Source organism: Heterocephalus glaber, unplaced genomic scaffold (genome assembly GCF_053883595.1).
Source record: "Heterocephalus glaber isolate CG9 unplaced genomic scaffold, H.glaber_assembly_v1.0 deba00001689, whole genome shotgun sequence".
In the NCBI taxonomy this organism is placed as follows: Eukaryota; Metazoa; Chordata; class Mammalia; order Rodentia; family Bathyergidae; genus Heterocephalus; species Heterocephalus glaber.
The window spans coordinates 11,631,268-11,701,322 of NW_028258414.1; the positions used below are offsets into that span (position 1 = coordinate 11,631,268).

Here is a 70,055-nt window from a genome sequence, read left to right on the forward strand (position 1 = left end):
TTAGAGCTTGTGTGCTGCTGTTTCTCTGCTCCCCGCCTGCCTGTCTCCCCCAAGGGGACTGGGTGTTGTTTTGACTTTTATGTGCTACAATAAAAACTTTCATTGTAGCAAAATGTTTGCTCGTCAAAATTAGCTTGGTTAATTCCAAAGAATTGTTTCATCCTGGCTCCTCAGGCGCGGGGGATATTTTTTACAAGGCGAATTGGCCACCAGCCAGCTATCTCCGGGACAATTCCTCTGCAGTGTTCATCCCCCTGGAATTTACCTTTAGAGATGAAGACCAGCCCCCGGCTCGCGTGCCCAGGTACATGGGCTCTGAGGCGGGGCGGGGGATGCCAGGAAATGTGCATTTGCTTTTGCTGATTTTAGACACAAAGCTCCACGCTGAGGAACAATTGTGTGGGCACCCGTCAGGGGACACATGCAACTGTCACACACATACACACACACAGGCACACACGCAGACATGCTGCACCCAGACCCACATCCACAGAGGGCACACTGCAGCAGAAATTGACACACAGCCACAAACACACAAACACACCAGGGACAGCACGGCAGACAAATGACTGGCTCGATGCATGCAGGAAAACAGAGACAGACTCATGTAGAGCCCCTCCCCAGCTGGGTCCAAGTAGGGAATGCTTGAGCTGCCACCTCAAACTTTTTCGGGGCTCAGCAGGCAGCAAGATGGAGGCTCACCTTGCGAAGACCGACCTGCATCAGAGACGGAAGTAACAGATGTCACCTTCAGTTATCCTGGGGCCCCTGCATGACCAACACCGTGCCCCCAGGAAGCTGGTGCTCTGGTGCCAAATCCGGCCGAGCTGTTGCCTCCACCACCAGCCTCTCCCCTTCCTTACCTTGAGATCTCTGTTGCCAAGGGGACCCCAACCACCACTAGCAGAGCCTTCACCGACATGGTCAGGAAGGCCCGGATGAGAAGCCATGAGAGAAGCTAGCTAGAGCCAGGACCAAGTGGGGCAGGGAAGGGGCTCAGGGAGGGGACTCCGCACAGGAACTGTTTTGCTCTGGCTGGCCTTGGGGTTGATGCTCAGAGCTGGCTTTAAGCCATCCGGGTTATTAAATGACACACGGCCCCTCCCAACCCCCTTTCCAGAGCAAACTTATGGCCAAATACTCCTGGAAAAGAGCCAGTTAATGTAATGTGAACACCCACCATGTGCCTCACCCCGTGCCTAGCATTTTGAAAGCAGTGGCTCAGTGACTCTGGATAATCCTGCCACACCAGCATGCCTATCTCACCTGAGAGATGGATAAAGGAGGCTCAGAGAGGTTCAAGAACTTGCTCAAGGCCACCAGCTCAAGGGCAGGGCTTGGCCTCAGGATGGCTCCAAAGCCAGCTTGTGCTCAGGTGTTTGGGAGCTGGGATGAGGTGGCAGGTGAGGGCCCTGGACATCTCAAGTTCTGGGTGCAGTGTGAGTGGTGGAGTGCAGGAGCAGACCTCTTGGGTGGGTGGCGGGGACCGAGGACCCAGGGCACTGGGCTGGGAGGAAGAGGTGAGCTGGTGAGTTGGCCACATGGCTTAGACACAAAGGGGTCTCTGTCCTGCTGTTGTTCCTCCCAGCACTGTTCCCCTGGATCCCTCACCTCTACCCCACCAAGCTCTTGTAGTAGAGAAAAGGGATATTTGACATCTACTGTGAAGTCTTGTCCCCTCTAAAACATATTGAAATTGAATTGCCATCATGGGAGCCTCGAGAGGTGAGACTTTTAAGAGGTGATTAGGTTAGGAGAGATCTGTCCTTGGTCGCTTTCTGATTGCTGGAACAAAATACTGAAGAACACCCACAACTCAAAGAGAGATTTATTTTGGCTCATGGTTTTTAGGGGATTCAGCCCATAGTCAGTTGGCTCCAAGACAGGTAGAATATGATGGGGGGGGGGGGTCTGGCGGAGGAAAGCTGCTCATGTCCTGGTGGCCAGGAAGCAGAGAGAGTGAAGAGAGGAGATGGGGAGGGACACAAACCCTTCAGGCCACGCTCCCAGTGACCTGCTTCTTCCAACCAAGCCCCACCTAACAGAAAGCCAGCTATACTCAGCTGTAGCACCTCCATGACCCACACGCCTTCCACACACAGGAGAATTTGGGGGGATATTTTAGATCTAAACTGTAATATTCTACCCCAGCCTTCCAAAAGACTTATATGCCTATCTCATTATGCATTTATTCCCATTTAGTCACCAAAGTTTTACCAGTTCCAGCACTGCTGAAAAGCCCAAGTCCAAAGTCTCCTCTGAGACTCAAGGCAAACTCTTAGCTGTGAGCCCCTATAAAAACCAAATTGAAAATAAAGCACTGTCAACGTACAATAACACAAGGTAAACATTCCTATTCAGAAAGGGAGAAATAAGGGAAAAGGAAGGAATGAGACCAATGCATGACCAAAATACAGTAGGGCAAACATTAAATCCCAGAGGACCATGTCCTGCACCCGGGGCAGGTTGTGGCAACATGTGAACTCCGAAGAGCTTGGATGGCCTGCCCCTATGGCATTGCTGGTTGCAGCCCTCATGCCCTCTCTTTGGGGGTAGATTTGCTCACTGCCTGTGGCTTTCTTCAGCAGCTGTTCCACATTCCTGGCATCTCCAACTTCCTGGGGTCTCCATTACACTTTTGGCTTCACTTTCACAGCTTCATGCACTGTCCTCCCAGGCCTTCCTTTGAAATCTAGATGGAAGCTCGCAGCCCCACTACTCTTACATTCTGCATGCCTGAAATGCCAACATCTGCTGGACCTTGTGGATGATGCCAAGGTCTGTTGCCAGCTCGAATGGTAGCTGGGCCCCATCGGACCATAGCTGCAGAGGCCTCTGAGGACCTGGATAGCTGAGCACTGTGAAACAAATCCTGAGGAACCAATTGTCTGGGTGGCCCTTCTCAAGTAGAGGTCCTAGGTGCTGTCTGCTCAAATGAAAGCTCTAGACTTTTGCATCTTTGAGCCCTTGAGGAAGGCTTGGATCTTGCTGATTCCTCAAATGTCTTCAAAGCATCTTTCCTACTAATGGAAAGTGCTTAGCTTCTTTTTAATGCTAATCTTTTGAGCAACCATGCTCTCTAAGGCCCCAATTTTGCAGGTGCTTCCTTTCTGATGAAACTGAAAATTTTTCACATCTGCTCTTTCCTCCTGTTTCTCACTGGAAATGTGGCTAGAAAGCCACCAGCAGCACCAGTGCCACAGCTTGAATATTGAGTTGACTTGAAATTTCCTCCAAAAGATTAATTAGGCTACTATCCTTAATCTCAGTCTTCTGCAAAATCTCAGAATATGAACTAAATGTAGACAAATTTTGTGCCAGAGTATAACACAAATGGCCTCAAGTCCAACTGCCAGTGGAATCATTGTTCCCAATTGAACCTCCTGAGCCTGGCCTTTACTATTGCATTTTTTTTTCTTTTTGGTTTTTTGAGACAGGGTTTCACTATGTAGTGCAGGGTGGCCTTGAACTGACTATGTAGCCCAAGCTGATCTTGAATTTAAGGCGATCCTTCTGCCTCAGCCTCCCAAGTGTTGGGATTACAGGCGTGCACCACTTCGCCTGGCTTCTGCTGTCTGCATTTCTATCAGCATTCTTGTCTTCTGAGTTCTCTTCATCTTTTCAGTCAAATGATCTTTAAAATGATGTGCCTAAATCATCTCATTTTCAAGATCCTAAAGATGTGAATCTGTAATCAATGAGAAGTAAACAGGAAGAGGGTGGCTGATGGTGTTACTGATGTGGACAGGAATTCTGAGGACTTAAACATGTGTTGCTCCCCCCAAAAGACAAAAACAAACAATAAAATGCTTTGGTGGTGAGTGAGTCACTCTGTGGGGGACAATCGTGCCTGGGGACTCAAGGCTGGGCCCAAAGAAAGCCTGGCACCTTTGGGGTCTTGTCTCCATCCTGGCCTGCTCATCAGTGGCTGCTGCCTTTTCCTTCAGCCCAGCCTCTCCTGGAGGCAGTGGCAACCTGCAGAGAGAGCCAGGCTCAGAGAGGGCAGCTGTGTCTTGCCTGTGAGGTGGACAGCAACCCCTGCCCTGCTGAGAGAAGTCAGGAGGCTGGTGTGTACAGTCCCCTTCCCATCCCCACCCACCCTGTGTCTCCAGACCTTGCACTAGGCAGAAGGATGAAAGGTGATGGAGGCACCACCTCTGCCTTCAAGATTGGTATGTGCAAAAACTGACCATGTGAGCTCTGGTGGCTGGAGAGAGGAGAGGACTAAGGCACATAAGAGGGAAGGATAACGGGAGGAGGCTGGTCTCCCCCGTCCCCAAAGGATTCTGGGCTTTACAGGTCCTAGAGGGCCCTGTGGAGGATGCTTAAAGTCCTGAAGTCTGGGCCTCAGAGAAAGCAGCCCCCAAACATGTTCTCTTCTTCATCATTATTTACTGGGCACCTAACATGCAGCACACAGTGGCCAAGGGCCCTACACATGTCCATTCACTTCATCCTCCCACTAACCCCATGAGCCAGATGCCACACCTGGGATTCTGAGCAGCGTCCCATCCCTTGGCCCTGCTGCCTTGCTCATGGGCCTTCCAGTCAGATCCGAGTCCCCTCTAGATCCTGTGTAGCAGCTCTCTGGCCTTGGAACCATTGGCATCTCCTTAAGGGGGCCTCTGGCCTTTGTCCAGGCTTGAACCCATGGATGGAGCCAGAATGGTGTCTCTCTCTCTCTCTCTCTCTCCCAAAGCTGCTTGGCTATTTTTTCCAAGCCCCACTCTGCATCCTTCACCCACCATTTCTCCTGCATGCTACCCAAACAGTGGGACCATCGTGCCCTGGCCACTCCCCACCATCCTGCCCAAGGCTGTGGGTGGCACTCAGCAACCCCCACTTCCAGCAGAGGGCTGTGCCAATGGCCACAGATGTTGCAGCTGCATCCTGGGCCTCATTCTGCACAGCTGGACCCAGGTCAGCCTGACCCAACCCAAGCGTTCCTGCAGACTCCTCGGGAACATATCTGGGCAAGGACACCCTGGTGGATTGCAGGAGGCGGGGGGAGTCCCAGGATGCTCTAGAGGCAAGACAAGGGCCGAAGGCAGATCTCACCCTGTCATCTTGTGCAACTGACCACATCCAAGCCCCAACTCCGCCTGCTGAGAAATGGGGGACCCGGAAGACCCCACCGGGGAGGGAAGATTGTCACTTACTAGTTGTCATTTGAGGCACTTTTTTTTTTGGTACCAGGGATCAAACTCAGGTCCTTGTGCTTTCGAGGCAGGCAGCAGAACCACTGAGCTAAATCCCCAGCCCCTTGAGGCAATTTTAAAAAGCATTCTCAGGTGGGCATGGTGGCACACACCTGTAATCCCAGCACTCTGGGAGGCTGAGACAGGAAAATCAAAATTTGAACCCAGCCTGGGCAAATTAGCAAGACTCTGTCTCAAAATAAAAAAATTAAAAGGACAGGAGATGTAGATCAGTGCAAATGTCCCGAGTTCAATTCTCAGTACTGGGAGAGAAAAGAAAAAGCATCTTCGAGCTTCATCCAAAAATGCCCACTGAGCAGAAGTCATGTTGTCCCTGCAGGGCACCCTTGGATTGAGTATTGCCAGCTCCAGTGCCTCCTTGAAGATAATGCATGCCGAGCTGAGAGCCCTGTCATACAAAGGCAGGCACAGGGTATGACAGGACCAGGACAGGCAGAGGCACAGGGCTGATGTCAAGATAGGCACCAACAGGGAGAGCTCAGCCTGGGGGATACACCTGCCTGACGCCCACAGGTGGCTGCAGTCCAGCTCGGGAGGTCACTCCTTGGTAAGTAACCATGGGCAGCGTGTGACTGTCCCCAGAGCACTCCTTTACCTGTGCTCTTCCCAAGCCTCATAGGCCTGGGAGATGGGCCTATCTAGACCAGTGATGGCCAACCTTTTAGAGCTATTAATGATATAAACAGCCCACCAAGCCATCAGTGCCACAGGTTGGCCACGGCTGAACTAGACTCAGTTCATGGAAAGAAACTGGGCCAGACATTGACCTCTCTTGGTGGTGCCAGCAAGGTAGAGACAGATCAGGGCTTGGACCCAACTCTGAACTCTGTCCGCTGCATGGCCACCTAACTCCAGCACCCCTGTACCTTTCGAGAGGGTAAACTGAGGGAGTCTGGACACTCCAAGCCAACAGTTTGTCTGCCCCACAGGCAGATAGGATCCTTCATTCGAGGTTCAGAGCGTGCCCCTGGGAAGTGCCCTGGTGCCAAAAGGGACCCCAAGATAAAGTCAGGCAAGGTACTAGAAGGGATAGAGGGGTGCACTGTGATCTGGGGCCCCCAGCCTAGGCTCCCATGGATGCTGACCTCCTCCCTGCACTCTGTGGCCCTGCCTATGCTGGGAGTGTCCCTTTCTGACACCCGCATGGGTGCTGCAGAGGCTGGCAACCAGCATGCTGTGCCTGGGGGCCCGGGGACAGGGAGGGCAAGGCCTCCCCAGAGGGGAGAGGAGCCCTGATCTAGGGAAAGCAGCCGAGCCTCCAAAGTTGGGTTGTTTTGGGGACAGAAGGAGGTGACTAGAGAAGCACTGTGACCTCAGGGGTCTGTGCATGGGGCCAGGACACTCGGGGACTATGGAGAGGGAGCAGAGTCCTCCCTTCAGCTCAGGTCTGGCCCAGGGCAGTGACAGTGGAGCGGGAGGCCACCTGGCTGCAGCCAACAGCGCTGTCGTGGGTGTGCACAGGTGTGTACTTGCAGGGTGATGTGTGGGAGAGGTCAGCTGAGAGCAAGCCCTGGGCTGTGGCCGTCTGGACAGCAGCTGTGCGTGTCTTGCTCATCCCCCAGTGCCTTGGACTGTGCCTAGTGCCCTTGCCTAGCTGTGGGATCTCTGGTAAGTTACTTAACCTCTCTGTCCTCAAGATTCCTTCCTGTAAAACAGAGCTGGTACAGGGGCTGGGGGAAGATTTGCTGAGACACTGAAAGGACCAGATATGGCCCCCTTGCTGGGTCCGTTGTGCCCACACAGCACTGTGGTCCTCTGGCTCCCTGGCCAGCAGGAGAAGGGACATTTTTGTTGTCCTGTTTTGTTTTGCAGTGCTAGGCAAGCGCTCTGTCACTGAGCTGCATAACCAGCCCGAGAGAAGGGACCTTGGATCCTAGAATCAGAAACTATGGTGGAAAGAGAAGGTTAAAGGCTCTGGGAGACCTGTATGTCTCGGGGGAAGTTGTTTTACTATGAACACTTCACCCAAATAATCATTGTTTTCCCTGTGAAGCATCCTCTGAAGGACACCTGAAAGGCCTTACTGAGAAACACTCCAAGAACAGTCCTGTGACTGGTGTGGGGGTGGCTCTGACCAGGGGACCCACAAACCTCTGTCCAGATGGGGAAGGTGAAGGGGCAGGGGCCAGGGCCAACTCCTCCTGCAAAGTCTGGCTTTAAAAATGCAGGTTTGGGGGCCGCACTGGCTGTAATTCAGTGTCAGAGCACTTGCCCAGGACATATGAGGCCCTTGATTTCCAACCCCAGCCCTAAAAAAAGAGTCAAAACACAAGCCTCTACACAAGCACGCAGCTCTAATTCCAGCACTCAGGAGGCTGAGGCAGGAGAATCACTACAAGTTCAAGACCAGCCTGGGCTACATAGTGAGTTCCAGGCCAGCCTGAACTACATAAGGAGACACTGTCTTTTAAAAAAAAAAAAAAAGAGGCAGAACATCTACATATGAGTGACTGCTGGTGGAGAAAAGTGCCCCAAAACCAATGAGAAATGTAAACACTCTTAGTACATACTCAATACACAATGCCCGTAATAATTATTATTTATGTATCATCAACATTATTTATTTATAAATATATTTAAGTAAATATAAATAATGGATTCCTTTCTAATAATATTATTGTTACTTGACAAAAATGAATGCTACTGCCCGGAAGAGTGGAAGAAACAGCCAGGTGCCCACAGAGTTGTGGGTTTAGACCAGAGACCCCAGACTCGGGGGGGATTGGCTGATGCCGAGCCAGGCTGGGGCTGGGCTGGTCCCCCTCTGCTGGGTCCCAGTGCCCTGTTCCTCCTCACCCGTTGTCCCAGCCCAGATGAGTCCGTTGGTGGGGACGCAGTCAGGATCAGGGCCGCACCAGCTGCAGCCCACAGGCTGGGCCCTGGGAGCGGCAGAACTGGTCACCTTGGAAGGCTCCTGCGCTCCCACTGACAGGCAGGCAGTGACCTGCCCTGCCCTGCCCTGCCCTGCCCTGCTGAGGGCCTGAACTAGCAGCCCAGTGGGAGGGGCACCGGGCAGACTGACCTTGAACTTTACTCCAGGCTTACACGCTGGCACACAGGCCTGAGAAAGGCCTATAAAACTGGGAGCTGCCTGGCTTTTCTGGAGCAAGCGCAGAGAGAGGCACCCTTGACATCGCCTCCTTTCACTTCCTTACTTGCAGGGCCCCTAGATGCAAAGCCCGCGGTGGCCTCCTGGCTGCTGTGTGAGCTCAGGAGGGCTGAGAGCCTCTCTGAGCCTCCGCCACCGTCTCTGTGGAGTGGGGACGATCAGGAGCCGCCTTCTGGAGTTGCCTGAAGAGGCCAAGCGAGGTGAGGCTTGCACCAAGCACTCAGCAGACTGTTGTGCTATGATGGTGCCGTGCGGGTGCGGCAGCTGTGACTCTATTGACAGAGTAAGGAGGCCGAAAGAGAATTCACCAAAATGCAAAGGGGACAGCGATGGCGACAGCGGAGGAGGTCATGGCCGAGGGGCAGGATTTTGGGGACTTGCATCCCTTTTCTTCTTGTTTATCTGAATTTTCCAAATATCCCTCCGTGTTCCTGAATTTATTGTATCATCTGAAAAGGATGATAAAGTGAAAAGCAAGCCTGTCACCCGCTGCGCTGTGCAGCCACCTCTGCACTGGGGGAAGGTGCCCAGGGCGGCAGAGCTGGGGACCAGAGCCTGAGGCGAGGTGGCAGGGGGGCCATGTCCCCTGCTGGAGCAGGGAGGCCCCCACCTGGGCGGGCCCAGCTCACTGGCGCGCCCCTCGGTGCCCGGCTCAGACAATGCGAAGGCACAATCATTCATTATAACTCAATTACAGTGATTAAAGCTGGTGGCATGCAGAGGCAGGGGAGAGAGTTGCCAACAGAATTTACACTCCGTGTCATCAGCGAGAGATAACAGCAGCTGACGCGGCCGCTGCCTCCCCTGCCATCTGCTCAGCGCGGGCCGCCTGAGGGTGAGGGCTGCCGCCACTTTAATGGTGGCCCATGTGGCGGAGCTACTGGGGGGGAGTGTGGTGTAGGGGTGCGGACCACACCCCAACACCTGGCAGCCCAACACCCAACATCTGGAATGGGGGTGTGGGAGGCTGCTCTGGGATTGTGCCCACTGGGGCAGAAGTCACTCTCAGATCTGGTTTCGGTCTCCATGTTCCAAATGGGGAAACTGAGGCACGGTGGAACAAAGGATTGGTCCAGTAAGCCTGGGGCAGAGCCCTGCTCAGACCTACTTGGGCTTCCCTGGGAGGGTCCAGAGAGGGGACGGGGGAGGTCAGAGGGTCACTGGGCTTGGGCAGGGAGGAATGGAGTGACCCAGATAGGGAGGAGCCAGGGTAGGGAAGATGGAGCCTGTGGCCAAGGCTGGCAGCTGGGACAGAAGTGTCTTTCTTGGGACAGCAGGAACACAAGCACCCCGGAACACTGGGCTTTGGGCCTTCGTTTCCAGGGGACAGGACACTGCACTGTTCCCCCTAGGCCTGCCTCTTCTGGACCCTTGTGCGCCACGGTGAGAAAGGGGGCCTCCATGCTCTCTTCTCTTGGTTCTCATTATTCGTTCACGCAGAGCATTTTACATCCTCCCTGCGTGCACGCATGGGTCCCAGGCCACAGTCGCCATGGCAGCATCCACGCTGCTGGCTGCCTGCCACCTGCCCTGCCCTGCCCTGCCCATCGCTCTGATGACTCAGGCAAAGCTTGAGTTTCCTTGGTCCCCAAGGCACCTCCGTCCCCAGCAGTTTGCCCTGAGCTCCATCTCCACCTTCCCTCCCCACGTGCCCTCTTCGGAGGCCTCCTGCCTCTGCTTCCTCTCCAGAGCCAGCTCAGACCTCACCCCTCCAGGAAGCCATCTGGACCCCAAGGCCCGGTGGGTGCCCTTCCTTTGGGCTCCCATGCCCCTGTGCATGTGACCCAGGAGCCCTGATATTGGGGTCATCTGGGGAACAGGACTATTACCCTCACTCCCAACAGAAGCTTTGGGCTGGGTCCTGTTCATTTCCAAAGTCTGGGGCCTGGTCTGAATGGGTCCTAGGAAATGTTTGTTGACTGCAAAAATGTTGAAAAATGGATGGGGTGGAACTGGCTGGAAGAGGACAGAGGTGTGGACAGGTGCCACTCTCTCTCCATATCCCTTGGGGCTCCTGGCTCCAACCTATCCTACCCCATCGTGATGGGACAGAGGGCTGCTGGCCCAGAGCAGACCCTGGAGCTGCTGATGGTGAGGCCAGAGAGTAGAGGGAAGAGACCTGGGACCTAACCTACCCTGGGCACCTGGAGAGGTGGTAGAAAACGTTAGGCCCTGGTGGGGCAGCAGCTCCCTGTCTGAGAAGCCTGGTGCCAGAATTCCCCAGAAGAGCTGAAAGAGGAAGCTGAGGCAGGCGGGGAGGCCTGACATGCAAAACTGCTCCGGGCTGAGAGCCTTGAAGCAGCGTGGAGCCGGAGTCTGTGAGGGCTCTCAGGCCTTCATGCGGCAAGTGTCCTGGACCCAGAGGGACCCAGAGCTTCTCTTCCAAATGACTGTGCTCTCTGGGGCACAGCTTCCCTCTCCAGAATGAAGATGTTGGAATAGATCTGGGTTTCGCAGCCTGGGAAATGGGGTGGCGTCTGTAAAATGAAGAGACCTGAGCACCAGTGAGTGTCCTTCCCGGCCTCCTCTGGTCACTCAGTGGGTCCCTGAGCATGTCTGCCGCCGATGCAGTGTCTGAAGCTCTAAATGCTGGACCAACTCTGTTTTTACCAATGAGGGAGTGAGGAGGACTAAAGGCACAGCGAGTTAGACTTGTCCTCATTGGGTTTACGGGAATGCAAATTATGAGCAGGGTGTGATGGAACACACCTGTAATCCCAGCACCTGGGAGGCTGAGGCAGGAGAATCTCCATGAGTTACAGGCCAGCCTGGGGTACATAGCAAAACTGTCTCAAACAACAACAACAACAACAAAAACATAGGACACAGAATGTTTAGTTTAAGCTAAATGATCCTGGTTTTTCATTTAAGATAATGATATAAAATTTGCTTTCAAAAGTGCAGTTATTTAAAGAAGCCAATCATGATCTGACCAGAGCACGGGTCCTTAGATGCTCATATGGACAGATGACTGCAAAGCCTTGGATTCTGTGGATTCAAGTGGCTCTGCCCAGGTTGAGGGCAGGACTCCGAGGCCTCAGCACCTGCACTTCTGGGACAGGGCCAGCAGGGCTGGAGGAGGGTGGCTCACCCTGAGAATGTTCCGGTGAGTCAAGGAGTGGTCTTGGGTAACTTCTGCCCCGGGGCTTCCCAGGGGCCAGAGACTGTGTCCCCAAACAAGCACAAATGCAAATGACTTTCCTCGACAAATAGGCTGAGGACACAGAGCCTACACTGCAGTTGGCAGCAGTTTGCAAACAGTGCTTTGCCAGCTGATGTAGTCCATCCGCAGCTCAAGGGGTCACCAACCTCTTCAGGCTCCTCTGGGAACAGACTAGCTCAGTACCACAGGGAGAAATCAACAGAGGGCTCCTATTCATCCTTCAACACCCAAATCAAAGTGATCTGATCTGCAAAGCATTCATGGAAACAAACTTCCCCTTCTAAGAACTGCCTGGGCCCCTGCTGAGCACCCCCTGGAACATTCTGTGCAGCCCCCTGATTATTAGTAACACTGGTTACAATTGTTATAGTTTGTTTTCTACTGGTAACAAGTGCAGACCCTGTGCCTGCTCTGTTTATGTTATTGAATTCATTCGTGGGCAGGTGGGTGGCAGTGATTGGCTTCAAATTCTGAGCTTGTTTTCAGATTCTGTGATTCCTGGTCTGGTAAGAAGCAGGAATGCAGAGAGCCCAGCTTAGTCTCTGCCCTCTGGGAACTCCCAGTTGAATATAACAAGGGGAAGGATCCATGTAAACCACTCAGAATTGAATCTACTTTGAAAGGAGACTCTGACAGAAGGTGAATCAGGTTAGATTTTTTTTTTTCCAGTACCATGGATCAAACTCAGGACCTTGTGAGGTAGGAGTGGCACCACTGAGCTAAATCCCAGGCCTCAGGTTAGATTTTAAAAAAAACTTATGACCATATATGTGTGTGTACATATATATATATATATATATATATATATGTTTTTTGTGGTTTTTTTCAGTACTGGGGATCAAACTGGGGACCTTGCACGTGCAGGGCAGGCTCCAGAACCACTGAGCTAAATCCCAGGTCCTATGACCTTATATTTGAAGTACCAGCAGTCCTTGTGGTATTAAAAATACATAAACGCTACTGGAAAGGTCCCAAAACAATGGCTATTCTATTAGTATCAAGCACACTTAGCACCCAGATTAGGGTCTCTAATTCCACTTTCCAGTTAAAGGATCCAGGATTTGTTGGGGAAGTGGCTGACTCCACATCTGGGACAGAGATGTACAAGATGGGACAAGGGAATCATCTTTTACCAGAAAGCAATAAAGTTATCAAAGGCTACCATGGATACTGGCCTGAAAAACTCAGTGATACCATGAGCTGCCTGGCTAGGAAGAGGTGAGAAGGGACTCATCCGAAACACATCGAATCTGTTTAAGCCCATACAGTCATACTGATATTTTCAAAAAGAAAATCTCAATGGTCAACTTTTGAGGATACTAAGGAATTAATGTACTATTTTGAAAACTGGAAAATATAGCAAAAAAAAAAAACCCATAAGCTTTTGTCCTGCATTTCCTATAAACTTTGCTTCAATGTGTCCAAAGGGTTGAAGGAGAGTAGGTTCTCTTTGTAGCAAGAAGAAAAGGAAGGCCCAGTTCGAATATCACCCTCCTGTAACCCCTAATGAATTAATGGATCTGCACAATGATCGTTGTGACTGCTAACGCGCAAAGAAAGAGAAGCATGTGGGTACCACGTGTTTCCTAATGAATCTGTGAAGTAGTCTTGTCAGCCCCCCAAAATCAAGCCTGGATCTAATCAAGCTCTGAGATCTAACTACAATTTAGCAATCAGCAGAATGGGGGCTGTGTGGAGCTCTAAGGACAGATAATTTGGTTTCTTCAATAAATAAATCTGTGTGTGTGCAAGAGAAAGAGAGAGAGAGAGGGAGAGAGAAGCAAGGGGGACCAAGAGGAAGAGGAGAAGGAGGAGGAAGAAGAGAAGGAGGTGAGGGGAGGAACCTAAAACATCCATTAATATTTGCTCCATATGGACTGTATTTGATTCTATTTCAAACAAACTTAAAAAAAATTATGACAATAGGGGAACTTTGTAGATTTTATCTTTAACCTTAGAAATCATTGTTAATTTATTAGGTGGTTTATGTTGTGAAGGTTCTATTTAAAAAATGGAACTTCCCTTTTGGATTTGGTGAAACATTTCCTAATTCAGCAGAGGAGTAAGTGTGTGGCATTTCTTGGAGAACACTCTAGCGGTGGAGGCTGGCGGGCTTGGGTGGGGTGGGAGAACACAGGGTCTCTGACGTCATAAGTGGCACAGCTGCCAGGGAGGGATGCCTGGAGATCCCTTCCCTTCTTCTCTCTCCTTTTGCATTTGCTTGGCATTTTTCACAATGAAGAGCTAAACAAGTCTTTCTCATGTCATCCCTGCCTGGGACAGCAGTCTCTGGACACTCAAGTCACTGGAATCACAAAGCACTAGGGATGATTCCCCCAGCTTGAGCATCACAGGACGGATGAGTAGATGAGAACTGGGGAGATCCAGTGAGATGTGTGGCCCAGGGCCTCCCCTCTTGTCACCGGGGCTGCCGCCCCACCCCAGACCCCTTCTGTCACCAGAACCCACAGCAGGGGGCGTGTCCAGACTGAGTCCTGATCTGTCTTTTTTTTCTTTTAAAAGAATCTTTAATCATCAAAAATTTCAGACATGTAGGGGAAAAAAAGAACACGACACTAGCAAAGTCACCACAGAAATTTCTAAAATGCTCATATTTTAACATCTTCAGATTTAAAAAAAAGTAATAAAATGTGATAGGTGGAGCTGAACTTTAGCCGACTCTCATTTCCCTCGTCTCCCTCCCCACAGAAAACCAGTTATCATCACATCGTGTATTTCTCTTTGCAACTTGCTCTTTTCACACAACATTGTTTTTGAGACTTATCCAAGTTGATATATAAAGATCTGGCTTATGCATTTTAATGCCTATGAATAAGTTCATTGTATAGGAAAATGCATAGTCTTTGTAAAAGTCCATTCCCCCATTAATGAATAGGTAGGCTCTAATTACTTTTGTTCAAACAAGGAGCCAATAAATACCCTGTACCCACCTTGCTGGAGTTTCTCTAAGGTTACAGCCTTCTTTCTCACCACTCCCCTGCCTCTCTTTGCTCAGCCTGGAACTGTGGTCTCTGCCCAGGTGCTCCCACCTGTATTCCCAGCCTGCTCAGCCTGGGATCCTCGTCTGACTTCAGACCTGGAGGAGACTGATGGGACAGGCAGCAAGGACTGGAATTGAGAGCATGGGGGTGAGAACTACATAGGCCAGGGCCAGGGTATATTGTGAGGATCGCAGGGTTCCCTGCCCTGCTTCTCTGTTCCCAGGTTAATGCTTCAGCACTGTGCTGTAATATCTCCTGGTTTGCATCTTCTCAGGACCCATGGAGTGGTAATCTTTTTTGTAGCTGCTTCTCCCCTGTGGCCCAGAGCTCTGTGACATTGTGTTATTGATCTTTGCATCTTAGCAGATAGAATCATGCCTGGCACAGATTCTCATGACATGAACATTGGATGGATGAGTGGACAGGATATCTGGATGGATGGATGGATGGATGGATGACAGGGTGGGTAATGGATGGATGGATGGATTGGTGATGGAAGAATGGGCAGGACAGCTGGGAGATTCTGAGTTTGTTCTCAAGGCAGGACCCTGGTTTCCGTGACTGTTCTGGGCAGCCTCCCTTCCAAGAGAAACAAGATGGGACAAGAGGCCTCCCATCCTGGAGATTGACCCTCCAACGAGGCCACCGAGTCCTGCCTCTGGGCAGCTACCTCCTTGCTTCCTGTCCTTCCTCATTGAGACATGAGCTAGGGATTTAGGGGGGGGGAATAACTCTGCCCATACTGGGGTCAGGATACCCCCATACTGAGGTCAGGAATGGGGAGGTCTGTGACCCAGTGAGGGGCTAGAAGGGGTCTGCTGCTGTCTGGGATGACCTGGACACTGTGTCTAAACCAGTGGGAACAAAGACCATCATGGCTGCCTCACAGTCACGCCTGTTCCTTTTTAAAAAAAAAAACAGATCTTGTTTTGAGCAACATATTAGAGTCCAAAGAACTCCAGATGTCACTTGCTGACACTACCCAGGCACTGTGAATTAGAATACTAATTCTGGAGCTGGTGAAGGTTTATTGGTCACTAGCACTGCCCTGGATCGAGGATGCCATGTGTGCTGCCCTCCAGAAACCAATCTCGCTGGGCAGACAGACAGGCTAACAGGTGCAGGGGAATCCTGCAAATACTGGTTGGTGAAAGCCTGCATTTTTGCCTTAGAACAAAGGAATAGTTATGAGGTGACTTTAAAGAAAAGGCTAGAGGCCAGGTATAGTGGCACAAGCCTATAATCCCAGCACTCAGGAAGCTGAGGCAGGAGGATTGCTGTGAGTTCAAGGCCAGCCTGGGCTACACAGTGAGACTCTGGCTTCAACATAAATAAGTAAAAATAATAATAAAGGCTAGAAAAGTGGCATCAAGGCCTCTTGCCACCCTATTAAGGAAGAGGGTGGCCAAATCTGCAGGGATTAGAAGAGCACTTAGCAAACTTTCACATGCACAGGAAACACTTGCAGAGCGTGAAAATGCAGATTTAACTTCAGTAAGACGTAGTGGGAGCTCATATTCTGGATTTCTAACAAGCTCCCCCAGATGGATGGAAGAACAGTGGAGAGAAGAGGCAGAAACAAGGAATTCTTGTGTATGGAAGACAAGGATGCCGAGTGCTTGCTGGAGGCTGTGTCCTGCCTCCTGTCTCTCCCATCCTTGACAGCAGGGACTGAGTCTTGTCTCCCCACCCTTGACCAGCCTAGGAAGTCAAGGTAGAGCAGCCTTTCAGACTGTCTTCCCCCCTGGAGATGAGAAAGACACTGGCCTTCTCTCCTAGCTGGCTATGCCCAGAGGCGGATACAGAGATAAAACCTGTTCCTCTTCTACCCACCAGGGGCCTGCAAACCCTACCTTCACCCCTCTTTGTTACTCATGTGCAAACTCAAGCCCAGGGCACGCACAGAATTTTATTCTGGCCAGAGGCTGCCATAGCCCCCTAGTCTTCTGCTACAAACCACAAACCAGGAATAGAAAAAAGGACAGAGCAGAAGGGTCATTTTACTCAACGCCCTAGGATCTGTCAGAACACAGCTGAACCATAGAGCCTCAGATTAGGCTCCCTCCTTCTGTGGGAGCTTGCCCTCCATTAACCTGAGGACCCTATGGCCACAATGTGAGTGGGAAGAATACCTTTTCTAGGTATAAAGATAGGACTTTGTTCTGAGGCCACTACTTCTTTTAAATGTTGCCCCCTTCCTTGTATGCAATGATAACTGGCAATTATTTCTGATTTATAATGACTTTGGCAAAATAAGCAGTGTCCATGTTGACCCTCATTTTGACTGGAATTCAGTCCAGATGGTTAGGAATGAACTCCAGGGCTTCCTTGGCCCCAGCTCTCTCCTCCACCACCAATCAGGCCTTTCTTCCATGACCTGCTGATATGGTTTAGGTCAAAAATGGCCCCCCCACAACCCAGGCTCATGTGTTCAGAGAGACTTTCAGAAGGTAACTGAGTTATGAGGGTAGAAAGCTCAAAAATGGAGCAATCCAATGATGAGTCAATAGCTAAATGGGCTGTCAGGAGGTAGGCCCCAGTTGGAAGTGGCTCATTGGGGGTGTGCTGTGATCATATATATATAATTTATATATAATTTGTCCCCAGGTCTTTGCTCTGCTTCCTGGATGCCAGGAGTTGAGCAGCTTTCCTCCACCAAACTCTTCCACCACGTTTGTACCTTGGAGGCTGACAACCACGTACTGAACACTCTAAAAACATGAGCCCAAATAAACTGCTCCCGTAAGTTAAGTGTTTGGTATTTTGTACCAGCATCAAGTCAAAATTTGCCTTTACCAGCTGCCCCTTCTGCAAATCCTCATTTCTCAATTATTCAAAACATCCTTTTGTGACCCAGAGAGAGAGGTCTCTTCACTTAAACTTGTTAGGCTTAAAAAAAAAAAATGCTGCAAGCTTCAGGATTCTGATATTGACACACTATAAAATTTCATTTGAAGTTCATAAATTAACCCTCCCCCCATGTTTTCCCTGGACAGCCAGAGTCCTTGGGTGCGGATCCAGGGCCTTTCTTCCCCATTGTCTGTGTAAGAGCAAAACCCAGCTCCCACCCCACCACTGCCCACCACTTCCTGGGGAGGTGACATGGGCTTGGGATTGTGGACATCACTTCCCACAACTGCCCCGCAAAATCAGACTTCTTGGACGTAAGGTGGCCTGGGGAGGGCATGGATGTGGGACACTGGCCCTGGATTTCTCGGGGAGAACGACACACTGGGGGAAAAGCAATTAAAACACAACAATCAAACCAACCTTTAAATAATAACTTTTAAAAATATAAAAACAGCTCATTACAATGACTTTTCATTTACTTTTTTTCTGTAGGAATAACTTTCTTCTACCCTTGCCTCCCTTCTGGCCAGAACCTTAGCTGATGCTCTGGGACCCAGTGAGAGACAGAGACCCCAATGCCCCACATCTCAGGAAGGTCCAGGGTGCCCTTCCGGCTCCGGTCTCCGACTCCACATCCTGCCAGGCAGCGAAGCCAGGGAGCCCAGAGACAGGTACTTTTCTTGGGAGCCCTTCCTTCCTTCGCACCAGGGAGAATCACGTTATAAAATAATCCATAAAAATGCATATAAAAATTATCTTCCATATGCTACATCCACGGAGAGCCCACCACCAGGAATCACACGGCCCTTTGTTTTTCTTTCAAAAGGGGAAAAAAAGGATGAAAACAAAAACAAAACCCTAATACCTCAGAACATTTGGTACCCACAAGAGACAGCATTGTCTCTGTAACCTGTCTGGGCCATGACAGAGAAGGCCGCAAGGGTCACCACAGTGTGCCAGGTTGTGTCCCGCAGTCCCCAGCCCACTGCCCTGCCCAGGTCTGGGTGACAGAAGCCGCTTCTCAGTCTCACAACCCTGCAGGTTAAGATGTCCCCTCCTCCTAGCAGGAGATGAAGTGGCTAAAGGCATGAAAGGGGGAGAAGGCATTTTATAAAAGGACATCACTTCTAATTCTTTTTATTCAAATTAAAAAAAAAAAATGCACCCACATCAGTTGCTGTTTGTCTCTGGTGGCTCCCTGAGCTGAGTGGCTACACTTCCCTCTAACACGCATCCTCTGCAGGCTGCATCTGTATGGTAAGAAGTGCTGAGAAGTGCTGGAGAGGGGGTTCCTCAGAACCTCCAATCCCCATGCCGATAAAGAGCGTGCACCAGAGAAAGAAGGGCCCAGGGCACACAGAGAGCAGAAGATGCAACTTGGGAGAGACCTACCCCCAAACCCGGCCGTTCCTGTAGACGTCAGCCCAGTCCATTCCACCTGTCTGTGCGGCGCTCCATCTGCACAGGCTTCAGATGCTGCCCAAACCCCACGAGCGGCACCTCAGGGCATCTAGCTGCACAGTGCAGCTCCCCACCACACCCTAGAGGCTTCTCCCATTCCACCCCTCTTCCTGTTGCTCCCTCCCTGCCCTCTTTCCCAATGGGAACTTCAGTTAAAAAAAAAAAAAAAGGAAAAACAAAACAAAACAAACAAGCCACCACCACGCGTGGTTTGCAAATACAGCAGGCGAACAACACGGGAAGGTTCCCGTGGGAAGGGGTGGCCTCCCCACTGACCAGCCCGAGATAGGAGTCTGTTATTTACATTTTTCACAAGCCTTGTGCACCGCACAATCGGGAACCAGATTCCCCTCTCCCCAGCACAACAATGTGGTCCACTCCAGTGCCCCAACCCAAGGCAAGGAGGGGGCGAGGCAAGAGAGGGGAGGAAGAGACAAGATTCATGATGGTGTCTGTGGGGACTAGGAGCCATAAGCCTCCAAATAAATCTATTTGTAGCATCTGCCAGCACGGTTATGGGGGAGGAGGAGCAAATCCATCCAAGTTCATGAGACACATCAATCCATGCCCGGAGTCCAGGCCGTGACGGGCCACGCCTCCGCAGCCCTCCGGGAGCACAGCCAGGAACCCCAAAGCTGGCGGCAGGTCCTCTGTGACCTCGGGGGGCTCGCTGGGGTCGCCCTGTCAGCGCCAAGGCGGCTTCTCCCGCAGTATGACAGCCCTGTTAGAGTCCTTGTTTAGTAGATGACCTCATAAACCGTGGCCTTCTTGTCACCAGAGCCTGTTACAATATATTTGTCATCCGCTGAAATGTCGCAACTCAAGACAGACGATGATTCTTTAGACTGGAGTTGGAAGAGAAACAGCAGGAAGGCGTGGGGAGAAGAAAAAAGACAGGAATTGATTTACTGAGTCTCCTGCATGGCCTGCACACCACTGAGATGCAATCACCCCCTCTGCCCACCTGCCTGGCAGACACCCCCCACCCAACCCCCGTAAGGAGCAGCTCATTAGCCGGATGTCACAGGGTGGAAACAGGACAATGGGAGCCACTCTTCGGCGGCATTACATCCAGGACCATCCTACATAACTAGAGACTCAAAGGTGACACCCGGTTCACCGGACATTTCAGCACGAGGCCAGAAAGTGGCTGAGCGCATGATTACATGTATTCATGTGTCCGTGAAGCAGGGTGGCCAGGTGCACCTGGACAGATACCACTGGCTCAAAGGGCTGCTTGAGTGTGTCCCAAATACGCCTCCTGGCTCTCTGTAGAGCCTTGCCTAAAAGCCCTCACTCTCAGCGGCCAGAAGCCATCAGCAGCCATACATGTCCCCTGCAGTCCCCATGCCCTCTCCTCTGGAGAAGCCATCCTGGGTCCCCAGGGGCAGGAAAGGGGATGGGGCAGGTGTAATCCTAGCTCCAGGGCCCTCCTGTTGTGCCTCCTGCCATCCTTGCCCCCATCACCGGGTGGCCTGATGGTACCTGGAATATGCTGGCTCCGTAGGGCGTCCTCCAGGCGTTGAGAAGGTTATCTTTCCCTGTGCTCACGAACCACTTGCCTGCAGGCGAAGGTAAAAGCATTGTCAGGCTGAGGCTCCAGCAGGACCCACCTCGGATGTAGTCAGCTGCCATAGCAACACGGTAAGAAGTGCTAACCAGCACTCAGCATGACGGTCCACTTGCAAGACCCTTGGGCACCCAGAGAATGCCTTTCTCTGCCACCCAGGGGCAGGTTAGGGGGAGCTGGGTCAGGGAAAAGCAGGATCTGAGGTTAAAATCAGGGACTGTACTCCCTGGGAAACCCCTGAAGCAGAGGTCAGCCACTCACCACAGTAGGCGAACTTGAGGGAGAGCACGCAGCTCTCGTGCAGGTGCAGCTGGTACTTGTCTGGCTTGGTGTGGTGCAGCACCTCCACGTTGCTGCTCTCCATGCCCACGGCTAGCCACTCCCCGGTGGGGCAGTAGCCCAGTGAGAAAATCTGCAGGTAGGCGACAGATGGCTCAGCACCCTCCACTCTCACGCCAGTGGCTTCCCAAGGCCTCCCTGCCTCACCTCTGCCATTTGCAGACCAAGCCCTAGAGCGCCCCTTCCCAACACCCAGAGATGGATGCCACTCCCAGCCCACCCTCCAGGCAAAGCAGCCAGGCTCAGAGAGGTTGCTGCCTCCGGAAGGTGAAAAGCAGAGCCAGGGTTCAAACTCGGGAGCACAGACTCGTCCCTTCCAAGGGCACCCCCTGCCCCTGTAGCTCTGGTCCCTCCTTAGGAAAAACGCTAAGTGATAAAAGACTAAGTTATTAAATATTTAAGACTGAAACAGAGGAGTAATGAAAATAACGAGAAGTAGCAATGCCTGGCATTACTGACTGTCGTTTACGAGCTGGGCTCAAGGCCAAAGCTTTTAGAGGGAGCATGTCAGGCGCCCCCAGCAGACCTAGAGTCAGCTGTGGTCACTTCCACCTCTCAGTGGGAAAACTGAGGACACAGCAGTGGAGCCAGGGAGCAACCCCACAGGTAGGTGCAGTGTGCCCAACTCCAAGGCCCTGTCCAGTCCGTTTAATCATTGCTTCCTTCAGGAAGCAAGGACATGAGACTCAGGGCAATGCCCAGCCTGCAGGACCCTCTGCCCCCTCGGCCATGTACCAGGGTTCTAGAAGGGGTGGGGGTATCCTGGGCACACACCTGGGAGGTGAAGTCGTGCTGCTGCAGCTGGCGACCCTCCCGCAGGTCCCACGATCGCACAGTGTTGTCCAGGCCCCCGGTCCACAGCTTGGTGCCGTCATGGGAGATGTCTATGCAGCTGGCCCCATCCGTGTGGCCCTGAAACTGCCTATGATGGCCACACAGGGAAGAGGGGTGAGCCCCAGGGAGGCCCTGACCCCCACGCTGGCAGCCACTCCAGGGAGATCAGTGGAGGGGGAAACTGAGCCCCAGAGTGGGTCACTGTGTACCACAATCACTTAGTGAGCTTAAAGCAGAACGGCCTGGCCCTCTCTCCCACTCTACTGGGGTGGCCTTGTGATGGGGGACATGGTACAGGCTTCTGAGACTCAGCTCCTCCACGGAGTCCCTGGAGGAGGTGAACCGGAGGTGAGGAAGACCCTGGAGAATCCGGGAGATGGTTCAGAGAAAGTAGGCTGTCTGCAGGCTCTCGGGGTGCTTGATTCCCCCATCATCCTCCACACCCCGCGGACACAGGGCTCAGGCCACAGATGTGCCATGGCCACATGAGCCAGACAGCTGCTGAGTACTGAGGGCCCACTGGGCAGCACTGCTGGCTGCCACTGTGCTGGAGCACGAGTTGGGCTCTACCTTCTCCCTCCGGCCCCTCCACGTCCCTCTGCTGTCCCTCGCAAAGGCAAGCACAGCTGTCTCTCCCTGTCGCCATCCCTCATCTGGCCCTCGGCCAAAGTTGGACAGGTGCAACCCCACAGTCGGAGACATGAACACGTCTCCTGCCGGCCTCACCTGACCAGGGTCTGGTTGTGCAGGTCCCAGACGGCAATGTTCCCGTCGCTGCAGCAGGAGAAGCAGACTTTGGCGTCAGGGCTGATGGCCAGGGCGTAACAGGCAGGCGCTGAGGACGTGAGCTCCGCCTTGATGCGGGGCGTGGGAGAGGCCAGGTCCCAGATGGTGAGTGTACTGGCCTCACCACCCACAATGAGCGTGCGCCCATCGGGGAGCAGCTTGCAGGAGCGGATGTAATTGTCCCTGTTCTGAAGAGAGAAGGGGTGGGCTGAGTGGTGCCCACATGTTGCCCCTGGGGACCCGGACAGTGACTGTCATGACACGTAGCGCGGCAGCCCCCTCCCTCTGCCACACCCTTACCAACTCCAGGAGGTCAAGATCATTCCCACTTGCAGATGGGAAAACTAAGGCTCAGAGAGGCTAGCTAGCTGGCCCAGGGTGGCCCAGCCAATTCACAGGGGTCTCAAACGCCTTCTGCAGCCCGAAATGCTCACCAGGCAGTCCAGCTGGGAGATGGGGCTCTTGCTGCCTGGCTGGCTGATGTCCCAGATCTTCACGCAGCCCTTGCCCCCCGTGTAGACATGCCGCGTGGGGTTACTGATGGTCACAGCACACACCACCTCCCCATGGCTGAGGGTGTTGATCTGCCGGGCGTGCCTCGGGATGCCAGGGCCGGCCAGGGCGTCATGGGGGAAGGGCACAGGCTGCATCTGCCCGTCCGCACTCACATGGAAGGAGTACGCTCTGAGAAAGGAGGAACAATGTCACTCTGACCCATTCCCACGCCCGCACATCCCCTGGGCCCTGGCAGGCTACCCTACTCGCTCCTCCTCGGCCCTTCTTCTCAGTCTTTTACATCCAGTAACCCCACATTTCTGGGTTGCCTCCAACAGGGTGGGAAATGCTTCATAGTCTTGACTTCAATTTTCCTCCCACTCGTAATCCTTCTTCCAAATCAGATGGGGAGCCTCATGGGCATCTCAGAACGCCCTTTGCCACCATCTTTAGTGTACCCCAACATGCCATCCCTAAAAGGGGCCCATCTAAATGACAGTGCCACTTTAGGAGCCAGGGGTGTTAGTGAGGGTGATTGCCCTGTACCACTGAAAGCAAGGTGCAGAGAGCACATCTGAGCTATGGGCAGCCCATGGGGCCTGCTGCTGGCTGAGGTTACCGTGGCCACCCTTTCATTGGTCTCCTTGACCACGGGGCTGAGGACCCCAACCTCAGTGTCCCAACAACTCCAACTCAAGAGCTGAAGGGCAGTGACCAGCAGGCAGAACCCAACGGCATTCCCAAGGTCTGGGGCAGCTCTGCACACTCGGGTTAAGAACACCCTGTCCCTCCCAGAGCCCAGGAACCACATGCTCAGCACCCCTTGGTTCCCCAGTTAGGGGAAGCTCTGGGGTTGCACAGCAGTGTGCCCTGGGAGCAGTGACCTGGGGTCAGACCTGGCCTCTAGGGGGACAGACACCTTCAGAGGGTGTCTGGGGCCATGCGCCCTTGCCCACCACCTGTCAAGCATGCGGGACCCACAGCCAGAGCTTACGGTTTCCCTCCTGGGATGGAGGCAAGACTCGAGGGCAAGCCCGTGGCCCGCATTGGGGGGTGAGGGTCGAAGCCAACCTGTAAAGAAGGCCAGGCAGTCCAGCGTTAGTGATGCGCCCACTCCCTTCCCCTCTTCCTGCTCCACCCCAGCTTCACCATCTGCCCTTACTGGCTCCTCAGACCCAGCACACAACCAGCTGGGCGGAGCACAGACCCAGGAGGGCCAAGGGCTTTGCCCAGGTTCTTGGAGGGAGTGGTAGCAGAGCTCCAACTCTGCAGCAGTATCCACCCCGCTCAGAGCAGAGCTGGCCCTGCCTCCCATTTCCTGGGCTCCAGTTGGCCCATCCCAGAGGGGCCGCCCCAGTGACAGCAAGCAGGGACAGGGTCCCCTTTTATCAATCAGAACCCTAGGTGTTCATCCATGCAAACATGGAAGTCTTACTGTCACAGCCAGGCCCCCTAAGTGAACCCCCACTACGTGACGTCACTCCACTCCCCCCCATTGGAGTTCCCATCCCTCCTAGCCCGGGAGCAGGAATCGGCCCCCAGTGCACCCACAGGGAAGTCACACAGCAGCTAACAGGCAGCAGGGGTGGAATTCGGGGCTGCATCAGCTCAGGCTCCAGCCACTGTGATCGGTGTTCTACCTCAGGGCAGCTGCCCACCTCCACACCCCAACCCCTACCAGCTCCCTCCTCCCTGCCCAGTCCCCCCAGAAAGGAGCCAAAAGGTCTACGTACAGCTCCAAAGCTCACCATTGGCGACCGGCCATAGGCGGCGGCGGCGGCGGCGGCAGCCGCACTCATCTGCGGCGGGATGTTGTGCAGGCCGGCGTAGGCGCTGGGGCTGGTGAGGGACCCGTTCATCTCATGGTGGCCCATCATGGCGAAGGGCGCCGCGTAGGAGCTCGTGATGGAGATGGGCGTGCGCAGGGCCGAGGCTACGGGGAGGCGGGCGTCAGGGAGGAGAGGCCACGCCCTGCGAAGTGGTCTGGGTGCCCTGGCCTGGCCAATGCTCCCTGGACATTCTTCCCCAGCAGGGTCCCTGGGAGCCCCACATCAAACCCCACCCGGGAAGTCTCCAAGTCCAGGCCCGGGGACAGCCACAGCTCAGACACAGCCCCTGTGCTCTGGCCCACCCACGTGGCTTCAGTCCCAGCCCAGCCAACCCTCCCCGGCCATCGGAGCACCCACTGTGCCTACCCATTATACCTATCGGGTCCATGCCCGGAGGCTTGCCCGGCATTGACCGGAGCCCGGGAGTCGTGCTGGTGCCAGGAGTTGGGGCATCGTTCCTCGGAGTTGGAGTGTTGGACTTGAGCCCGGGGGTGGAGGACTTGTCATTCTGAAGGAAGATGCACAGACCAAGAAGCCATGAAGATTCCTTCATCCCAAGAGCTGGGCACAGTGCCCAGCACAGGTCCCACACGAAGCCCAGCCTCAGCCCAAATGGGGGCCATGGTGACAGTTCCCATTTTACAGACACAGCAACCAAGCCTCAGGTCCCCCAAGGAGCACAGGGCCCAGCCAGCGGTTGGCTAAGCCAGGATCCCCCGCCCTCTGCCCTCCCTCGTGTCAGCACCACCCTAGTTCTGCTGGTACCCGGGGGGACCCCACGTACATGACCAAGGTCTTTGGTCTTGGAGGAAGGTGTGCTGCTGGAGGAGGCCACCGAGGCAGGGCTGGTGGGGGCATCCTTTTTCAGGCCCCGGGCCTTGTCCAGCCCGTTCTCAGGAGGGGAGTGTGCGGGGCTGACCCGGGGTGTCGCTGGGTCCTAAAGGCACAAGGGGTACAGAGATGCTGTGAATGCCACAGCCAGGCTATAGCCTGCCCAGCCCCGAGAATGGCACGGAGAGGGCACAGGTGATGGATAGGTGGAAGGACGGCCTGGCAGAGACTGAAGGTCCCTCCCCAAGGCGGGCAACCCACCCTTGACAATCTAGTCTGACCCCTGCACCCCACGGGTGGGGAGAATGAGCCTGGGGTGTGGGGAGCAGTGACCTGCCCCAGATCAACCCAGGTTCAGGACACCCAAGCAAGTGGGGCGGGGCTTGGCCTCGTGTGGCTTCTCTCCAGCAACTCCCACCCTACAGAGGCCTCTGACCTGAAGCACTACGGGCAACAGAAGGCCCCTACTGGCCTTTCAGGGATTTCTCTCTGGCCACCATCGAAGGGCAACACCAGCACCCACAGTGCCCGGCCACCATGCAGCAAAGCTCTGCCCTGCTCCTCCTGATGCCCTAAGCCCAGAGGCCTCACTGCCCTGCTCAGGCAACACAGTGTGGACCCCAGCCCAGGAGACAGTCCCAACCCACCACCCTGCACTCAGGCCTGCTCTTACCTCATTGGAAACATCCACCACCAGATCATCACTCTTGTCCCCGTCACTGTCCTGCACCCGAGAGAAGCCAGCAGGACAGTAAGAGGCCATGCTCTCTCCACCCGACCCGCTCCCTGCTCCATCAGCCTGGACCTGAACCCGGCCAAATGCCGAGGTCCAGGCTGTATCTACCACACCGTGCCCCCTACCGGCAAGGCTCCAGGTGGAAGCCACACTTCCTCTGGGGTGGGGTGGGTGCTAGCCCAGCCTCGCTAGGCTTCCTCTGCCCACCACGCCCGCCTGACCTTCCCAACTGCTGGGCCACCTACAGAGGAGCCCACAGCTCTCCCTGGACCTCACGGAGGCCAGGATGACTGACACCCACCCACTCCCATCCCACACCTCACATGCTCACTGTGTCTGTGAATGACCCCAGTGCCAGTCCCACCACTGCCCAGCCCTAGACCTCCTGGGCCATGGCTCCCCAGCTCTGGCCCTGTTCTGTCCTAGCTGATGACCCGCAGACGTACGTATCGGCTCAGGCTGTCTTTCTCCTCTGCTTTCCGCTTCTTGGCTTCCATGCTGTAGTCTGCAGAGCCCCGGTGCTTCTCGCTAGCCCGGAGGCTTTCTGAGGGTGACACTGAATTATTCTGGAAGCAAGAGGACTCAGGGTCAGAACCTGTACTGATGCAACCTCTCATGCAGCCGTGGACACAGCTAAATGCAGGGAACACTGGAGGCCAGGGGAGGGGAAGGACCTGAGTCATGTCCTCAGACCCAGTGGGCCCAGAGCCACACCAGGGAGCTCTTCCCGACTCCCCAGCCTGGTCCCAGAAGCTGGCCGGAGCATCCCTGATTTTTCTTTGTTGCAAGGCACTGCAATTAAGTAATTAACCTTGTAGCAAGCCACCTGCTTCCTGGCCCCAGAGGCTGCGTCCCACAAACCAAACCCTCAGGGCCACGAACAAAACAAGAACCTCAAAGTCACAAAGCCATTCTCTCTGAAAATCAGGAAACACATAAAGGTCCCCCTCCTGGGGCCCCTGAGAAGTTGGGGATACCCAAAGTCCCCCAGCAGGAGGAAACCCAAGGATTTCAGGCTGTAGGAGTTCTCCCTCAACTATAGAGCGAGTGCAGTCTGTGAGGGCTGCAGACCTGGGAAGAAGGAAGATGGGTCAAGGGCTGAGGTGGGTGGGCCTGGGAACAGCCCTATCTTGGAAGTTGAGAGGCCAGGGACAGCGGGTATCCTGGGGCTGCTAGTGGGAAGGGGGCTCTGGCCCCGACTGCACCTGCCCACCCTCTCTTCTCCTTCGCCATCTCCATTTTCTGAGCATCTGCACTAGCTCAGGCCTGGCTCTGGATGCCAGGGGTGGTGGAAGGAGCAAGACAGACAGTCCCTGCTCTCCCCGCTCCCAGGCTTGCCACAGGGAAGAAAAATGCCAGCTGATCCGGGCCCCCAGGCAGGGCAGAGAGGCGTGACAAGGGGACACTGAATGTTCAGAAGAGAAGGGTGTCAAAAGCGCCTTTCTCCTACTTCCCGTCTCATCTCCCCTTTTTATGGGAGGCCAGTGCTGGCCCGGGGGCAGGGGTCACCAGGAGGGACGTGGTGTGGGAGCCAGCCGCAGCAGAACCTAATTTCCTTTCCTAAGCTGGTTTCTGGGCAGCTCTTCCCTGCCAAGTTTCTGCCTGAAGCAAATTAAAATGGCAGAGTTATCAAGCCTTGAAGAAAAAATGGAGGTTATAATGGAACCGCAGCTCAACCTTCCACAGCCGTGTGAGCGCCACGGCCGTGCGCGTACACAGCCGCAATTCAATTAGCTGCTGCAAGCGCCAGCAGAAAAAATCACCGTCATTTCATTTCATTTCCTCCGACGGTAACAGCCACCCCGTGCTAAGCAGAAATGCTTCCAGCCCCTTGGGCTGGCTGCCCCTCGCAGGCGGGCGGGGAGGAGGGGCCGCACGGCTGCCCGTGTTTCTCCCTTCAACCCCGTGTGTGCCTCGGAGAACAGCAAGCTCTTTCTTCTCATGCAGTCAGGCTGAAAACCCTCGCCGCTACCGGAGAGTCATGTCAGGCATTTAGCGGCATCGATCCAGCCCGCCTCTGGCTGGCAGGCAGCCAAAAAACTAAGTATTTTTTATTGCTTCAGCTAGGCAAGGAAATATGAATGAAGCTACCTCTAATTGGACTCCAGACTAACCCCTCTGGGACGGGGTCCAGCCCATCCACTCGGCCTCCTCCCACTCCGACAGCCCTGTCCTTCCTGCCGTGGGCCTCATCTGTTGACAACCTGGTTTCCAAAGGCTCATTACTCCACTCTACACCTCCAACGCCATCACCACATGTGCGCAGCCCCAGTGCCCTGACCCTGAGCTGCCGGGCCCAGGCGTCCTGCCCGCCCCAGCCCCAGCCCCAGCCCCAGCCTGGCATCTGATTCACTCTCATTCAGTTCTCCAGGGCCCTGTGTGCTCCCAGCTCTGTGAGTCACCTTGCATGGATGAGCAAGTGTTAAGAGGAGCTCAGCTTCCGGGGCAGCCCGTGGGCTGCCAGCAGAAAGCCTTCACGACAGGGACATAAAGTCAAAGGCACAGAGAGGTGAGGATGAGGATGATAAAGACAGGAGGGTATTGGGCTTCGAACACCATTTCCAGAGAGATTTCTCTGGACAGGTGATAGGGACTCAAGAGTCTTCCAAACAAAGCTGAGTCACTGGGCAGGAATTATTCCCATGACATACAGAGGAAACTGAGGCAGAAAGAGGCCAAGAGAGTTCCCCAGTGTCTCACCAAGCTGCGACCACAGCTGAGCCTTCCAGTGACCAATCTCGGCTTACTCTTATCTAAGCAAACGGCCTCTCCCCAAATGCCTCTGTCGGAGGCTCAACACTACAGCAATCAAAGTGGATTTTCAGCTTCAATTATTCCTTTCTTCTGTACCTAGCCATTCCTGGGCCCAAACGGGGATCTGGATTTCTGAGCATGTAGGCAGGGCAAGAGGAGACAGCAGCGTTGCCACTGACGGGAGGCTGGAGAGCTCAGCTGTGTGGAGGAGGAGGGCCGGGAAGGGAAGGTGAGCCAGAGCTGCCCAGAGAGGCTGCTGTTTAGATGGGTAGTGAACTGCCTGACTCTCCAAGTCCTACTTAACACGAGGCAACAACCAACGCCATCCTAACAGATTAGATGGCCCCGGAAACAAGCATGGCGATGAAGAATAAAATAGCTCTGCTAATCGCTGGAGAATTTTTTTTTTTTTAATCCAGACTCCACTGTGCTTATTCAGAAGGCTTATTCACTTGAAACAGAACCTCAGAGCCTCGGTGTGATCAGAAAGATTTACAACAAATCTCAGAGCTGGCAGACAGGCAGGTGGCCTGGCCTTCATGCTTGCTAGCACTTTCTTTCTTAAACCAAGTGAAGGCTCGGAACGGGAGAGAACTCAGGCATTTGAAGGAACTGAGGATTCAGAATCCCGCAGGAGGCATCCAGCTGTAGTTGCAGGTGGGTTAAGAACCTTGGTCCAGGGTGTGGGGACACCCAGGTCATTTGCCCAGCAATACCACAGAAGACCAGGGGCTGGTCAGCTCATCTTTCTGGCTAATTATTTCGTCTAAAAAGGAGTTGGAGCTCTTTTAACAAACAATGGAGCAAAAGCTGGGAGAGCCACAAAGGGCTTCCCTGCTGAAGGTTAATCAACAGGTGACAGCAATTCCTGCTTTGTGACATTAACCTCTCTGCTGGGTCTGGAGGAGAAGGGTCCCCAGCCTATCAGTAAAGCCAGGTCTCCCAGCTCCGGGTACACAAACCAACACAGTCTCAGCTTCAACTCACAGAGAAGCACGGTGGACCCCACGGCCAGCTCCGGTCACCCACAAGCCCCACATCTCCCACACATCCCAGGGCCCCCAGAGCAACAAACTTACCGCACCAGATTCTCTCTCTTTTGAGGAAGGAAGGCAAGGGCAGGTAGAAGGTCAGGATGCCCAGGGAAAAAGACAAAAAAGAAAGGAAAGTCAGTTTCCTTAGTCCAGCTGGCTTTTTGGGATTTACTAAAAATTTCTTCCTGGTTTTAAGGCAAGCAGAGGCCTGGCTCTCAGTCTTTGCGGGTCGGCTACCACGGGGACAATGGGTGATACTTTAAAAATAATTAACCCCATTATTCTCTGATTCTCTGCCAAGAAGCCCCCGGGAGCTCTAGCGATTTGCCAGCTAAGCAGCAGCTCCTGTCTGCTACTGAGTCTCTCGTCCTCTGCCAAGAGGACCACCCTACTATGAGGACAAGAAACTTGGCCTCTGGTTCCCAAGACAGTGACCCAGGCCAGGGAACATACTCAAGACCCTGTGTCCAGGAGGCTTGGAGGGCGCTGGCCACAAAGCCCAGTAAACACGTAAGGCAGAGCACACAGCCGGCAACATCTGTAAAGGGTGTGCCAGGGAGCTGGGGCTACTCTCTGCTGATGCAATTACCACTGCCAGGCCCACTGAGTGCAGTGACCTGGGTCTTCCTGGCTAGGGCCAAGCAAAGGGCTGGGGAAAGTTCTTTCCAATTTCCCTGCTTAGAACTTGGCCCTTTTTCTCCAGAGGACGGATGATGTGCCTGGTGACAACGAGACATTTCCTGGGGGTGGGACAGAAGAGGATAGCAACAAAGGGCTGTGCAGGAATATGGAAAAGGCCCCAAGTATGATCCACAAGGCATCCTGAACATGGGCAGGGCTGGCCCTTGAAGGGCGGCAGGGGTACTGCCAGAAGAGGAGATGCTCCAGACAAATGGGCACATGTGTGCCAGGGCACAGATGCCAGGGATATTTGGGATGGGGTATGGTGCACAGGCATGGGGCACTGGTTTCCATGCACCAGGGATTCAACAGATGGCTCCACGGGCAGGGTGCTGCTCAGGAGTGGGGCGCTTTGCCTAGCACATCCAAGGTCCTGGGTTCCATCCCCAGCACCACCAAAAGAAAGAGAGAAAGCAAGATGGCTCTAAGTCTTCAGCTTAGTCCTGGTCCCAGGGTGGCAGCGTTTGCTGTGTCCACTCCCCAAGGGGCCCACAGGTGCCAGCACCCACCCCTCCCCTTTCCTGTCAGAGCCACACCTCTGTGGTCCAGTTCATGGTGGTTCTTCTCATCCTTTACCGCCAAGTGAGCCTGGCTGCCCAGGGCACCAAGCGCCAACAGCCCGGAGCTGCTCCCGGTCACCGGGGGGATCCCGGGCGGCTGGAGGCCCGACGGGTGGGGTGGCAGCTGGACCGGAGGGCCGTGCGTGGCATGGGAGAGGTGCTGCGCCTGGAGTTGCTGCTGCTGCAATGAAGTTGGTGTTGAGGACCGCTGAGCGGGACGGGTGGGGAGCCAGCGGTGGGGAACAAGCCCCAAACCGGTGCCCCAGCTCAGTCCACATGCTCATCTCAATGAAGGAAGTCTGTTAATGGACTGCAATTTATATACAAGATTTATGTCTTCAAGTGCCCCATCTACCCCTGCACCTGCTTCAGGCCAGAATTTCTCAGTGTTTGTTTCCAAGCCTGAGATAAATAATACAAGCATTAAAAACCAGTCATCAGGCTGAGGGGAATCATTCTGAAGGTTGAAGCTCATGCGCCCATGCCTTCAACATCAGCAGCCAGAGCCTCCCACCCTCAAGCTAGGAAACCCCCTAACTCTGCAGAACTCAGCCTGGCTTACAGCCAGGGCGGGGCAGGCTAGAGCAGAAAAGTGCCAGGAGGTAGGTGAGCGTGGGGCCACTGGTATAAAACCGGACTTTGGGGCATCAGTGTGGAGAGTGGGCATCAGGAAAGCTTGGGAACCAGAGGGACTGGGATGGGGATCCCAGCTTTGGCATGTATTAGCTGTGTGGCCTTGGACAGGTTACTCCAACTCCCTGAGGCTCCAATTTCCTGATCTGTAAAGTGGGAAGGAAGCTACGCATGGGGAATGGGACACAGAGACGCTACCCATCAGGCACCAGGGCAGCAGCTGGCGCTGACTGAGTTACAATGGGCCCCGTCTGTTCCAACAGCCTGACACGTGTCCACTCACTGGGAAGTCTTAACAACAGCAGCAGCAACAGTTTCGCGCTTTCCTCCCTGACCCCAACCCAGGACTCTGCTCCCTGGACCCCAAATATCCCTTCCCACCACCAGCCTCACTCAGCCTCATGCTCTTCCCTCCCTCAACTGACCAGTTCCAGCAGCCTCCATACTCTCCAGCAGGCCTCTTTACCCTAAGGCTGTGCCAAGAACCATGGGCCCTGTAAGGCAGCATAGACGGAGCCAAACAGTCCCTCGAGGTGGGCTGTTTCAGGAGCAGCTAGGTCTTAGGTATGCTGGTCTCCACCTCTGTACACATCTTTTTTCCCAATCGGTGCAAGAGGACCAACCCTACCCAAACCCTGGCTACTTTCAAACATTCCCTCCAACCTTTTCAACCACCTGGCAAGGAAGCATGTGCCTATTTTATACATGGCAAATGGATACTTCAATGTCTGAGACGGGCAGCCAGGAACTGGCCCAAGTCCTGCCACTACAAAGTGAGATCTGGACTCAAATCTGTCCACCACCAACCTCACAAAGTGTTCCTAAGAAAATCCTCCAAGCAAGAAAAGTTAGAGGGAGGTGAAAAGCCTCCTCACTGGGGTCTAGGGGAGCTTATTTGTCAATAGGAAGCAGCCCTCTGGCAACTGCTAAGACAACAGGAAACAGGAAGGCCCACAAGTGTTTGTTCAAAGGGTTAAGAAGCTCTGTGCTCTCCCAACTGAGATGCCAATGGTCAACCTAGCCCCCTCCCAAATTAATGATGGCCATGGTAGCTGTCCAGCTCCTGGCCCCTAAGGGCTCCAGTTCTCAGCCCTATGTGAAAGGCTGGCATCTGCCCCCATCACTAACGACCTGCAGCTCCTACCTCCAGGGTGTCCCTCATTGGGCACTTAAGGAAGGCATTGGTGGCTTTGGTCCCAAGGGCACATGACCCCAGCCAGACACAAAGCTAAGAGGCCCCACGAAGACACCCAACCCTCCCAGCTAAGGGCTCCACTCAGAACGGAGCTCGCCTAGAGCCCCTCCACCTTCTCTCTTTTTTTGGTACCAGGGATCGAACTCGGCTCCTTGTGCTTACAGGGCAGGCGGCAGTACCACTGAGCTAAATCGCCAGCCCTCCACTTTCTTTGTTAAAGATGTCACTTTTTAAGATCTTATTACAAAAATAATACATGCTCATTATAAGACAATACTAAAAATAAGTGTAGATTTAAAAGTTTGAGTTTTAAAAAAAATTACCTTTCAATCCCACCCCTTAGAAGATTCCACCGTGCCGCTGTCTCCTACAGTTTAAATCTATTTCTATACAAATGGGCTCTTTCTGGCCATGCTGCTATACAACCCGATTTTGATTTAAGAATTCTGAGGAAATCTTGTTCTTTTTCAGCAATTGCTTAGCATTCCCTGGTACGGCTGGACCATCTAGATGCCACAGTGTCTCCACTTTGGGGCCACTTGGGTTTAAACCTGTTGCTGGGAGGCCCTTTAATTCTGCGGCTCATTAACTATTGAGCACAATCTCAGAAAGAAAGGATGGAGGTGTTTCATCCACTTTTCACAGTGCAGACTCAATCGATCCCTCAAGGAAGGGCCAAGAGAGGAGGGGAAGGTGGTTTTTCAAGCAGCAACTTTACTGGAACTTTTTCCACACACAATTCTGTGTCTAGACACAAGGCTTACTGAAGATCAGTATCTGGGAAAGACATACTGAATAGTTCCAAACACCCGGCTCTCTCACTTTACCAGGTAAGGGGTCCTCTCCTACCCAGCCTTCTAGTCTTGACTTTGCCCAAATGCCACCTTCTCTGGACACCTTTCCCACCTTCCTGGTCGGAATGAATGTCCCCCCTTCTGAGTGATCTCATAGCTCAGATTCTGGAGCCATGTAGCTCAAAGGGGACTCCAGCTCTATCAAGGATGAGTTCTGGGACAAGCTGGCTGACCTCCCTGGGCCTGTTTTCTCATCTGCAAAATGGACCTCAATCTCTTCAGGCTGTGGAGGGATCACATGTATAACAGCAAAGCAGGTCTCAAGCAATGTCTGCAAAGGTTATGAATGGGTTGCAGGTACAACCATCTCATTCATCTTTACGCATGCCTGGCAACTTGTGAGTTTCAGGATGGCAGGGCCCCTGTCTTATGCGTCCTTGCATCTCTTACGGGGTCTGGTATGGTTCCTGTACACCTTTTTCTGGGTGAATTAAGTGAAATGTGATCCACGAAAATCAGCAGAGAGCTCTGTCCAGTGGTGACCAACCACCTCCTGGATCTGGGACCTCCTCTCTGAGGCCCAATCAGAGGCCATATGAAGCATGCCTACTCCTCCTCCTCCATCTTTACCCAATGGGGAAATTGAGGTCTGGAGGAATGAAGAGATTGCTTGAAGCCCTGCTAACTCTAGGCCAGGTTTCTAGGCTATATCCCATGGTGCCTGGAAATAGCAACTAGTTGCTGCTTGGAGCCTCCAGGGCTCTGTCCCCTCTCCCTTCTGGTCTCTGCTCTCAATCTCTTATCTCCGCCTTCTAAGCTCCATCTCTGATCTTTGCTCCCAACCTCTGACCTTTGATCTCTGTTCTAGAGCTCCACCTTCTATCTCTCTTCTAGGACCCTGACCTTTGACCTCTGCTCTAGATCACTGATTTCTGCTCTGGAGCTTCCCAGGCTCTCCCCTCTCCCCTCCTCCCTTCCAGGAGGAGATAAAGAATGCCCTGACTAGATTAGCTGCCTCCTTCTGAAGTGCAGTCAAGCAGGGCTCCCCAGCATGGTGGCCGCAGCTGTCCGTAATTCCTGACTCAGGAGGAGGCTCTGTCAGGCCGAGCGATTAGAGGGGCTGCGTGCTTAATGACAGGGGGAAGGCTGCATTCACTCAGAGCCTGAGAAGCAATTACCTTGAAAATGGGGGTCACAGGCCCACTCGTCGGCTTTAATTGAATTCCAATATCTTCCTTGAGCTGCCTTGACCTAACTTGTGGCTTCCTAAATGCTACTTAAAGGAAGTGGAGCTAATCCAAGCAGCGCTTCTTCCCCAATTTTACTGCTTTCTTAAAGCTTAAAAAAATTTTATTTTCATATGAGGATTTTAAACCCAAAGAAGGAGGCAGAGGAGAGAGTGGATACCCAATTGCAGCCACTGGAGGGGTGGAAGAACGGTGCCTGGAGACCTCACAGACAAGGAAGCTTCGAGAGGAGGGTTAGAGAGAGGGGGCCTGCCTTCCCTGCACCCCTCTACCACCCCCAAGGGGACAGGGGACACAGGTGGGAAGAGCTCTGATCTCTGGCTTGGCTGCTCAACATCTCTGTAACACAAAGGCTAGGTGCATGGTCCTTATCTGCGGCCCTTGTGCCCTACAGACACTGGCAATGTCTGGGGTCAGTTTGGGGTGTCAGAAGTTTGTGTGGGTTGCTATTGATACCTACTGGGTACAATGCACAGGATGGTGTGGAGGCTGAAGAACCGTCAGTCAGACAATCGCTGAAGACACTACCAACTTTAGAATCTTACGATTTGCCTTCTGGGGGCACTGCCTTCTGGCGCCAAACCCTTCCCCATGTCTACAATTTTGGATCCTCTTTGCCAAACAGCAGGCAAGGGTCTCCTCTTCCCCCAACACAGCCAGGACTCCAGGCAGGCTCAGCTCAGGCAGCTTCCACAGGAAGAAGACCCTCCTGAGTTGCCCTGACCAAAGGTCTTGGTGGCCACTTCTGTTCCCCACGCGGTCCTGGTAGGAACTGGAAGAGCCCAAGAGAACAAACAGCTGGCCTACCCTCTCCTTTTAGATGCAGAACTGAGGTCCCAGGACAAAAAAGGGCCTGCCCAAGGTCACAAGGGGAAGAGGCACGAGCAAAACCCAGGCCTCTAGGTCTCTGCCTCACACTGAAAATCCCAGTCATCATTTATCCTCCCCAGCAGAAGAAATCCCCAGGGCTTGTTTTCCCCTGGACATAATGACCCCATATAAGAACAAAAAGAGGCATAACGAAGACAAACCAGTGTCCCAGGAAATGTAAGGCTGACGGGACCTCAGCCAACCAGTCCATTACTTCCCAAGCCTGACTACGCTTCAGAATGATCTGAGAAATTTCAGGAGCAGGATTCCAAGCCTGGGCCCCAGACTTAGGGAAAAGAACTCTGGGGCAAGCACCCTGGAATCTGTGTGGCCCCGGAGTTTCCTGGGTGAGGATACCCAGACTGTTTGAGGGTGAGGAAGCAGGGATCCTAACTATGCCCTTCATTTCAGGGACAAGAGGATGGGTGGGCCCCAAAGTCACAGCGGGGAGAAAAAGAACTATTGTGCTCCGACAATGATCTTAAACATTCTCGGCCTCATATCAAAGTAGCATGCAGAAAAAAGATCCGATCTGAATCCAAGAAATACATTCAAGCTGCAAGCCAGGGAAGGGTGTGAAAGGGGAGAGATGGGGTTCCCCTTTCCACTGCATCTCAGGCCAGTGGGGGCTGTGTCCTGGTGAGATGGGACTCTCAGAAAACCAGGATGATCTGCCCAACTGGCCCAGCCCAAACTCTACTCACAAGGGCACAAGACAAATGCTCAGCCATGAAGCTCGGCACGGCCCAGACCCCAATTCCACAGCACGGTGCACATCAACAGTACCCCAGAGATGGTTCTGATCTCAAGTGGCTAAAGAAGGGCAGGCCCCTGCCAGGCATGGCAGCCAGGCCCAGGGAGGGACAGGGCAGCGGCTGGCCTGGCCTCAGAGCTGATCCCAGGCCCCTGGCAGGGGCCCCCTGAAGCCAGGGGAAAATGAGGCTCATGGGTTTAGAGTAAACTTGAGGTGTGTCTGGTGTCCCTTTAGTTTGGGGACTGGGAGGCGGTTAGGGAGTTACTGGGAAGAGTTCCAAGCCTGTGAGATGACAGGGGAAGCCAAAGCTCTGGAGCCGCCATTCTTTGAGGCCAGCTAAGGTCAGGGTCCACCTCTGGTTATGTTAAATGAGAGGAATAAAAGGGCTATACACACGGTGAGAGGCAGACTGGGGAGTCCACGTACCCCAATGATGGCGTTCAGCTCCGTCATGGTGACCTGCTTAGCACGTTCCACCGCCTGAGCCACCTGCTGCTGGTGCTGGAGGGAACAGGGCGTGGTTAGATGCAGCCACTGTCCCCAAAAGAGGGCACAGGTGGACTGCAGAGCATGGGGGAGACGGGAGCTCAGGACCCAGCCCCAGAGAAGACAGCAGACCCACAAAACATTCCTGAGACACAGGTGGGGTGATAGGTGATTTTACTTCCTTCTTTAAACCTTTCAAATGAGCATGCATTACTTTTGTAATCAAACTTCCTTTTAATTGTTTTATATCCTTTCATAGAGACAAGTGCCAAACGAGCAACAGTCTAACATCTCCCTCAACCATACACACAAAAGAATCTTGTTTCATCCAATTTGAATACGAGCTGGATATTAGATAATACTATAGAACAGATAAATGTCTAAACACAGCACCAACACTGTAATTGTGTTAGGAGGGTGTCCCCGTGTTCTAGTTATAGCAGTTGGTGGCGAATTGTCAAGACGCCTGCAATTTACATTCAAAGGGTTCAAAATGAAAGTTATCTAAGTACCTCACCTACACCTACCTAAAAAGGACACAAAAAAACCAGACTAGTATGTGTCTAATAGTATAGTAGGATGAGAAAGAAAAAGTAGCACAATGAACCCTAATATCAACTATAGGTTTCTGGGTGTTAATGTGGATTCATCAACTGTAACGAATGGTGTGGGGAAGGCTATGGGAAATCTCTGCACTTTCCACTCAATTCTGCTGAACCCAAAACTACTCTTAAAAAACCAGAATCTATTATTTAAAAATGTGTTGCATTCATTTCTTTGGCCTTGAGGAAGCACCAGCTACACACACAGCCACCTCCCCTAATGAGTTGCAAGCACTCAGAGCATTGCCATCACAGATTCTTAGATTAATCCAATCGTGTATTGGTTGCCACTCTGCCCAAGAGACCCAGGACTCCACAGGGGAGCTGACATGGTCCAGCCACTTAGGGGGAGCAAGGGGAGAAGGGCCTGTCCCTCTGGAGTCACAGTGTCCCCTGGCCCCTTCAGGTCTGCCCACTCTCCGCCCAGCACCGAGAAGCTTCCTTGGGGATTCTTTCCTCCAGAGTCCCCAGCGGCCCCTGCCTCCAGGGAATGTCCCTTAGAAGGCACCCTCAGAAGGTGACGTCACCTGTTAGTCACACCCTGGCTCGCCCTTGGCACAGACTGGGGGCTGGGGCATAGGAAAGCGGAGGCTGGGAATAGACTGAGTGGTGGCAAAGGATCACTTTGACCTGAGGCAGAAGCAAATGGTCCCAGAGAAGGCTCTGAATATTCCTAATGGGCAGCAGGGTCAGTCTGAATAGACAGGGCTGGGCCAGAGTGCTTGAGATTAGGGCAGCTCTGGGCTGCCTTGGAAAACAAAGGAAGCAACAGTAAGAGAAAGCCTTACCTCCTGCGACAGGAAAGGCATGATCTGGGCTAAAATTGTGTTCAGTCTCTTCGCAATCTCTGTCTGCAAAGGAAAAGAGACCACATGAAGCTCCCACAAATCAATCAGGTCACTGAAATGTCACAGATGCATGGAAGTGCCAACTCCTCCCAAACCACAGCTCCTCCCTCATGGGCTCCATCCTCTCCACCCCCGTGAACTCCACAGCTTGAAGAATCGTTCCCAGCCTGCCTACGCTCTGGGGAACCCCATCTCCTGCAGAGATGGTCCACGGTGTGGTTCAAACCAAAGCCCACACCCTCCGGAAGGAATCCCTAGTTAAACCAAAGCAAAACCATAACCACCCCTACTCTCCAGGAAAACCATGACAAGAGCAGGAATTTGGCGAGGAAGGAACTGCTCTGTTAATGGTGCCCACAAACAGAAGAGGGTGGGTGGCCCTCCACAGCATGCGGCAAAGGGTGCCCCAGCCCCAATTGTTCTCTGCTAAGGTCCATACAGCCCAATCAGTCCCTCCCCCATAGGCGTCACCCAGTCCCACAATCAAGCCTTCAGTTTTTAGGGCACAGCGTTGCCTTGTCTGGAGGGAACTCATTCGCTCTCTAAGCCCTCATGTAGGTTTTTCATAGAAAAGCAGATGGTTTTCTCTGCCTCTCCCCCACCACACCCCAGAAAAGATCATGGAAAAACATCAACAGTTGCCATCAGGGTCCTCTGTGACCACCCTCAGGTCTCAGAGCAAAAGTGGTGCTAAATGGTTTGTTTGTTTTGTTTTTTGGTACTGAACTCGGGTCCTTCCGAACTCGGGTCCTTCCGCTTTCGAGGCAGGCAGTGAGTGGTGCTAAATGGTTAACCCAGTACAGTCAGGAAGGCCTAGAACCACAGAGGGGCAGCTCTCAGAATTGCTTTTCTTATCTCACTCTGAATCCATGGCAGCCAGGACCCAGACCAAGGTCCCAGAGGGGCTTCAGAGCTTTCTCAGTACATAGCAATCTTCCAGAGACAAAACCATGACAACAGCCTTTAAAAATCTGTGATCATCTGCATGTCAAATGGTTCTGGATGGGAGATCTGGGCACAATGAAAAACAATGCCACCCGAAGCCTTACCAACAGACCCTGGCATGCCTGGGCCAGCACCCTCCTCCGATGGCCGCTACAGAGGACCTCTAGTTTGCAGACAGAATAGGACTTCGACTAAATAGCCTGATGGGCTTGTGCAGCTCTGCATCCTGGGGCTGCCGGGCACTGCTGCCAGGCTCTCTACCCTCGAGCGCCTGCCAGGACAGCAGGGCTCCTGGGTGGGCACCGGGTCCTTGTCAGCAGCTCTCTGCCTGGACACCCTGATCCCTGGGCACAGGGGCATTACTTCCTAGCAGACATCACCCTGGCATCTGAAGTAGAAACAATTCTTTGTTGTCAAGGACTATCCCTCATGCTCTAATAATACAACTGTGTCGGTCAGGAACTGTCCTCACTTCCAAACTTTCCCCAGGGTAAGGAAAGTGTCACCCATGTGCAGGCTGGTGGTTCACTCTCGCAAGGGCACCGTGCCTCAAGGGTGCCTCTGCCTATGAAGAAAAGGGATCCTCGGATTTTACTCAGCTATCCCCATGTCCAGGCTGGGCACCCAGGCCACCGGGTGACCACACCTGGACTGCTCAGGAAGCCCTGTGGGCAGCTCAGATTAAGTTCCTACCCCAACACCACAAACACACACACACACACACACACACACCCCGTGTCACCAAGGGCCATCGGAACAAGGCCACAGAGACCCAGGTGCTCATGAAAGCTGTGGCTTTCAGTCTGACTTTCCTGGGGCCGAACCTCCACGGGGGAGGAAAGACTCTGGCAAATAACCAGGACTGCGTCGTTCTGGGGAGGTGGAGTGGCAGTGCTTTTGCATCAGGAAAAATTCTACGATAAGCCAGGGCTGGCCCGTCCTTGTGTCCTGGGGTTTTAGGGGAGGCAGGCTACCATCCCCCAACCTGTAATTTCAACTTCATTTGCTCTTGAACACTGTACTTTTGGTCTACCTGGAAAGTAGAAGCAGGCATTGAACCACTAGCATCTGTACACAGCTGCCCAGCCCCGAGAATGGGCTCTGCACACGCCGGCAGTCAGAGGACAGACAGGAAAACTGTTTACTACTAGAAATGTAAAGCTGGCTGGACAGAACCACTGTTAACAAGAATAATAATGGGCACCATCCACAAACCCAGGGCCTCGTGGGCTTCACCGGGGGAGCTCCGACCATTGCAGGAGAAAGGCTCTTACTAAAATGCCCATTTTTTAGATAAGGAAACTAATACTTAGCAAGTAAGCAATTTTGCAAAGTGATCTCCTGCCAGGAGTCAAACTTCAGCATTTTGACAGAGCTCGGGGAAATATTTTTGAAGGGAAAAATGACCATCAGGGTTCATGACTGACAGCATCTCTGATTCCAACAGCTGTCCAAAGAGCATTTGATCCACCTCAAAACCTCTAAAGCATCGGCACCGGAAAAAGCAGCAAGATGTGTGACTTTCACGATTAGGACAGGTCACAGATCACCAACAGGAACTAGATCTTATGCTGGGAAACTCCTTCCGGCAACTGGGCGGGCGGCTGGGCGGCGGCGGCTGTTATCAACGGGGCAGCTGTGGTCCAGGCAGCCGCCCCCACCCACCCCTCTGCATTGGGCCACCAGGCTCCAGCCTTTTAGCCGCATCTTCAGAGGCTTCCAACGGCTTCCTTTGGAGCGTTCTGGAAATAGGTGTTTGGCGAGGCAGGTACAGACCGAAAGTTGCTTTTCAAGTACAGTTCAAAGCAGGTAGCTTTGCTGGCAGAGAGCACGGCTTCTCAGAAGTAACTAATCTACTCCACACAGACAGAGGCAGTTCAGAGAACCAGGAGCAGAGGTCCCGCTCCATTCAGAATCTGCGCTACCAACTGGGCACCGGGAGTAACATCTGCCCCCAGTCTCCGTCGAGATTGTTAGGCAAATAAACGAGGGAAAACGAGATGGCGGGGGAAGCGTAATTTCCCAAAGTGCAATCTGTTCCTTGCACCGTAGCAGCTCCCATTTGCACACTCGTCTCATTAACTCAGGACTTTTGAACAACTTGCTATAAGCCAAGGGCACTTGAACATCTTAAAAGTGTTTCTCCAACTATCATCACCGATCCACACAGGCCAAGATTTCAGACCATCCCTGGCCCTTGACCCACAGCACTGAAATTGGGGTGTGGGGGCCCCCACTTTTGGTCCTGCCCACAGGCACCCACTGAGCTCAGCACATTCCACACACCGTGGGCAGCCACCCTGGCAGTCTCTGCTAGTTAGGTTCAAAACTGCCCAGCTGCCCGCACCTGTGGCCCCAAGTGCACACTGCATTTTAACCCCAGCCAAATGAAAACAAGGCCAGAGAGCCCTGCCACTTGAAAGAGCAGGCTACACTCCACAGCCACACAGAAATGACCTGGCTTCTACTCAGTCAGCTCTGCTTCTCGCTGCGTGGCTTTAGGCAAATCATTTCCCTCCTCAGGGCTTCGCTGCTGTTGCTTGCAAAATGGAAAGACAAACTAGATAACTTACTAGGTCCATGCACCCTGATGCAGAGCTTTCGAACGCCACACCTTTGTAAACTGTTCTGAGACATGTCACTCCCTCCACACACACAGCTCCACGAAACAGAGCACTGTGTGATGGCAAACAGCAAGGAAGAGCCAAGCCACCTCATGAGATGGGCCGATGCCGGGCTTAGGTCCCCAGGTCCTGTCCTCACAGCGTGAACCACTCAAGTGTGTCCAACAGCAAAAATGCACACGGCCTGATGTGCACACTGATGTCACACTGCTGTGATTCACAAGGAAGGCTAGCTGGTGATCCCCACATGCCAGGCGAGGGCTCTTTAGGAAGTTCCATTTAGAGGGAAGTAATTTCATGTCTGTTAGGCAGGCAAGTGGCCATCCAATGTTTCCAGGGTCCTGGTCACCTCTCAAGTGAATGAGGGCAGCAGTCTTAGAAAAAGACGTGGATATGTGGCTATGTGTGAAAAAGACCAGATGAAGGGCAGACACCTGCCGATCTGAAGCATGAATGGACACTCTGAAGCCAAGTGGAAATGATGGTTTTCACCCCAGCTCGGAGGCAGGCATGCAGCATACGGTGTGACCTTTGGAGCCAGGTCCTGGTCTCCGGGCCTCAGATTAGTCCCCTAGATTCCTGTATGTTTGGGGTGTGAGGCAGCTCTGGAGTCCATGGATTTGAGCCAGGTTTTACCTGATTCTCCCACGACTCCAGTCCTATGCTGTCTTGGTGCCTGTACTCCACGTTGAGTTAGAATCAGAGGCACAGGAAGGACTGGAAGAAGGGGGAAGCTGTGCGGGCGGAAGAGGCAACTCCAGCCCGAATAGTCCCAGTAGCCGGGCACCACAATTGCCTAGTCATGAAATACTAGAAGATTCCAGAACAGTGTATGAGCAACTTCAACTTATAATATCCTGCTGCATTTCCTAGACAATTCTAAATTGATAGCCCCTCAATTATTGACTACAAGATGATATTCCTTGTCAGGCAGTTTCTCTTTGGGCTGGGCCAGTAGGTGTTTAACAACAGAGAAAGGAGATCCAGGAAGAGGATGAGGAAGACCTCACTCCCTGGCCCCCTCCACTCTGCCCCTGCTCCATGAGGAGTTGGTTTCCATCCCAGATCACTCGATGATAGGTGAGCTTCCTTAAAGGACCTCTTAGCGCTGACATATTGATCAAATTATATAAACCTACAATGCCATTAAATATTTATGCTTGCAAGGACGCTGGCTGAATTCTTGATGCTGGGAGGACTTGGTACAAGGAAGGTGCAGCCTCCAGCATGACCCTGAGGATCTGTCTCCTCTGGTCACAACTCAGGACACCCTGGTTAGTACCCGGAGCCTTCCCTAGGAGAGAGAGGACAGGGAGGCAGTGGGCAGGGAGGAACACACACGCCTCTCCCCAGCTAGGACCAGTGCACAGCTGGAGTTTCTGGGTGTGGTGTGACCTTTCTGTACACTTCCCTGAAAGAATTCACCTTCCCTTTTCTTCTGAGAAGTCTATGGCATAGGGGAACTGGGGGCGGGGGTGTGCATCGAAGCCCTTGACCCAGGGAAGAGCTGGCCACATGGTCCAGGACCTGCACTCCCTGTCTCAGGGCTGCCCTGCACTGCGAGGCTGTCTAGGAGATGGACCAGAGTGTGGTATAATCCTGAGGGCTCTCAAGAGTGAAACAGGCTGGAGGTGGTGGCACACACCTACTGCGATCCCAGCCCTCGGGAGGCTGAGGCAGGAGGATTGCCATTCGAGGCCAGCCTGGGCTACACAGTGAGTTCAAGACCAGCTTGAACTGCATAGTGAGACCGTCTCAAAAAAAAGTAAACCAGGCACTGTGCGCATGTGAGTGCTGTGCCCCTGGGGAGTACCCATGGGGACACGGAGGCAGATGGCACTCTGTAGTAGGGAACTGGATCTAGATGACAGCCTAAGTCCCTCCTGGTTCCTTAGACGCTAAGACTTTCATTTCTCCGACTCTCAGTTTCCATCCACCGGGCTTCCTGTTAACAAGATCCAATAATCTTTAAATATTTGTTCACTTTAATTTCTTGGTTCCCAAACACATTAAACTCTGCTTGCCTCCCACCCCCACTTGGGGGTAGCGGCTCTCAAAGGGCCTGCTTGTGTAGACAGAACAGAAAGAGCCTCTGCAGATTACACCTTCCCCCAACACTACCCATTCATCCCGGGCGCCACCCCTCCCCTTCCTCCCCTCAGATAACCCCACCCCTCCCCCACCCCCCAGACTCCGAGCCAGCCGGGCCTCTCTGTCGCCAGGAGGCAAAACTCTCAATTCATCCTGGAGGGGTTGCCATGGCAACCCCCGGCCACCTAATCCCCCTTGGAACATTATGCAAATCTCCCCCTGTCCCTCAACAGGCTGTAAAAGTCACTTTACCCTTGCAAGGGCAGCTTATTAAATTTTGGGGGTCTCCCCATCACATCAGGTTAGGGCTACAAATGAAATGAAGGCTATGACATATGAGGGCATTTGGGAAACCTGGGTGGCACAAAGGGAAAATGAGGGGGAGAGGAGAAGACAGACTACCGTGGGCAGAGACAGAGCCCCACCCCAAGTTCATATCCCTTCCTTCCTTAAAATCAGAAGGGTCAGGGCGCTCTACTTCCCCAAACAAGGATCAGCAGGAGTGCTGGTATTTTGTAGGCTCTGAAAAGCAAGATCAGTTACTTAGAAATTTGTATTAAACCATCTGCTCCTCCTCAAGTCAACCTGCTTCCAAACCACTACATCATTCAACCTCTCATTTTACAGAGGAAGTGTATGAGGCCCAGAGAAGACAAGGAGTCGCCCCCAAACACGCAGCAAAAAGGAAGTAACCAAGTCTCTCAGATCTAGAATCACAACTCTTTCCTCTCCATCAAGAGTCCTTAACCAGTGGTGATTCTGCCCCTGCCCCCAGATATCTGGCAAAGTCTTGAGACATTTTAGGGGGTCACTCTGGGGTGGTGCTACTGACAACCCCGCACAGGGTGCCCCACCACCAAGCATTATTCAGACCCAAATGTCAAGGGTGCCCAGGCCAGGAAGCCCTGGTCTACATACACATTACTGGTGGCTCATGTTTTACTGAATTCTTTTTGGGGCGGGGGGTGGTACCGGGGATCGAACTCAGGATCTTACGCTTTCGAGGCAGGCGCTGGAACCACTGAGCTAAATCCCTAGCCCTTTTACTGAATTCTTAAAAGGTTCTGTCCTGGGAGCTCCCAGAATTGAAATCAAAGCCCTGCAGCACGGTGGCTCTGGACTGGGTGACCTGGAACAGCCCATACGTAAGGACCGTTGGTTCCAAGGGAACCCATGGTTTCCAGTTCTGACCCCACAGCTGGGTCCCCAAGGGGACCAGGAGCAAGTCCTGATCCTCTGTGTTATCAGGAGACCGGGCCCTGGGAAGCCTAACATAAAAGGCAAACACCAAAGAACTTGTCCTCTCTCTCTGAGGCCTCAGCAATTCGGGGATTCTGTCCCACTGTCAAAGTGGCTCGCTGAATGTGCTAGTGTAGTGGTACACACCTGCAATCCCAGCACGTGGGAGGCTGAGGCAGGGGGACCACCTCAAATTCAAGGCCAGGCTAGACTACATAGTGAGTTCAGAACCAGCCTGAACTACTTAGCAAAACCCTATCTCAAAACAACGAAACAATGGCAGCCAAGGGGGAGAGCACAGGGACACTTCCATCAGTGCAGAAAGCTGTCAGCCAGTGCTGCAGGCAGGTCTCACTGTTATCCCTATCACAAACAGCATCAGAGTGGTGCAGTGGGTGACCACAATCACATGCTGCTAAGGAAGCTCCTCTGGCCTAAAAGTCCCCTCTTCCAGCTGCCAGGTCGGCCCACCTCCCAGCACCCCACACCCAGCATCCAGAAGCTGGGAAACCCTGGCTTCTCAGAGATGCTTACCACCACCGCAGGGCTGTAAAGTGCCCAGTGGGCCTGGGCAAATGCAGAGGAACAGCCAGGAGAGTTCACTCGGGAAGGGATAAGCATTGGGGAAAAGATCAGAGAAAACCCAAGAAGGCTAAGTGAAGAGTTTACACCCCTTCCACCCTGAGAGATTCCCACCGGCTGGGCTACTGGGTGCCACATACAGCACGGGGTATGGGAGCACCTGGCGGTCACCATCAAGCCTGGGCACGTGCGGGGCGGAGGAGGGGGAGGCACCCTGGGGGGGGCCCCACCTTGACCCCATCCGTCATCCATGCTGGTCTAGCCCAAGTGCCTCTCCCTTCCCCAGCGAAAATCACCACTAGCTCCTGCAGCCAGCCCCTGCCACTGTGATGGTCACTTTTAGTTTCAGATCAGGCCAGGAAAGGCCCAGAGGGCTCTCCCTGGGGAAGCCCTCGGGGGTGGGTGGAAAGCCACCTCCTCCTGCCTTTCAGTCACACAGTTGGCAGGGGAGAGTCCAAACCCAAAGCCTTTGGGGTTCCGCCCAACTGCAATGGACACTCAGCTCTACCTCACCAGCGGGAAGCACTATTGGGAAGATGCAGCCCTGGGTGGAAATGAAAAGGATTCTCTCCAAGCCAGAGATCGTAGTTTTTGCTATGAATCAAACAACAACAACACATCTCAAAACAGAAAAGCTGAATACAAGTTATCAAGGATTTCAAAGGCAGAGGAGATGAAGGCCAGACCAAGGCGAGACAAGCTTAGTTTACTCATTCACTGCTCAGTTTCTTCTAACACCAGGTGGACACAGTTCACCCATCTCCCTCAACCTTCGTTTCTGGTGTGGCCTGGCCCCATCATCTCTCCCTCCCACACTGGTCTTGTTCCCCTCCTTTCCTCTTCCCCTCTTACACATGGTCTCCAATGTGAGGGGGAAAAAAAAAAGCTTAAGGTACACTAAAAACATTTTAAAGGTGCGTGACATTCTAATGACCCTTTCAACAAGTTCTGCAGCCCATGGGCCTCTCAAGACACCTGAGGAAGCCACTATCCTCAGAAAGTCCATAATGCACACTCAGTCGGAGGAATGCTACAGGAATCTCATCTTCAGCCTCGAGTCCCCAGCAAAATGCACACTGTCACCCAGTTCGAGCCAAGCACCACACAGGGCTCAGGGGCCACTCGCTATAAAATGGCCCTGTCCCTCGGGACGTGAAGCCTCAGCCCTCCACACTCCTCCTCCCAACCTCCACCGAGACTGCAGTTCTCCAGTGCCCGGATGTAAATGGGTTCATCTCCACCTCCTCACCCTACACTGTGTTCTGTGGCTTTTTTAGCGTGGACCCAAATGCCCAATTGCAGATGAAAATGTCTACTGGGCTTCGCAAAAAGGCACTGCTCTGTTACTATCATCTCTCATACTCCTAAGATGTCATTTTCAACCACTTGATTTTCCATCAAGGCTTCCTCTGGGATATCTGGCAGCAGCGGCAGCCTCCCCAGGAGCCCCTCACAGACCTTCAAGCCCACCCAAGCCAGCCTCAGGTTCAGGCATCGGTTACAACCACAAAATCCAGAACCCCAGGTGTCTGAGGTCCCTCAGGCCTCACCCCTGGTCTTTTGTGTCACCCTTCAGAAACCAGTCCTTGCCTTACTCACTCTCTTGCTTCCAGACAGGCCCAGGGAAAGGAGGATCACAACCTCCTGGAACCTGATCAGGAAAGGGCACTTGGGTCTCTTTTATTTTTTAAAATTTCTTGAGATAAGAGTCTCTCTGTGTAGTTCAGGTTGGCTTTGAACACACTATGTAGCCCAGGTTGGCCTCGAACTCAGGGTGATACTCCTGTCTCAGCCTCCTAGGTGCTGGAATTACAGGAGTGCGCCACCATACCTGGATCTCTCTCCAACAGGCTGGACTCATGCCCCCCCAACCCTGTAAAGGCAGCCTCTGCCTCAACATTCACAGCGAGAAATGGGTGGCGAGAATCTCACATCCTCTAGCTGACTGTGCAACAGCTTTAGCAAACAAAAGAATTCACAATCAGTGTCAAGGAGGACCGAGGCTCCTCCCTGACCTCCTTGAGAAGCGGGAGGCACTGAGGACCCTCCGTGGGTGATGGGAGGCTGAACAAGGTCTTCGGGCTGTGACGTTCCAGTCCTCAACGCAACAATCCCGAGAAACACTGCCGCACATCTTTGGAGGCAGGACATCCCCCCTTCCCTAAGGTTCTCTTAGCCCTGCTTGGAGGGGTGCATTTATTCTGAAAGGCCAGAGAACGAAAACAAAGAGACCGAGAGAAGAGAGGAGAAAGAGGGAGAAAGCTCGGATGTGTCTCGCAGAGCATTTGTCGAAAACAAGATATTGTCCCTTTAAGCATATAAAAACAAGGCCCTTGAGCACGCAGTTCTCACTCCGGCACACAATTATGGGTGCTTTCAGCTGTCTAGCACTACTTCAAGTGCGCTCTTAAACCAGACTGTCAATGGCATGTTGAAAGCTATTTTGCTGGCTGCTATCATTAATAGCAAAGTGGAGAGCCGGGCTGATGAGAATTAAATATGGGGGAGGGGGCGGGTCACAACCAGTCATTACGGAATTACCAATGGGAGGAAGGAGAGAAGACACTTCGGGGAGCACAGGGTGGCGCGGAAGCAAGAAAGGGAGCCACACCGTCCGGCTCCCCGCCCCCACCCGCTCCAGATGGCCCGGGGCCAGCCCTGGAGAGCCATATGGGGACGGCCTCCTAGTGGGTGGTGAATGTGAGGGCAGAGAGGCCTGGGAGATGGCTTTGCTGCAAGATGTCACCACCTCATCTCACCTCCCAAGTGCGCTCCCCGCCCCACAGCAACCCGAAGCCTTGTGGCTTCCGGAAGCAGAACAGGTCTCTGGTTAGGGCTTTCCTGGGGGCTGCTGCCACCCCCAAGGAGCCCCCCCTCACCAGCCACCTGCCTGCTCAACAGCCCTTCTGGCTGGGTCAACTTTCCCAGGGAGAGCGAGCAGGCCGTGTCACCGCAGCCACGTTAGCACTTACCTCACTGTACTCCAATGACTTATTTAGCTGCCTAGCTCCTTCGGGGGTGCCGGGGGGGGGGGGGGATGGTGTCTTATTCCTCTAGGTAACCAACCCCAGCCCACACCCGGCACATCTCAGGCCCCTAATAACCGTTTTGGGAACAAATCCAACCCCCTCATTTTACTGATGAAGCAACTGGATGCAGCCAGAGAGAAGCCTTCGGAGCTAGCAGCCAACCCACAATTAAAACCCCCACTTCCCACTCCCAGGGGGAACCAAGGCAGAACTCCGCCCTCAGACACCCAGGGTAATCTGAGTAGAAAGAGGCCAACGTGTTTACTGAGCACCTACTATGCACTAGGTGCCACAGAGAGCTGGACACAGGGACTTGCTGGGGAAATGAGGTAACAAGGTGTGAGAAAGGCATGTGTGAACCAGATCACAGGAGAAAGCCAGCTGAGACCCAGCCTTTACTGCCCTTTGGCCCTTGGTGTCCCAGTGTTTTATACGATGAGACAAAAAAACACTCTCCTATGCAGAATGGAAAAAGGAATTTACTCCTTACTGACTCACTACTACAACAAAATGGAAATGCAAGGCCTCTGTAAACTAGGCCTTCCGGTGCCCCATGGGAGGAGTCCAAAGAGAGGAGGAGGAGGAGAATTCAGTGGAGTTAGGAGCCAGGTTCCCACCCAGGCTTGGTGTCTTAAGACTCCTACGGCAAGGACAGGGACCATGGACCCAATTCCTAGGGTCATCTCCACCGCCAATGTACAAGGAAAAGACCCAAAGGGGCAAGAGAAAAGAGGTCCCAGAAATCAGGGGGTGGGGCAGGCAGGGTGAAGGGAACTTTGGGCTCAGGAGGCCCAGAAAGAGAACAAGGCAGGCACCCAGGATGTGAGATAAGTCGACACCAGTAACCAAGGATGGAAACCAAGGAGTTGGGTTCTTGCAAGCCTGCAAACAGTGAATTTCACAGCTCAACCCAAGTGCCACACAAATAGGCACTGGCCTAGTCTAGGGACCTGTGTATCCCTTTCCTCCTGGACAGTGGCTCCACCTTCTCACTACCAACTAGACTCAACTCCTTCTCAGGATCCTTTTAACCCTACTGCCTCGTGGCTTCACCATGGTGACAGATTCTTAAGCTCTTTGCTTGAAGGTCTTTCAGCTCAAGCCCCATATTACTTGGGTGACAAGACTTAAGAGAGAAGGGAGTGACAAATGGAGATTTCCCATGTCCTACTTCAGCCCTGGGTTTATGGCCACCTCGTGGCTAGGATAAGAAGTTCACAGGTTTCACCACCTTTCCCTGGGCTGTGAACTTTCCCTCTGGGATTGCTAGGGACGCATTCTGTGTTATTACTATACACATCAAATCCTTAGTTTTGTAAATAGCTTGCAATTCGGAACAGGACTGTGGACACAGACGGTTCAGTTGATATGGTTATACAACCCGAATGGGGTACTTTGGACTTTGGTGGAGCCGAGTTTGTAGCCTTAGCCTCTTCAGATAATATTGCAGAGAAGCAATAGTCATTAAAGACACAGGGTGCTAGTAGTTAGTAAGGCAGCACTCTTCATGTTACCTTGAATCTTGCTCAAAAGGTCTGGGGTTAGGAGGGAAGCCTGCATGAGTCTGGTTGAGAGAGGGGAAGCCAGCTCCTCATTCTGGGCTCAGTTGCTTCTTCGGGAACTTGAAAAGTCTGGACGAGAACCCAACACACTTTCACAGGTCCCAGACTCCAAAAGAAACGGAAAGGCAGGGTTGTTCAGTTCACAGAAAAAGGTGACCGTGTGGGCACAATGCTATTTCCAAATCAAAATGCCTCAAGTCCAGTTTCCAAACATCCATGCTCACCCACAGAGGTGAAGGGCCAGGTGACCCAACTTCTCATAGCATGGGTGCCTCAGAACAAGGCACATGGGTGCTGGGGACCCTAGCCTGGCAGCTTTGGATCTGCATTTGTGGCAAAGCCTCTGCCAGAAGGAAATGGGTACCAAAGAGCTGGTCTGGCACCATCCCCTCCCTGGCCTCACTGAATCACCCCTGACATTCTGCCTGGAAGCAGGAGCTTGGAGGAGGTGGGTGACCTCTTGAAGTTTGCTTTACCATAATTAGGGAGGGAGGCAGCAGAGTAGGAGGAGAAACCATTTATTACTTCTCTGGGATTTGACAGCCTGCAAAGGGGTGGGAGGGAGACAAGCAGCCAAGGAAGGAGCCAGCCAGTGAGTTTAACCTCTCATGAAAATCAAAAGGCGTGCACCTCACGGCTGCCCTCTGTCAATTCTCAGGCCCATCGGGCAGAACTTGAGGTTCCCAACTAATTGGCATTTCTCTTAAAGCCAGCAAAGAAGTGCTTTAAAAAAAATTTTTGGTGGTGGTGGGGAGAATGTGTGTGTGTGTGTGTGTGTGTGTGTGTGTACGCAGGCTGACCCTGCCACACTCTCCAAGGTGCTGGCTGTGTAGATCATCTGTTATATAAAAGTACAGGCAGTCCCCACCCCCACCCCGAGCTTAAAGATGAAGAATCCAGCCTGTTTGTTCCAGGCCGATGTAATCACACGAACAGTCAAGTCTAGAGGGCAGGACACTGCATGAATAATTCAAGCACTCCAGTCACTTGATTGTGTGTGCAGATAAAACACCAGTCAACCGCTAAACAGGTCAGCTGATAAACTTGTTTGCTCAGGCCTAACCACCATCCGCCAAGTACACCCAAGACCCACGCTGCAATTAGTGGCAGGGCTTTCTTCTGCAGAACCCTCACAAAACCGAAGGGAGGGAGTGGCCGGCGCCATTAGGTCAGGGCTGCACTTCTCTGCGAGGTTTCTTCACCCTCCTCGCCTCTTTGTTCCTACACAGCCACAGGGTGATTTCACCCAGCTCAGACTACCAGAGGCCTGGGGTGGCCCCGCAGCCAGGGCAAACAAACGCATTTCAAGGCAAATGCACAATGTGTAAGCAGCCCGGCTGGGAAAGGGCAGAGGTTCTGATCTAAGCCTAGGCCAGCCTTCTTGGGCTCCTGAACCCTCAGTTTACTCATCTAGAAAAAGAGGGCAAAGAATCCCACTGTCCACCCCTGGCATGTGAGGAGATTAAAAGAGTCGAGGTGGCCAAACTTCAGGCATTCTCCCCCGAGAACCCTGCCTGGGGAATAGCCAGAAATCCCAGATACACACAGCTGCTCTCCCACCAAGTGCGGTATGACAATTAACTCTTCTGGGTTCAGGACATCCCCGGCCCTTCGAAACCCGCTCTGCTCGGCCAGCCAAGGTGGCTTCTTTCTGCCAGAGGCATCCACTCACCGCATGGAGAACACCACCCATGCAGACCTCAACATGCAGCGACATATTACACCTTAATTATGGAGCTCTTAGGATAACTGCCGCTATAAATTTTAAACCTGGCTACAATTACCCTCTTTAAACACACCCAAGATACTAAGCACTGAGGAAAGAAAAAAAAGTAGGGGAGGTGGAGAAAGGGAGGAAGTGACACCTTGCATAATATGCAAAGGTCCTTGAAACACAGAGGACCCCTGGCTCATTTATGGTATGCCTCCTTCCTGGATCAGTGAGACCCGGTCAGTTCCTCTTGGTGTGAGGCAGAACCTGTCTCTGCTCTATTCTCTGGAGGAAAACCTTTTTTACACACAGCACAGCATCTGTTTATTATTCCTGCAGACCAAGAAGTTTAAATGTGGTATCCTTCGTGGGCCCTCCTAGGAAACTAATCCCATAGGAAGCCGCAGGCTGGATTCCCACATTGTTCAGTAAACTCGGGCCCCTTCCTGGCTGCCCTCCACCCAACACCGGGAGTTCCCCCCAGGAGGGTAAAAAACTGCATTCAAAAGGCTCTATATGCAGCCACTCAAGTGGGCAGGAATCAGCACAATTTCCGGGGTCACCTGCCCTTCTCACCTGCCCTGGGTCCTGGCCCCTTTAAAGAGCAAAACTTAAACCTTGTTAACGACTGCTAATTTAGAGCAGAAAATCCATTCAAGTCACGGTCACCAAAGGCTAGAATGAGTCAACAGCCATCTGAGATTTCAAGAACACCAATTGTTAAAAAGAACAACCAGCCTGCGCCATTTATACGTGCCAAGTCAACACTAATCGAGGACCAAGCCAAATTATAGGCAGCCTTTCCTCGGTACACAACCACACAAACATGCCTCTCCCACAGCCCAGCCTAGCACTGGGGCTAGTTACTGATATACAGTGAGATAAAGAGTGTTTGTATTTGCGCGGTTTGAGGTATACTGTTATTAGAAAAGTGACAATACAAGGTAGTTTACATATCCATCAAATCACACCACACTAGCTAAACCGGTTTGACTTCAGGATTTCAAAGGCGAGCTCAACCCTCAGCCATCTCAAAGGCCAGGCCTGGCTGCTTCTGGCAAGTTGACTTCATCTCTCAGCTCCAGCTTCCTTTTCCGTAAAATGGGAACTTCACTGCCTTCAAATTAAGGCACAGATGAGAAACTGCCTTTTAAATGGAAGGCATTAAAGTTGCGTTTCATTCCTAAACCATCAGTGACTTCTTTCTCTTAAGTTTCAATAGCTGAGCCTGGCTTTTAAGGCTCTTGAAGTTTAATCTTATCAAGGCAGAACATCACAGTTTTGCAAGGGAAAAAAAAAAACAAAACAGAAAGAAAAAAGGGGAAAAAAACCCTCCGACAATTCCTCTTGAGAATCTTACAGTAACATATATAAAAGCAGCCAGCCACCTCTAGGTCCTCAAAGTTTGTAAAGCAGCTCCTGGAGGTACAACTTTTCCTTTGGTCCTTTATCTTCTACCAAGATCCAAGACCAGCACTAATTTCACAAGCTCAAATTCGAAAAGCTCAACGTGTCCAAGAACTCAGCAAAGCCTCGGCACCTTGCAAAATCCATTCATTGTCCAAGGAGAAATGGGACTCATTTTCAAACCAGAAGGGACAGAGAAGTGCATGTTTTAAGTTTTTTAAAAACTGAAATATCTTTCATAAGAAGAAAAGCTGGCTTACCTGCTTATGCATTTCAATGTTCAAGCCATAGGACATCTCATAGTACTAAAAATAAAAAGAATTCCCATTAACAGACAACCTACAAATCTTCATTTTTCAACGTCAACATCACAGGCACAGCAGTGAGAAGCGCCTGCGGGTTCCTCCCACCAGCAATCCCGGCCATTTTTCCTGTTTATACAAGGTGCAGCCTCAACAGGGAATGCTGTGTACACTGGGGCCCTTTCGTCCTCTGAGAGTTATTTAGCACGGTGTGGAAGGCCTCTTCTGTGGAAAGAGGCCCGCTTAAAGTGCCTTCCATGCCCTCTGGGAAACAGAAAACGTAAACTGGCTGGAACAGACGCTGGCTAAAGCGGAGACAGTCTACCTAGGGTCCAAGGCTAGAAAGACTCAGCCGGGAATCTTTGAGATGGGAAGCGGGGACAGAGGTTTCCAAAGGTTCCCCCACTCCTCAGAAAACCCAGGGGAAGGAGGGCTCTTCTGTCCCGCTCGGGCTAGATCCCAGGGTTTCGAGGCAGAAAGTTTCCAAAGGCTCCCGGGAAGTCTCCGGGAGCGATCTTTATCCAACCCTGCCAAGGGCTCATCCAGTCCTATCTTTCTAGCCTAGATAGGGTAAGCAGCCCTCCGGGAGGCTTTCAAAACACATTAAAAGCGCTCAAAGCCAGTGCAAGGTCCCTGGCTGGAAATCTGGGTTTCTCTTTCTGCTCCCCCTCTCCCCAAACCCCCTCCTCCAGTGGCCTGGGCCAGGGTAAGCTGGTGGGACGAAGGGCACACTCGCACGCCAATGTTCCCCGGCTCGCTGCCGCTGGCCCGCGGGGTCCCCAGCGCCCGTCTCGGCGAATCCCAGGGAGCCCGGTGCGCCCCGCCTGCGCTCCCCTCCCGCGCCGCGCTCACCATCACGTAATGGCGCTGCATCTCAGTCTTCTCGTTTGCCAGCTTGTCGTACTCCACTTTGAGGCTGAGGGCAGGAGGAGCTGCTCAGGCCAGCGCACGCAGGGCGTCCGCCGGGGCCCCGACCGAAAGGCCTCGGGGAACCACTTCCCGAACACCCCGGGGGCACCCCATAATCCTCGGGGCACAGAGGTTTGGGTCCCCGCCTTGGGGAGGGGGGTGCTGGGACAACTCGAAACTTCCCACGGACCGGCAGGCCGGTTTGTTCCGGCCGCGGGTGGAGCCAGCCCCGGTGGCTCGATAGCGACCCCCAGAAGCCACAGTAAACCTGCAGGCGACCCGACCCCACCCGGAGGCGGCGCCAGGAGCGGGCGGCTGCGGGCAGGCAGGGGTTAAGGAGAGGCGCTCGGAAGGGGAAACAAAAGGCGGAGGCCCCGCCGCCCCGGGGTTGGCAGCTCTGTCCCCACGGGGGGTGGTGGCAGGAGCCGCTCCGGGCTGCCCCTCCCCGCCAGCCCCCGGGGCCGCCCCCACCGGCCTTACCTGTGATACTGAGCTTGCAGGAACTGGAATTCGTCTTTGATCCTGTCACAAGACTCAGCCACCGTGAATTTAAATCCCGGCTGCCCTGGCTGGTGGGGAGCCTAGAGCCGGCGGGGACGAGACAGAGGAGGGGAGGGCATCAGACGGGATTTCGGCGACCCCGGCCCCTCCCCGCCCAGACCATCCCAGCAAGTTTCCCAGCTCCCAGACGGGGCGCGGGCGGGGCGTGCCCCACCAACCCATTCTTCACTTCCCCGGGGCGCTGATGGGGGACTCCCACCTCCTCCACTAAGGGGCCCCCATCCCCAAGTAAGGGGCGCGGGGAGAAACGCCGGGCGAGTAGGGAGACTTAGGAGAGGGGGCGGGGAGCGTGGACAGCTCCCCCTCGGCCGAACGCAGCCCCCTGCGCCGCTGGGCTGAATCACCCTCACCTCTCCACGGCACACCCCCCATCCCCGGCCCCTTTGTGTGCGCGCTTACACACGCGCGCGCACAAGCACACGCACGCACACACACCAGAAAGGTAGCAACAAGCAAAATGGAGGTGCCAGATAAACTGCCTCGTTTACCCTGCCATGATAGATGCTTAAATAAACCGAGTTGCAATTACTCACCGGATGTCTGCCTTGCGGATACATGGCAGGGAGGGGTCGTGATGCCGAGGGCTTAGAAGCACCGAGAGCCCGGGCAGAAGAGCTGCGGGGGAGGGGGGAGCCGAGCCCGAGCGGGGGGCGGCCGGGGAACCGAGAGCTCGCCCCCGGCCCCCCCACCCCGCTTTCGCAGCGGAATCCCAGAGTCGGGCGCCCGCCCCAAGCGGAGACAAAGAGCCGCGGAGCAGGCGGCAAAGTCGTCGTCGGGTACCGAGGCCGGGCGGCGGGCTCGGGCTTTGTGCGTCTAGGGCTCGGCGGCCTGCGGCCAGCCGCCTTCCCCTGGCTGTGTGCAGAGCGTCAGAGCCGGGGGCTGCGCGGACATCGTCGGGTCCGGCGCGGGGTCCCGAGGCCGGGGGTCCCTCCAGGGGCGAGCGAAGGCCCCCTGTGGATCACTCAGTGCGTGGAGATTGGAGGGGGGCGCGCGGGGGCAGCCCCAAGCATCCGGGGCTGGCAAGTCAGATCCTAGAGGCAGCCGGGCCGGGACTCACGGCGAGGAGAGGAAGGAGGCTGGCACAGAGGCGGCGGCTCGGCACCGTAGACGGGCCGGAGGGTGCGGGATGGAGCCCGGCGCGGGCGCTTCGACGACCCCCTCGTAGAGGATCCTGCTGTTCCGTCTGCTACTGCTGCTGCTGCCGCCACTGCAAGGCTTTCCCAGGGCCAGGAGGAACTCTGGGCTCAGTAGGCGCAAAGCAGCATCCTAACTCCAGCGGACACGGGAAGCCTCCGCCAAGGGTCCTCGGTGCTCCCAACTTGAGTGCTGCGTCCCCGGCGAGGAGTGATCGGAGCGCGCGGGCAGGAGAGCGCAGGAGAGGAAACGCAGCCGGAGTGGAGACGCAGCCGGAGTCCGGGGAGCTCTGCGGCTTCCTTCCTTCCCTCGGCCCGGCTCTCCGCTCCGAGCCCCAACAAACCCCAACACACACACACACACACACACACACACACACACACACACACAGTCTCTCTCACCGCACACGCATATACACACCCAAAAAAGTGCCTCAGACCTGCGGATACCACACACAGACAGACGAAGGGGAAGAGCACGAGGTCTGAACTGCCGCGAGAGCAGTTCCAAATAGGGACTGAAAAGTAACAAAATAATGTGGCAGCTTCGCTCGGCACTGGCCAATGGAAGCGCGGGACCCCCACGTGGGGTCGCGGAACTCGCCCTGCGATTGGGCGCCGCTGGGCGCGACGTCACAATGCCCTCTTGTGTCTAAAACTATGCATGAAAAGTAGCAATCAGGCCCTACCCGCTGGTGACTTTCGCATGGGAGTGAAAAACAGCGCTCCTCAGATCAGGAATTAACCGAAAGACATATAATAAATAGATATATATTATAGTCCTAGGCTGCTAGGATTTTTCCCCCTCCTCTTTTTTTCCCACGATCTACTTGCAAATAATTATGTGGCGGGAGGGGGAAAGAGAGAAAACAGGAATAACAACAAAAGAAAAAAAAAAACAAGCTATACAATTCTCCAAACCTGTGGCTGGTAGTAATGTATCAGTTTATTCTGCAGTGGAGGCAAACGATTCCTCCCTCTAATCTCATTAGGTCTGCAAAGCAGCCCAATTAGATACTATAAAACAAACAGAATCACTTTGTCACTTTAATGTTTTCACTTCACAAGATTTAGGACCCATAAAATGGTGGCTCCCAAAGTTGCCTCTGACCTTTAAAATTTTGCTTGGAAATGAGGGTGTCCCTTTTCTTTTTCTCCCCTCCTTTCCTGCCCCCTCCTCATGAGTCCCCAGCTTTGTTCATTCGCCCTTTTTTTCAGAAAACCAAATAAACAGCGCCTCTGATGTGCGGCGGCTGACTGAGAGATGCCTGGGCCACTCTGGCTGGGCGGGCAGCGGGTTCACTTCGCAGCTGGTCCCCCTGGGGGCTCCTTTCTCGTGGGGACAACTACATCCTGGTCGCAGCCTCGCTAGGCAGGAGACCCACGGAGTGGATGGAATAGGGAATGGGGTCAGGGCCCTCCGGGTTGTCACCCGAGAGCTCCGAGTTCCTACCCGGTTTACTCAGCCTACTCGCGACAGTAGCCTGTGGCGTTTCGGTCGCCAGCCTCGACGCCTCAGGGGGCGCAGAGGGTCCTCGGCGGCCTCCCGCGCGCGTCGCGCACCCCTGCTCGGCCACGCAGGCCACTCCACTCCGAGACCACTTTCTCCCGCGTCCCGATGGTCCGGCTGCCCTGCGCTCAGAGTACATTAGGGCAGGCGATCGGGGCTGGCGGGCCTCAGAGAGGGCACTGCCGGGTGGCCCCCGGGTCCCTCCCCGGCCGATGTGCGAGCGCGCGCGCCTCGGGATCTATATTTTCCCCTCATTAGGTGCCAGAGGTTCGCTTTTGCATCTTAATGAGCTGAGCGCGCTCGGGCGCTCTGAGGCTGGTGCAGGGTGCTACTTGTGAGTGCTCGCCTCAGAGATGAGCCTCCTGCGCCCGCTCCGGCCGCTGGCCCCGAACCGCGCTCCTCCATTTATTTAGTCTCCTAAATAAAAACATAAATCGTGTGCGGTGCGCACCGAAGGGGGGAGCAGGGAGAAGCCCAGGTCGACAGATGCGAGCATCTGGCCGCAGCATTCATTAGACACAAAATGGCTCCTCTTTAGAGCTTCCTTTTCCCCTCCTCCTTCTCTGCCCTCCCCCTGACGTCACGGGTGGGCGCACCCGCTTCCTACCCGCCCCGCCCCTTTCTCGCTTCGGTCCCCACGTGGGGGACGTCGAACAAGCTCCTGAGCAACCCCAAAGTACCAATCACAGACAGCCAAAGGGGTTCTCCGTTCCTGATTGGTGGAACTGCCAGGCGCTGTCAGTCGGTGGCCAGAGCTGTCAGTCAAAACCACGCGGGGTGGAGGAGCGCTGACAAATGCCGAGGCTTCTGAGCCTCCCGCTTGCAAATAGTGCTTGGAATGGCTGCTTAATTAGCTTTGAATGGCTTTTCCTTCCAGCTCAAACAATCTGTCACTACCATGTGGTATAAAGGAGCCATGCATAAAAAAGTAAGCAGAGGCTAAATATCAATTTGATTTTGTGTATCAAAGGAATATTTTATTTTTCTCCCTAGTAATGAAACGTATCAATTTAAATAATAAAAGGTAAAAACACACACATACAAACTCCCCCCCCCCCAAAAAAAAGGAGGAAGAAGAAAAAAAAGGAAGGAAAAAAAAGGAAAAGAAAAAGAAAACCCCGACGCCACGGTATTCGAACTCTTACGCACGCCTCCAGTAGGTAATTTCTGCGGCCCACTTTCGGGACGAAGCCTGAAACTCCCCACCCCCACCCCTTCAACTTGCATTTAGTGTTTTGTTGTTGTCTTGCTCTCGCCGGCTGGGAGCAGCGAGGGAGGGGCGGCCTGCGGGGGAGGGGCGAGGGGGTGGGGAGCAGGGAGAACTTTGAAGGGAGCTCTTTGAAGCTGCTAATCAAAGTGCAGGGGATTTTAAGACCCCGTAAACTGGGGGTCCTACAGCAGGTCTCGATTTGGGAGCCGTGGGGGGAGAAAGCGGTGTGCGTGTCGCCCAGATTTATTAAATGCAATGCCTTCAAGATGCCTGGGAAGCGTGCCTCGCCCAGGGTCTCCCTCTGGGACTCTGCACCGACTCCCACGGCGCCCCCAGGTCGGGTCTAAGCGGGATGTGCTTCGTCTCAGGCCTCCACCTCGCTCCTGCCCTGAGCGCTCCGGGAGACCCCAAGAGCCAGAGCGCTCCAGCAAGGGGAGCCCCGAGCAGGGGTCACTGGTACCATCCCTCTTCTCACTCCGACGGGGAGCGGCCTGGCTGGTGGCCCATTTTGCACAGTAGAAAAGAGGGCCTGAGAATGCTTAGTAATTTGCCCCAAGCAGGCCAGAGGGGCAGAATTGGAATCCAGGGCAACTGCCTCCACAGCCACCCCGGCGTCTCCTTTGCTGGTGGCAAGCAGGGTCTGCGAGCATCTGATTAAGAAAAGACTTTCATTCCTGTGTATTCATTCATTCATTCATTCATCCATCCCCAGCCCTTTCTGAGGGTCTGGCAGTGGGGGTCGCACCCAGCCTCCCCAGGCGCCCAAACTCTAGCAGGAAGGGGGCAGGGGCTAATGAACCAGGCCAGCGCCCTGTAAAGCTCTCAGCCGCTCTACGCCCTACCTCCCTGCCACCCCACACATTAGGAAAAACAAGGGGGGAAAAGTATATTTCTTTCATGCTCGAGAAAGAAAAGAAAATTAAAAACCAAAAAAAAAAAAGTATACAACACTGTCCAAAGTGCTTGACAATTATTTTAAAGAAGGAGGGGAGTGGTGGAGAGAGAGTTCAAACGTCTCTGTCTCTAGTTCTAATTGGAAACGTTTCAACTGTTTATGTTACAAGAAGTGTCAGGGTCGTTTGCTACCGGAGAGCTGACTTTTCATTGGCTGCTTAATTGAGTACCTCGGAGTCCACCCCACGTGGGACAGGAATTCCTGGCACCAAAAAAAAAAAAAAAAAAGTCACCCGGTGAGACTGAAAGCCAGGCCTGGATTAACAGAATGTAGGTTACCCCACCCCCTCATTTGGGGGTTCGGGATTATTGATGGGCAGCTTCTGCCAGTCCCAAAAGCCACTCCTCTGGTTCTTTAAAAATAAATGTCAAGCATTTTAGATAAATATGTTCCCACCCCTTTCTCGGGAATTAGAGGCCACCAGGCTGTAGCCTCCTGCCATGCCTTCCCCTAGAGCCTCCTCTGGCTTTGATTTTTCTTTTATTTACTTTTTTTTTTAGTCCTCTTTGGAACTGCCCAAGGGAGAGAAGTCTCCCTGACCACCACTTCCTTTTGGTTGATTCTCCAGGGTTCTTCGGATTCTTGGGCTTTGTCTTAATTACAAAGATAATCCTCGGCCTCTACCCCACCCTTCTGGCCACCAGACCTTCCTCCACAAGCCAGCACCTCACTACAAACAAGGGGAAGGGAACTTTGTATTTGTTTAACAAACTCTTACATAGCACTTACTCTGTACCAGGTGGTGTTCTAAGCCCTTGACAAATTATTAACATATTTAATCCTCACCAACAGAATGAAGCGGGTGCCATTAGTATCATCCCATTTCACTGATATTCCACAGACACACAGTATGATAAGGACTTGCCTGAGGTCGCTTCAGTGGCTAATGCACTTGAACCCAAGCGATTGAGCTGCAGAGTCTATACACTCTCAATGTTGCTATTTCTCCAAGCTCGGGTTTCCTGGGAAGGCAGAACAGGACTGCCCGATAGACCTCTAGAGAAATGGGGGGGGGGGGGTGAGAAATCCCAGAGGGAGCCCCTGTAGAGCTCATCCGGGAGCCTTCCCGTCACAGGCTGAGGCTTTACCTCCATGGTAAAGCGACTTCCTGGGATCTCCTTGCTCCTCTTCCAACCTCTTGGCTGGACCAAGCTCTGTGACCTTGGGGGACTTTTTCAATCTTTCTAAGCCTCCATTTCCTCATCTGTAAAGTGGAGATAACAATGCTGTCCCGCTCAGCGGCCAGTTGTGAGGATCGATGGAGATAATGCATGCGATGTACTTAGTACAGACCGGGCACATTAAGCGAGTGATCGATAACAGTTAGCTACGGTGGCCACAATGATGATGGAAGGCCAGCTGGAGGAGTCAACAAGGAAGGCCTGGTGTCATGTCTGGACCTTATTCTACAGATATGAGGAAGGCTCTCCTTCCGGTGACAGGGCCACCCCCTCCTTTTAGAGGAGCACCCATTTTTTACAGGGTCCTCAGATGACCTTGGACTCCTGGGGTGTGTGGGGGAGGGGAAGGAAAGAATGGGCGAGAGGCCTGCACCCTGAGGGGTGCAGGGCGTGTGTAAGCAGAGCGATCAGACAGCCACCGAAAAGCAGAAGAAGTAGATAAAAGCATGTTTGTTCTAGTGAGAAAGGGGGTCCTCCGAGGACTTTCTGGGGAAACTCACCTTGGAAGGATGGACAGAGGGGCAGAGGGGGCCAGAAGAAGCAAACCTTTTTAACAAAAGCCTTTCATTCCTTTTTGTTTTGTGGTACTGAGAATTCCACACAGAGCCTTTGCACTGAGCTGTATCCTCAACCCTTTTTAATTTTTTTTTTTTTTTTTAGACAGGCTCTCAATAAGCCACTAAATTGCTCAGATTTGGCTTGAACTTGCAGTCCTCCTACCTCAGCCTACCAGAGTGCCAATGAAGGATGTCCCTAAAGGCTACTAAAGTCAGGTGAGAGGAATTCACTCATCAATACAATGCAGCAGCACTGGCCTGCACTTGGGAAGCTTGGGGGTCTGAAAGATCTTGGGCAGGATCTCAAAACTCTTTGGGGTCTCTCTTTCCACATTTATAATATGGGAATTGAGGCACCTGATCGCATAATTGCTGGACAAGAGCTTACAGAAAGCCTGCATGTTCTGTGCAAGCCTTCTGTAGAAGTAGCAAAGTCTAAGGAAAGCCCTTGCCTTTGGGACACCTGAAGCTCAACTGCTCCAAGTCTGGGCTGTGCGTAGATCCTGCATGTTCCATAGAGCCTGTGCAGGAAGTGGCAGCGCAGCACAGGAGCATTGTGACACTAGGGGAAGCTGCCGATACATTGTGACACTGGGTATGGCTGAGAGTAGAACAGGTCCAGACAGGCGCAGAGACGCCCTGCTAGGACACTCTCAGGAACACGAGACCTTTGGTTTGCTTGGTGGCCCCGCAGACTAAGGAAACCAAAGGCTAAGGCGCCCGACTACCAGCCGATGATTTACATCGAGTCACTCCTGACCCCCTGGGACTCGACGGGGGGCAGGTGTGCAGAGCAGGTTTGGAATGTGTTTGCTCACCTGTTTTCAGCAGGAGTGCAAGGCTGGAAACATTCTCCCCACACCTCCTCAGAAGCCTAGCCCAACTGCTGCTAGGCTCGACGACCCCAAGGCACACTCTGCTGACCTCTATTGACTAATGGCGCCGGTTTCCAGGCCTCCTGCCGGAACCAGGTAAATATTTATCGAAGTGATTGGGAGTCCTAATTAAGAGATTTGTGCCCTTTCTTTCTTTCCTTCTTGAGGATTCTGAGCGGAGGCTTAGGAGATTAAGAAATAGTTTGCTGATATTAATGCATCCAACTTCACAAGGTTGGGGGCGGAGCTGGGCTCCCCAGCCTGTGGGGGGAGCTTGGAGGGAGCTTGGGGAGACAGTGGGGGGCGGGCGGGAGGGGGGCAGCCTGCCTATTGGGGCAGGTTTTCTGCTGCTGGAGATTAGGAACTCTTCCCGCTGAGTTATTTTTTATTTTGAGACAGAGTCTCACTATGTTATTATATTGCCCAGACTGGGCTCAGACTTGTGATTCTCCTGCCTCAGCCTCCCACCGTGCTAAGATTACAAGGTTTATGCCCCCACGACCCAGTTTAAATCCTTTCATTACATGAATTTATAAATATGTGTCTGTTGCATACATGTAGTAATAGTGGGGAATGTGATTGTTTATCTGCTGCGATCACATACACCAAGGTTTCTCAGTTGGGGTGATCTTGCTCCCTGGGGAATGTTCAGTGGTATCTAGGGACATTTTTGTTGCCACAGCTCAAGATAAGGTTTCTGCTGGCATCTGTATGGGTATAAACCAGGGGTGCCACTAAACATCCTACAATGCCCAGAACAGCCCCCATGAGCAGAGAATTCTCTGGCCCTACATGCCAACAATGCTGAAGGTAAGGACGCCAGCAGACACTCATCTTCTCTAATCATCTCAACAACTCGAAGCGTTCTGTGCCCCTATTTTGCACGAGTCAACTGAAATACGAAAAGTGTCACACGTGCAACCAAGATGCTGGCTGTTGAACCCCATTTCTGTCTCCAAAGCCTACTCTTTCCTCTATTCTCAGCACCCTCTTTTCTGGAAACCAGGTCAAACCAGCCAGCTCCGGGTCTCCTTGTGTGGGGTTTTAGCTGTTTTAAAGATCTCCCTACATGTTAGCAATTTTGTAGTTACTCCACTAAAATCTCTCCATGGAAGGTGGCTCTAGGCAAGTCCTGAGGTCCCCTGGGAGCTCCTCTGAGCAGGGACACTGGGCCTGAGCCCTCTAGGAATCTGTGTCACCCTGCAAAGTGGCCACAGCAGTTGCTGCTGGCCCAGTTCTGAATGATGTCAGGGTGAAAGACTAAGTAGAATCAGGTTGTGTCGCCCTTGGTGGAGAGGGGTGGCCTAGCAGGGGCCACTCTTTTCTTCATTTTTTTTTTTTGGTACCAGGGATCGAACTTGCGCTTGCGAGGCAGGTGGTCCCCAGCCCTTTTCTTCCTTTAGGGAAGGAGACTGGGGCAGCAGAAAGCGGTGGGCCCGAGTAGGGCTCTGTGGGACCAGGCTGGAGGTGGACCCTGGAGTTCCAGGCATACAGAGAGATGGGGGAGCAAAAGGGGTGAGGGGACTTCAGTTGTCAGAAAAGAGGAAATCAGCCAAACGGATGAGCAGTTTTTGAGACTGGAGCAGAATTGGGAAAATGACTCATTTGGGAAGCCTGGAGCTCCAACTCATTGTGTAACAATGAACCCACCACAAAATATCTGTAGATCGAAGCAAGGTGCAATAGCAAGAGCAGAAATAAATACCATTTCACGAAAACATTTGCAGCTTAAAGACCCTGTCTGTGGACCCCCAGGGAAGTCATGTCGTACACAGCCTGGAGATTGTGCTCACCTGATGGGTGAAAAACTGAGGACCAGAGAAGGTCCCCGGGTTTGTGACCCTGCACAAAACTTGGTAATGGCAAGTTCCCATCGGAGTTAGGTCTCTGAGACTTTGAGGCCAGCTTGGGCTACGTAAGTTTTGAGTTCGAGGCCAGCTCGAACAGTTGAACTGTTGAGACCCTGTCTCAAAAAACAAAACAAAGGGTCCAGGGATTTAGCTCAGTGGTTCCGGCCCCTGCCTTGCAAGTGCAAGGTCCCGAGCTCTATCCCCGGTACCAAAAACAAACCCCAAAAAGCCCAGAACTAGACAGTATCTGTTCAGACAGCTCAATGTGGCTGTAGGATTTAGAGAGCAGGGTGTGTGTGGTCCCAGGTGCAGGGAGATGTCCTAAGACCCTGTGTTGTCACGCTCGCTCTTGGAGCTTCGGCCACTGATTCAGCACTGCCCTGCTCTTGCATAATGATCAGGAGAGAGAGACTGACAGGAGGGGCCCGTACACTCCCCAGAGCTGCTGACCCCATTGGGAAGGGGCTAGGCAGCACCCCAGAGGGAGGACCTGGCCCTCCACCACAGCCCTGTCCAGCTGAGGAGTCTGTGTCCCTAACCATTGCACTAACCTGTCCCAAAGCAGCTGGCCTCACCAACCTGCCAGCAAAGGCCCCAGGGAAACAATGCTCCCTCTGCTAAGCAGGGGACTTGCAGTTCTGTTGTGCCATCTAATTTATTACCTTAATCTCCTGGCTCTCAACATCCTCTCCAGTCCCCTTCCTGGGCACCTGTCTGCACCAAAGAGGCACACAGCTGAACATCAGGAGTCTAGACCCCTTGAGGCCAGGTCCTGGGTGAAAACATGGTTTTACGGTAAGACACTCCCAAGCAAAAGAAGACAGCAGTGGGGAACTGCTGGCCACAGTCATTTCTGTTGGTGGAGATGGGTTTATCTTCACCCATGCTCCCATGCATGGCCACATTCTTCATGAATGTCAAGGCTAAGTTCCGTGTGCATGTGTGTTTCGGGTTAACAGCTTTCTGAGCTCTTTATCTTGGTGACAGCAGATCTTCTTGAAGCCAGGGACCACCTGTCTCCCCAGCCTCCTGACTGTTCCAGAACAGGCACCCCCTCACCTCCATAAAACTGCTAGAAGTAAAAAGTGTGGAAGAAGATGTGAGGCCTTAGATGTTGTAGAGCTGAAGCAAGTTATCTATGCTGGGTCTTGTGAGCATAATAAGATGGTTGTTATTTTACTCCACTGAGTTTGGAGTGGCTTGTTATGACTTGGAAGTTGTTTGTGTAGCAGAGCTGGAGCTATGGCTGCCATCTTGGGATTATGAGGTAGCCACAGTATGAATCAGCCAACAGAAATGGAGAGGACTTGGTTTTCCAAGCACATTATTGAATAAATCAATTGTTGAATTAATTTTTTTTCTGGTACTGGGGATCAAACTTAAGACCTTTTGCTTTGCAAGGCAGGCACAGCACCACTGAGCTTAATCTTGTTGAATGAATTAATTTTTTAAAACTGCTAGAAGAAAACCTACTGTGATAGTGTCATGACATTGGATTGGGGAATGATGTCTTGGATGTAGCATAGGCAACAAAAGCAAATATAGACAAATGGGTGTAGATTAAACTGATTGCATCCAGTGAAGCAATTCACACACTGAAAAGGGAGCCTACAGAATGGTAGAAAATATTTGCAAATCATATATTTGATGGGAGCTAATACTTGGATATATAAAGAACTTGCAATTTAACAATATAACAACAACAAAACCAAGTAACTCAATGTAAAGATGGTCAAAGGACTTGAAAGCTATTTTTCCAAAGAAGACTTACAAACAGCCAAAGAGCACATGAAAGTATGCTCAATGTTACTAATTATTAGAGAAATACAAGTTTAAATCCCAAGGAGTCAGCACCTCACACACATCAGGATAGCCACTATGTATTTAAAAAGAAAGAAAAAGAAACAAAATAACAAGTGTTGGTGAGCATGTAGGGAGATTAGAAGCTTTGTGCACTGTTGGTGGGGATGTAAAATGCTAATGCCACTATTGGAAACAGTATGAAGCTCCTTAAAATATTAGAAATAGAATTACCACATGATACAGCAATCTCACTTCTTGGTATATGTCCAAAGGAATTGAAAACAGACTCTAAGATGGTTGCACACCTATATTTTATTGAGCATTATTCACAGTAGCCGAGATGGAAGCAGTCATAATTTAGGCCACAGACAGGTGAATGGATAAAGAAAACACAATACACATGTACACACACACAGTGTAATATCATTCAGCCTTTAAAAAAGAAGGAACTCCTGGCATATGGTACAGCATGGTTGAACCTTGAGCATATATGCTAAGGGAAATAAGTCAGTCACAGAAAGACAAATATGGTATGACTCCACTTTTAGGAGGTATCTAAAGTAGTCACACGCAGAGAAACAAAGTAGAAGGCTGGTTGCCACGAGTTGGGGAGGGGGTAGATATGGGGAGCCATTCAATAGGTACAGAGTTTCAATTTTGCAAGTCCTAGAGATCTGTTGCCCAAGAATGTTCATGCAGTGAATAGTACTTTACCATGCACTTAAAAATGGTGAAGATGAGGCTGGAGCAGGAGGACTGCAAGTTCAAGGCTTTCCTGGACCACACGGTGAGTTCAAGTCTCGTCTGGATGCATAGTGAGATGCTGGCTCGAAAAGCAAGACCACACCAAATCCCCCCAAAAAGGGTGAAGATGGTAAATTTGGGTTATGTGTTTTTACTCCAGTGAAAAATAAAAACAAGAAGAGGCAGCCCTTGCAGGAATTTTTGTGGGGCTCTACCTATGGTTCCTAGAGACCCAGCCCCAGACTCTCTCCAGCCTGAGACACTAATTCCTTCTGTTAGAGATTATCCAGATCAAATAGCAGAGTGCTAGGTTCCTGTTCCCAGCTACTGGACTTGAAACCACACACTCTGTTTCTTCCAGCGAATCCCTACTGTGCTGAGCTCAACTTGCTGGGGGCTCTGGGGACATTTTGTCTTTGCTCATGTTTACTTTTGATAGGACAGTGATGTTGATGGTGCATGGCCCTGAGCCTGGGCATAGACAGATGACTCCTCCCACCTAGCAGATTAGTGCTACTGGTAGAGACACGGGTGGCCTCCTGACACTCCTACTGTTTTTTGCCGTGGAACCTTGTTGTTATGGCTTACATCTGGATGTCCCCTAAAGCCTCATGGATCACAGGGGTTTAGCGCTGACTCCTCTTAGGAGGCGGGGCCTGGTTAGAAGAGGCGTTCCCTGGGGCGTGGCCTGGAAGGGTTTAGTCCCCCTCCCGGCTCCTCCCTTCTCTCTCCGTTTCCTGTCCTCCATGCTGTGATCAGTGCTCTCCCGCTGTGCCCTCTGCCATGCCACTAAGGAGCCAGCCAACCGTGGACTGAAATGTGATCCAAAATAAACCTCTCCTCAAGTTTCGGGTGTTAGTATTGTGTCTCAGTGACGACAAAATGACTGAGACACTTGAGCAAGACACTTGTTTTTGCCCAGACTCAGTTTCCTCGTCTGTAAAATGGGAATCAGGAGAGTTGTGAAATTAAGCCGGATGTCCAGCCCCAGCTGGTGGCATCCCTGCATGACTGGCAGTGATTCTGGATGAACGAGAACACGTCAGCTAGTACGTCTCTGCACCTAGGCGCCCAGCTCCTCATCTGAACCCAGGCGTGGACGTTTTTCTAGCTGGAGTCGCATTCTGTTTCTGGAACTTAATTATGCCTCACATTAACAAGAGACTGCAAAAAAGGGCGCTGGGTAATCAGAGGCCCAAGTGCTAGAAGTCTGCTCTAATCAGAGGGCCCGCGGAGCCCCGGAAAATGGGAGATACAGGAAAGCTACGCTTTCAGCAGGACAAGAAAGTGTGTGTAAGGGGAAGAGACAGGGGTGGGACTTGCTCATCTGGAGCCGCAGCCCAGCCCCTCTGCCTGCAGCTCCTTCCTGTGGAGGCCACGCCCAGAGGGGCTGGGAGCCAGCACCCCACGTTTGGTATGCCAGTTAACCAGTGATGACGCAGCAACTCAGGCCTAATGAACTGGAGGGTCAGCATTAACCCAGTGGGGTCCGGGCCAGACTGACCGGAAGGATGCAGTCCCTTACGAGGTCTGCAAGACTGAGCTCCAGGGTGACAATGGCCTTGGGGACATAAAGGCATGGTGGCCTGGCCTCAGTTTAAGGCAGCTCTGAAAGGCCAGCACCCCAAGTGTGAACATCCTCCACTTTACAGTTGCCAGGTTTAGCGACTACAAATACAAGCCATCGGTTAAATTTGAATTTCATTGAAGCACTGATTTTTTTTTTTCTTAGTGTAACCATATCCCTCCCAAATATTGCCTGGGACATATTCAGAATACGTCATTCATTGCTTATCTGAAATATTTATATTTCTCTGGCAACCCTGATCCTCTCTTTGGAATTCAGACCCGTAAGAAGCCTCATGATGTCAGTCAGGCCAGCCAGTGCATCCCTATAATCCTAGCACTCTAGAGGCTGAAGCAGGAGGATCGCTGTGAATTTGAGGCCAGCTTGGACCACGTAGTGAGTTCAAGGTGAGCCTGAACTGTACAAGACCATGTCTCAGACAATAAAAATAAAAAGAAGCCCCATGAAAAGGTTACTACTATTGCCCCCCATTTCAGAAACAGAAATCTGAACCTCAAAGAGGTCCCTGTCCTATAAATGACACTGGCTGTAAGGAGGAGGGAAGTATCAGCAGTGGACTGGAGCTAGATGGGGTTGGGGTGGGGAGCATTTTCAAAGCCTTCCCTGCAACCCGCTGGGCATCGCATCCGGCTCTGGGGAAGGGGCTCCAGCCCGGGTTTTCCAGCCAGCCTTATGGGTGGCCAGGACCAGCCGCCCCTTGGAAGGACATTTTAATCAGCCACCTCCTTGCTGCCTCTCTTGGCCTCTGCTTTCATTGTCAGCGTCTGTGTCAATAGCTGGAAATCCAGGCAGCAGCGCAGGTAGACACCGCGCTCCCTCCCAGCAGAAATCGCACAAAGGGCAGAGCTTCCCCTTCACAGGGAAAACAAACAGGTCTCCAGGCTCCCGGGGCTGGGGAGGCCACGGGGAGCCAGCTGGCTCCCTGGCCCAGGCTCCTACCCACTGGCTGCCCACCTCCATCTGCCTTTGCCCCAGCCCCGGCTCGGGGGGACCCCGGGCAGGCAG

The 70,055-nt window shown here is 52.9% G+C and overlaps 1 protein-coding gene and 1 long non-coding RNA gene across 16 annotated transcripts; one reads left to right on the plus strand and one right to left on the minus strand.

Moving 5' to 3' along the window:
- Positions 1-8,337: 8,337 nt before the first annotated feature.
- On the plus strand, positions 8,338-17,555 carry LOC147821863 (uncharacterized). Its single transcript, XR_015446509.1, has 3 exons — positions 8,338-8,528; positions 11,228-11,434; positions 17,101-17,555. It is a non-coding gene; the product is annotated as an uncharacterized LOC147821863 (long non-coding RNA).
- A 205-nt stretch (positions 17,556-17,760) lies between these two features.
- Tle3 (TLE family member 3, transcriptional corepressor) lies at positions 17,761-57,515 on the minus strand. 15 transcript variants are annotated; one of them, XM_021236998.2, is made up of 20 exons: positions 56,178-57,377; positions 55,564-55,664; positions 55,027-55,090; positions 54,133-54,177; positions 38,623-38,685; positions 37,143-37,247; positions 31,230-31,431; positions 30,058-30,074; positions 26,671-26,790; positions 26,162-26,212; positions 25,442-25,594; positions 25,024-25,165; positions 24,562-24,761; positions 23,823-23,899; positions 22,768-23,017; positions 22,274-22,521; positions 21,488-21,635; positions 20,636-20,786; positions 20,290-20,366; positions 17,761-19,649 (listed from the first exon to the last, which is right to left on the minus strand). In XM_021236998.2, the coding sequence occupies exons 1-20, from the start codon at positions 56,199-56,201 to the stop codon at positions 19,542-19,544; spliced, it is 2,346 nt and encodes a 781-aa protein (XP_021092657.1). In that variant the 5' UTR covers positions 56,202-57,377; the 3' UTR covers positions 17,761-19,541. The 15 variants fall into 15 exon arrangements, with proteins under 15 accessions (XP_021092657.1, XP_012931659.1, XP_004855612.1 ...); XM_013076205.3 differs by having other exon boundaries at positions 24,577-24,761; positions 31,230-31,434; positions 56,178-57,373; XM_004855555.4 differs by having other exon boundaries at positions 31,230-31,434; positions 56,178-57,373.
- Positions 57,516-70,055: the final 12,540 nt, after the last annotated feature.

Bases quoted from the DNA above. Each gene is read 5' to 3' on its own strand.
- Tle3 (XM_004855555.4), bottom strand. From the start codon at position 56,201: ATGTATCCGCAAGGCAGACATCCG. The intron at 55,665-56,177 runs GTGAGTAATTGC...CGCCGGCTCTAG, and splicing joins ATCCGCAAGGCAGACATCCG to GCTCCCCACCAGCCAGGGCA. The intron at 31,435-37,142 runs GTGTGTATAGCC...ACTTCATTGCAG, and splicing joins TCCCCAGTCTGCCTCTCACC to CAGCAGCAACTCCAGGCGCA.